The 72,089-nt window shown below is 39.1% G+C and overlaps 2 protein-coding genes across 8 annotated transcripts; one reads left to right on the forward strand and one right to left on the reverse strand.

The window, feature by feature from the left end:
* The first annotated feature begins 9,669 nt into the window (after positions 1-9,669).
* DNAJC19 (DnaJ heat shock protein family (Hsp40) member C19) lies at positions 9,670-23,186 on the forward strand. Of its 4 annotated transcripts, none has more exons than XM_075761493.1 (7): positions 9,670-9,805; positions 10,324-10,370; positions 10,650-10,723; positions 11,097-11,173; positions 12,114-12,184; positions 13,513-13,603; positions 22,388-23,186. In XM_075761493.1, the coding sequence occupies exons 2-6, from the start codon at positions 10,328-10,330 to the stop codon at positions 13,581-13,583; spliced, it is 336 nt and encodes a 111-aa protein (XP_075617608.1). In that variant the 5' UTR covers positions 9,670-9,805; positions 10,324-10,327; the 3' UTR covers positions 13,584-13,603; positions 22,388-23,186. The 4 variants fall into 4 exon arrangements, with proteins under 4 accessions (XP_075617608.1, XP_075617607.1, XP_075617606.1 ...); XM_075761492.1 differs by lacking the exon at positions 22,388-23,186 and adding an exon at positions 16,516-16,656; XM_075761491.1 differs by lacking the exon at positions 22,388-23,186 and having other exon boundaries at positions 13,513-16,656.
* On the reverse strand, positions 15,593-52,393 carry FXR1 (FMR1 autosomal homolog 1). Of its 4 annotated transcripts, none has more exons than XM_075761482.1 (17): positions 52,251-52,393; positions 42,481-42,533; positions 38,221-38,314; positions 36,903-36,974; positions 35,289-35,437; positions 34,732-34,825; positions 33,778-33,894; positions 33,505-33,675; positions 28,347-28,425; positions 25,677-25,786; positions 24,591-24,677; positions 23,634-23,841; positions 21,829-21,996; positions 20,938-21,138; positions 20,094-20,174; positions 17,494-17,585; positions 15,593-16,612 (listed from the first exon to the last, which is right to left on the reverse strand). In XM_075761482.1, exons 1-17 carry the CDS (start codon positions 52,299-52,301, stop codon positions 16,442-16,444), a joined length of 1,998 nt encoding a protein of 665 aa, XP_075617597.1. In that variant the 5' UTR covers positions 52,302-52,393; the 3' UTR covers positions 15,593-16,441. The 4 variants fall into 4 exon arrangements, with proteins under 4 accessions (XP_075617597.1, XP_075617596.1, XP_075617600.1 ...); XM_075761481.1 differs by having other exon boundaries at positions 21,829-22,032; positions 52,251-52,392; XM_075761485.1 differs by lacking the exon at positions 20,094-20,174 and having other exon boundaries at positions 52,251-52,392.
* Between the last annotated feature and the right edge of the window lie 19,696 nt (positions 52,394-72,089).

Genomic DNA, 72,089 nt, shown 5'->3' on the forward strand with positions numbered 1-72,089 from the left:
CCTCTCCAGCTTTCTTGTCAGTCCCCTTTAGGTACTGGAAGGCTGCTATAAGGTCTCCTTGGAGCCTTTTATTCTCCAGGCTGAACAACCCCAACTCTCTCAGCCTGTCCTCATAGTAGAGGTGCTCCAGCCCTCTGATCATCTTCATGGCCCTCCACTGGATTTGCTCCAACTGGGGACCCCAGAGTTAGATGCAGTACTCCAGGTGGGGTCTCATGAGAGGGAAGTAGAGGGGGAGAATCACCACCATCAACCTGTTGGTCACACTTCTTTTGATGCAGCCCAGGATACAGGCTTTCTGGGCTGCAAGCACACATTGCCAGGTCATGTTGAGCTTCTCATCAACCAACACCCCCAGGGCTGCTCTCAATCCATTTTCCACCCAGCCTATAGTTGTGCTTGGGATTGCCCTGACCCCTGTGCAGGATGTTGCACTTAGCCTTCATGAAGTTCACACGGGCCCACCTCTCAAGCCTGTCAAGGTCCCTCTGGATGGCATCCCTTCCCTCCAGTGTGTTGAACACACCACACAGCTTGGTGTCATCAACAAACTTGCCGAGGGTGCACTCAATTCCACGGTCCATGTCGACGACAAAGATGTTAAACAGTGCTGGTCCCAATACTGACCCCCAAGGAATGCAACTCATCACTGGTCTCCACTTGGACATCGAGCCATTGACCGCAACTCTTTGAGTGTAACCATCCAGCCAATTCCTTATACAATTCCTTATCCACCCATCAAATGCATGTCTCTCCAATTTAGAGACAAGGATGTCATGCAGAAGTGTCAAATGCTTTGCGCAAGTCCAGGCAGATGACATCGGTTGCTCTTCCCTTATCCACCAACACTGTAACCCTGTTGTATAAGGCCACCAAATTTGTCAGGCGTGATTTGCCCTTAGTAAAGCCATGTTGGCTGTCAGCAATCGCCTCCTTATTTTCCATGTGCCTGAGAAGTTTCCAGAAGGATCTGCTCCATAATCTTGCCAGGCATAGAGGTGAGACTGACCAGCCTGTAGTTCCCCGAGTTTTTCCGTTTTTAAAAATGAGTGTTATGTTTCCCTTTTTCCAGTCAGTGGGAACTTCGCTGGACTGCCACAACTTCTTAAATATGATGGAGAGTGGCTTAGCAACTTCATCTGCCATTTCCCTCAGGACTCACGGATGCATCTCATCACATCCCATGGACTTGTGCACCTTCAGTTTCCTTAGATGGTCTTAAATCCAATCTTCTCCTGCAGTGGACAGTTCTTCATTCTCCTAGTCCCTGCCTTTGTCTTCTGCGACTTGGGTGGTGTGGCTGGAGTACTCGCCAGTGAAGACTGAGGCAAAAAAGTCATCGAGTACCCCAGCCTCCTCCATATCCCAAATAACCATGTCTCCCTTCCCTTCTGGAGACAGCCCATGCTTTCCCTAGTCTTCCTTTTATCACTGATGTACCTATAGGAGCTTTTCTTGTTGCCCTTGATGTCCCCGGTCAGATTTAATTCTATCAGGGCTTTAGCTTTCCTAACCTGATCCCTGGCTGCTCAGACAATTTCTTTGTATCCCTCCCAGACTACCTGCCCTTGCTTCCACCCTCTGTAGGCTTCCTTTTTTGTGTTTGAGTTTGTCAATATGCAATTCATATATACAATGAAAAAAATCTCTAAATTAAGAAGTAGAATGAGTACTGACAGAAAAGTCAGTATTATATTCAAGCTTAGACTTAAAGCAAATGACATTGTAAATTCCAATTCGCAATGTGTTTAGCTTGTTCACACTTGTCAATGCACTTTCTATACAAGTATGTTGGCACATATGGAGATTTAAGGCATGCGTTGCATGAATTTAACAACACAGACTGAACAAGAACACATCTCCTAGCAGATGAATTGCATAATTAACAGGAAAATCCATCAAATTGTTCTATAAATTCAAATGAGCAAGTTGTGGAAGTATTTTTGGGGGTTTTTTTCTGTGAAGGCAACAACAGTACACATTCTGTACATTTCACAATTTGTATTTAAAATCAAAGAAAGATACATTAACAGCAAACCAAAATAAGAGTTGTCTACAAAACAAAGGCTATGTACAGAATAGACAGATTTGGAAAATGAGAGGACCCTAAGTGTTGGAAGAACATGACCATCAATGTTATCTGTACGCTCTTCCTTCACCCCATTTGCCTAAAGAGAAGGAAAAACAGAACTTGCAAACTCACTCTATAATATTCCTATAACTTATGTTAATATCACACCTAGGCATTTCAATGGTTTTGCCTTTCATAACATGAGGGAAGCAAATACTGGTTTAGAAGTGCAAAAGTGAGGACAAAGGTTACCTGTGCCCTACTGCAGCTGCAAATGCTCTCTAGACATTGGTGTGTGCCTCCACCTAAAATGCATGTACCTGCCTCAAATGGGAACTGTGGGATTCCCTGAAGGGATGTCACAGTCGGGACCTGAAGGAACATTTCAGGTGGCATTAAATGGCAAGCCTAGATACATCCCCCAAAATTTAGTGACTTTCTTATTTCACAAACAGGTCACTGGTAAAAAGACACTGAAACTAGAGGGGTTTTGCATGTCAGAGTAGTGCCCCTAACCAGTGAGTATCATTCCAATCTTAATGTGCAGTTTGCCAAACCACTTGTTATGCACAATTTCACCGTTATACTCATTCGACAGACTTCCCATTAATATCAGATTATGTAGGCTCTTGCATGCTCCTCACTGGGCCTAATTTCTTGGGGACAATGAAGTTATCTACAAAAGGGATACTTGAGCTAAAACTTTGTCAGCAATAAAGCTGAGAAACTTTCTTCTCAAAAGGATAGGCATTTTCTTGCATCCTTTGAGTTCAAGACCAAAATGAATACCTATTTCTTAACTTTAACTGTCCCTCATCAGCAGTATCTTAAGCACAAATTCAAAGAAGAGAAACAAAAAACCCCACCCAAAACTTGCAGTATATATTCTGTCATGAGGTATTACATTATGCTATGCTACACAATCACACCTTTTCCATCATGGAGGGACAAATTCACGTCCTGTTTTAGGTATGACAGACTGAGATGAATCAGCCTGTGCACAGGACACAGTGAGATGTCCCAGGGTGAGGCTTAGGAAATTAGTCAGTGATGAAGGAAATGCATTCTCTGACATTTCAAATGAGGCTTCAGAAATATTTATTGGAACCAAGAAAGAAGTCTCTGTCTCTCCCACAAGCCAGTGGCTAGAGCTTTCCTCTGGAACATGGGACTGTGACACAAGCCACACACCTGGTAAATAACTGAGGATTTATACAAATTAGAAACACTCATAAATAAAAGATCAGAAGGTAACTGTCCCAATGTCAATATCCTGAGAAATGGTGTGTTAGCCAAAGATGTGAGAGATCAGCAGAGCAAGTTTTCTGATTTTGTGCTATTTCTCCTGCTGTTGGTGACCACACTTACCATGGGGTTGTCTTAAATAACCGATTCTGCTTGCAAAGAATGGTCTGGTAAGCAGCACTGTTATTAAATAATCCTATCAAAAAAGAACAGTGAAAAGGGTTATACACAAATTATTTCTTGTCCACTATGTATTTAGAGGGTAGTGTTTTCCATGCTTGGTTTCGGTTAACTTAATGGTTGTTTGGGTTGAAACAATCTCTGCACAGTCCCTAGGAAGTTTTCCCTCTTATCATCTATAGATCTGAGTGTATGCCCTCTGATCCTTTCAACTATATCCCCTCTTGAGCAAAAGCCTCCATGTTCTTTGTTGTGGATTTTTTTCATTTCTTTCTTGCTCTGCCTACAGTCTTGAGTCTTCTCTCCTGAAGTCAGTCAGCTGCTCTTAAAGAAAAGAAGCAATCTCCCCCTTCCCCTCAATGGTTCCACCTAATCCAGTCATTCTTTTTTTTAATGCAGTGTAACATCCAAACCAAGAGCAAAATGCAAACCCAGCACTGCTCGTTACAGCTTCCATCATCAACCTGTGCATTACAGTTTGAACTTTCAACCTTAACATAACCAACAAAACTGCAAAACCCTCTGCTCTCTCCTCAGAAAAACAATGTCTAGAGAAAGCTCCTTATAAACTCATGGGTGAAGAATGCCATTAAAGCTTTCTCCTGCGCTTGTAGCTTTCTTCTTGCTCTTCCCCCACCTTCTCCTATCTGCTCTGCCTAAAGTTTCCTTGCTAGCTGACAATGTTGACATTTTAATTGTAATCTTTAGGTAGGAGAGGAACAGATTCTGTTGCAAATCTGCACCTACCTTATACAAAGGGACCACAGCCTACCTGATAGGTGATTCAGGCCTTGATCCTGTGATAATCTCCATGTGGGGGAAACCTAAGAATCAGGACCTTTGTTTTGAAGAACTATTGCTCACAATTCATTGTCAGTACACATAAAGGCTTTACTCTTTCCAATTTCTTTGCTACAACTAGCACAAGCTTATTTTCCTAATACTTAATAGAGTTTTACAGCCCAGACATGCAAGTTTTAGTGCCAATCCAGGCAGAATACAAATTTCAAAAATGAAGACTCAAGAGTAATAACAATCAACATAAAACCAGAAATAACACAATAGCCCTGGTAAAATACGTCAGCATTATCTCCTTGCTTTTTCCTCAAGTAAGAAGCATAAGTCAGGACAATGCAGGTAAAAGATAAGTATCAAACTTGACTTTAGAAATTATTGAGAGAGAACATATTCACATCTAGATTCTGTATTACTTAGTTCAGCTTCAGGGAATTTGTTATAATAACAAAATAATTTACTAACAATTACAAACCTTGCCCGTCCACCACATTCCAACAATCTTATCTGTTTTTTAACTGAGCTAGGAAGTCAAAAAATGCCCACTACAAGCAGACAGATTCTCTTGTGATTGTCATGAACACAGATATGCTACCTGCCACACATAAACACTTCATACCTGGTGTCAAATTACAGTGAAATCTTGCTTTGTTTGATTAAAAACATCCACAACCATTCCTACCAAGTGAGAGGATCTCAGTTTATAATTAGTGTCATCCACACTATGCTCTAATAATTATGATTATCAATTTAATGACAAAGTGATGCTACATATGCCAAGCTGATTTAGCCACAGATAAGAGAGTGCAGCATTGTATTCTGGTACAGATGTTGCGTACACAAAAAGACAGAATCTCAAAAAGAATGAATGAAAAGAAAAAGAAAAGAGGTGTGAAATATAACTGGCAGACTGGCATAGCCAAAGAAGGTGTAATACGGGCAAAAAGCAGAAAAAAGTTTGCAGGACCCCCCCCCCCCCCCCAAGATATCCTACTTAAACTTTATTTTTACGATATATATCTTGAACTATAAATAAATAATGTTCTTATAAGTGCCTAAGAGATTCTGTATCTTAGTGCCCCAAGGTGAAAGTCTGCAAGCCTTTAACAGCTTGGTAGTTCAGCCACTGCACATACAGGAATAAGCAATGTAAGATTTGGCTGGCTGTGCATATGACAACATAGAAATGTGATTTTTCACTTACAAAGGTGAAATAGATAGGTGTCCTTTCAGAAGGTTTGTGATGTACCTGTTTAAGTCTATTTCACCTTCTGTCCAGTTTGTGGAAGATACAATTAAGAGGAAGTACTGCCAGGTTTCTGCAGAAGTGCTCTGCTTTAATGGAAAAGTTTACTTGTGTACTACACAGCAGCTGCTTTGGATAGTCCAGTAAGATAAAGCTTCCAAAAGAAAAATAATGTTCTATCATGACGTATTTTAACCCCAGAATGGAAAACCTGAAGATAGCAGTAGATAAAACTCTTGACAGAAGAAACTACAAAAGCTTCAGGGTTTCTCTAGAAAAGAGAAAGGGAGCAGTTTAGAAACACAGTAGGCAAGATAAAAGGTTTTATAGTCCAGCTGAGAGTCTATTTCTTAAACACTCGATAATTTTGCCTTCCTCCTGATTTCAAAAACAGACATTCTGCAGAAGGGATAAAAACCATAGTGCATCTATTTCATTTGAGCTCATTAGAGCTTATTAATTTTCACTTGAGAACAACTTTCCATACACCACCACATGGCTGACTGATAGACAATTCAGAGGAATAAGGTGCTATAAAATGAACTAATCAGGCAAATAGAACAGAACTTCGATTTCTAAAGAAATGGAAACGCTGATGGCAAAAGAAGTCACTTCCAACTTTATTTGTGGGGAAAAAAAAATTCTGGTTCCGTGAGGTTTTCTGCATTTTCTGGTTTTGTTTGATTTTGATATTCCTCATGATGCTCAATTCCTGCTTCCTATAAATCAGCAATAATAACTATTATTTCAGCATCGTGCCCTTGCATCTATATGGCCACCAATATGTCTGCAAACTTCTACCTGTAGTAGCTTGAAGGATCAAGGCTTAAAAACTGTGAGGCTACCTGTTGTGTAACAAGCACAAGATTAATATTTATGTACAGAACCTGAACAAAATCAACTTTCAGCATTTGGCAAGACTTAAAATACCATTTGCCAAGAGGGGCATCTAGATGACTAGTTTCTGGAGAACACAAATAATAATTCATAAACCTTATGGTTTCAGAAATAAAATACCACAGCTCTGAGCGTTCAAGCACTTGTTATTAAGGCTACTCAGATACATTAGTATTTACTGACATTGTGTGTTGAAATGTGAACTGATATGAACTTAAACATAGCTTTTAAACACCCAGTCCCTTTCTGCACTGCATACAGGTTTCCTGAGCAGCAGACTAGGAAAAGGAAATAGATTTAGACAAGCTTAGAGCAGCTATTTGCAAATTTAGGCACAGAAAACTTACTTTAATTCTGATATAGATTTGGAAAGCTTCGTGGCAGCATTTAGGTAATGTGGTCAGTAAAGCGATACAATAGCTGACACCCACCGCCCATGCCAAAGTACCCTAGAGATGAGCAGTGCTAAGGAGGGGAAAGCAACTGTTTCTCCCTTCAGCTAGCAGAAGGTAGAAGAATATTTCATGTATCATATATCTTCTAGAAACACATGGCACTTTAAGAAGCCCGGAAAAAAGACCACACTCAAAACATGTTAGAAGTCTCCAAAACATCACTTCCTTAGCAAGCATGGCATTTTATAACTCTGGCTTTGTTTTCTTCATCCAACATAATGTGCTCACAGTGACATCCAAGCTAGTGTGTGACAACACATCTAGTTCTCCTTTAGTTGGGAAGCGCAAGGAACTGTGGGAAGAAACAAAGTTTGGATTGTCTCATAGAGTAAAAATATATATAGCATATCTTAAAGGAATTGTGACATTTCATCTTCAAATGCTGTATTATAAATTATTTCATCTAATAATAAAAAAATTGAATTCTTCCACCTCTAGGCTCAGCCAACAATCTTGTCCAACTGTTGGTATTAAACATGTACCAATAATGCAAATTCTTCCATCCCACCTCAGCTCTCGCCAGGCCTTCCCACTTACAGATAAGTCTCCTTTCTCCTCAATAAAGATGAAACCTCTCTCAAGCAAGCAGAGGCTTCCCAAGATCTCCCTTTCTGGCTTTTCTTTAAAGGACTGTCACAGGAGAAGGATTAGGTACTAGTTATTAACCCATTCCCAACCCATGTGGAAGCTTGCACATTTCATAATGTCTGTCCTTTTTTTCTAAAAATGAGACATTTCACAATAGAAAGAACGACAAAGTATAAATCTGTAAAATTGCCTTTGTGTGTAGAGCTACCAGTCCTTCTAAACAAGGACTGGGGAAAATGAGGAAAGTAATAAAATGAAACAAAACTCCCTTTCAGAATAGTTTTCTCCTGAAAGCCACTAAGATCTGGATCTACCAAAAGGCTCTGTCAAGATGGAAGAATCAAACCTCACATAATTAATTACAGGGAAGGAGTTCCTGTCTCTTACTTTATTGTTTAGATGATATGAAAAATTAAACACTAGTCACGCCCCGGTAAAGTCATTAGCTTGCACCTCTACCCCTCCTTTTTTGATAGAAAAGGGACAAAGAGGAAACTCTCTTAAACCAAATCCTCTTCTACATATGAAGAAACTCTAGTTAACTACCAGACCCATATGTGTCTGCAGACTTCTTTTGTTTCTCCATAAAACAAACATCCAGTTGGTTGCTCTCCTTTCCATATTTGAAAAGAACGTATAGGCTGTCAGGGCTCTCGTGCTCTGCAATGAATGGATTTAATTCCTTTACATATATTAAAGTTTCCTTTCATTTCCATCTCATGAAACACTTGTACAACAGTGCAAGTACCTTAACCAAAACCTGTCTTCTATCCTCTTTAAAAGACAGCAGGTTATTTTTTTGTAGTGTTACTTGGATGATAGGGAAGGAAAGAGACAGGACACTACCTCCAAACATTATCTCAGAAAACATTAAATCAGGCACTTGACATTTTAGTGAAAAAAACAATTCAAGTTCAAACTGAAATTATGACGTATGCAAAGTGAACACAGTACTCACAGAAATTATAGAGCAGAAAAGAAAAATTCTATCTTCCACTGCAAGAGCCAGCAAAATTACAAGCTGCTTAGCCAACGATCAGCTCACACTAAACTGCTTATGAGAGGGCTTGAGTCCGAGGCCTTATGCAACCAGAAGCTGGCTGCCTTTGATCACCAGGTCCTCCAGGAGCCCACGAGGACAGTGACACGTTCTACAAGCACAGAGGATGACACTAAAGCTTTTCACTCCTGCAAACCAATTATCAATCAGACAGTAGCACTAAGGGCTTCGGGTTGTGACCAGTTTTAAGTTGTACCTTAGGGCTAAAGGTTGGCATGGTCTCACTGCTGCATTACTCAGTTTCCAAACCTGTGACTTCAGACGAGAACTACAGACAGATGGACACTTGACTTGTGCTGCATATGACACTGTATAATTAATAGATGATGCTAGGTTATTAATAATATTCAAGTGCCAGGCCTATAATTCTCCTTAATTTCATAGTCATCTTCAGCAATGAAATAACTGAGCTTGTCCATCTGGAACCAGTGCCTGACGTCTCCACAGACGGCGGGAGCGGTCAGTGCCCTGTGCTGACAGCGCAGCAGGGAAGGCTCCGTTACTGCCAAACCTTCAGGACCGGGTGGTAACACACCGGGGACAGAAAGGAGGTGGCAAGAGCACAGCTCAGGAGAACGGGCCTGGCAGAGAGGGGGAGCGAACTACTAGCATAAAAGACCAGAAAAATGGAAGAAAACCTACATTTTCTAAAAAACAAATCTGGTGTGCAAGAAGGCTCTAGATCAGGGACGAAATAGCTCATTCACATCAAGAATAAGATCTGTACTATCATTTCCGTAACGCTGTGCTCTGCTCCTCTTGCAGCCACGATTGCCTAAGGACAACGGCAGACCTCTCCCGGGGCCGCTCTCTAAGACACCCGTCAGCGCCAGCTCCGTGCCGGACCGCGCCATGCCGGCGTGCTGCCGTGCGCTGCACAGGACCGGAGGTCTCCAGACGTCCCCCAGGCCGAGGTGATGACACCTTCCCCGGGGAAAGGTCCCTGCCGGCTGCTTCCGCGCCAACCCCGGCCTGCGACCCCCGAGCCGTTCCCGCCGTCCTGCCGCGCCCCCTTCCATCGCTGGCAGCACCCCCGGCAGCGCTCTGCCCCTCCGGCCGCCCCGCCCCGCCGGGGTCCGTCCCTGTCCCCCGCCGCCCCGCCCGCCTGCCCCGGGGCGGTGTCCGCAGCTCCCTCCCCGCCTCACGCCGCTTTACGACAGCCGGTGGTGGCTTTTGCGGCCGGCCCGGTTGCCGTACGGCGAGCCGGTGCCCTCCGCGAGCTCGTCCCGGCGATCGCCAGTGCGCGGGGCCGGGGCGGGGCGGCCATGGTGAGTGCGGTCGGGGGAACGGCCCGGCGGGTCTCGTCGTAGGAGCCGGGGCGGGGGGGGGGCGCTTATGTCTGGGCCGGCAGCTAACAAGCCCTTCCCCGGGCCGAGGAGCTCGGCTCGTCCTTGGCCCGGCCCGGCCGTGGTGCCGAGGGGCCCGGTGCCCTGGGCCGCGCGGGGAGGCCGTTGCCCCGCACAGGCTGCGGCGGGGCCGTTGGCTCCTGCCTCGCCCCGGTGCCCCCGGGGTTAAAGCGGGGCCGCCGAGCGGGACGGTGCTGCCGCAGCTGGGGGGTTCTCGCCTGACCCCCGGCCCCGCCGCCAGCCGCAGCCGCGCTGCTTTCGCCGTGTCCCTGCCGTCACTTAGAGCAGCGCAGCTGCAGTGAATCGTACGATGGCCGCGTTTCCCCTAGTCAAGTTCTAAACGTATATGCTAGTCTGACCCGCTGTAGAGATTGCTGGGTGGGCTTTTTTTTCTTTTTCTTTGGTAAACAAATGCTTCATATCTTCCCTGTGTAGGCCAGTACAATGGTGGCGGTGGGCCTGACCATAGCGGCAGCTGGATTTGCAGGTTTGTAGATGATGGGAGGACACTGAACACCTAGTTGTAATTACTGCTTGCTTCAGTACTGATGAATTTTAGGGTAATTTAATAGCTGATACAGGACACTCTTTTGGGAGAGCCTATCTTGAGAAACATGGCTGTAATTAAAGAAAAGATTGAAGTTACTACTTTTTTATGTCCCCAAAAAGTTAATTCCACATTCTAGTCCACAAGTTAACAGTTGCACTGAATTGCTAAATCTATGAAACTTTATACTTAGCCTTGTTCAACACTGATTTCTTTAAGGTCGCTATGCGGTAAAAGCCATGAAGCAAATGGAGCCACAAGTAAAACAAGCACTTCAGAATCTACCAAAACCTGTAAGTTTTTGTTTTATCAGTAGCATCTTTTTTATTTAAATGTTTACTTGGTGAAATAACTACAGACTGTTGTCTCTGTATAGCATTGCTGTATTTTCTTCTAATACTAAACAAAATTTTGTCAGTAATAACAATTAATCTCAGCCATTCTGGTGGTGGTTGACTAATAAAGAACTTGTTTTGGCAAGTTTAAGTACTCATTTAAGTAATGGTACTCCAACTGAGTTTCTTACTACAAGTGCAAAAGAAGCTTCGCAGTGTTCTTACTGGCTAAAAGCTCAGCAGTTACTAAAGCAATAATGAGTTGTTTTAACTGACAAAGTGAAACTTAAAAATTAGTGTTTCTTTTCAACTAACACATTTTCTCTTTCAGGCCTTCAGTGGTTATTACAGAGGTGGATTTGAACCCAAAATGACTAAACGAGAAGCAGCTTTAATACTAGGAGTGAGGTAAAAGGAAATCTTTTAGAAATGAAACGTAAAAAGGAGGCTATGGTGTGATCTAGGCGCTGGCCTGGGTTGAAAAGGACGTAATTCTCAGTGCTTAAAACTGTCCTACACCCAGCTTCCCCTGGGACTGTTGCTGCCAAGTCAGGAAACATGAAGCGGCCTGTCAGGATTTTCTGTACTTATTTGGGATTATTTGCTTAAAGCTAACTCTAGCTAGACTTCCATACATCTGCAAATCACATTCAAAAGCCATGTACAGGTCCCAGTAAGTACGCCATTTTCAGGAAGCCTTGGGGTTTACTTGGTATGGGGAGCACAGTTGCGCTATTTGCTTCTGGTTCCTGTCCCTGCTGGTGACTTTCAGACAGATGTGGTGCGAAGGTGCTTCAAACCCACTTGCATGTGGAGTAAATTCATCACTTATTCTAGAATATCTTAGATACGAGTATGGTATGAATATCCCTGCAAAATTTAACGGACTTAAGACCAAATACACAAATTCATCTAATAAGATACAGAGTAAGAATCATTTCTTTTTGAAGGCAACTACCAACTATGAAGTTTGTATACAAACAGTTTGTTGGTTTTGTTTTGCTTTTTTTTTTAAATAAAGGGAAATTTTATTTTTTCCTTCCAGCCTTTAGGTAGTTGTCCCACTAAAAATGTCACAACATAGTTCTGTTTGCTTTCAACTGTGTGAATGTTCCTCCACCATATTAAACTGCTATAGCATGTCGTCTTCAGCATACAGTGCTTTGGAAACACCTTAGAAACCCTCTCCAGGACTTAGATGCTACACATCAGTAATAGGAAAAGAAAAACATGTGGAAGACAAAGAGTTTATGGTTAAGACAGTGCTTGCTTGTTCTAAGATATCTTTTAAAGATCTTGGGGATTTTATGGGGTTTCCTTAAGTCAGTTTTTCTTTCTTTTTTTAAAGCCCTACAGCCAACAGAAGTAAAATTAGAGAAGCTCACAGACGGATCATGCTTCTGAATCATCCAGATAAAGGTAAGTAAATTAAGTCACATTAATTAATACATGTTTTTAACATAGATTAGTAGAACTGAGTAGGGAAGAAGTGACTGACATATGACTACCTCAGCTACTAAAAAAAAAACCAAAAACCAGAAAACTTGTGAATGAAAACACATTTTAGGGTGCCTTCATCCTTACAGTTTTGGAGCATATTTTTGTGTTTGAATGCTCGAAAGCAAGCAGACAGATTCAGCAGGTCTGCTTGTTACTTGCTGTATGTTCTGTGCATATCAGATTAAAGCATGATTTGTTAAAATGAGACTTAAAAATCACCTTAATTTTAGATGAAAGACCAGAGTGTCTTTCTGTACTTTATGTTCCATGTGAGTTTGATTTCATTTGAAAGCATTGGGAATTCACCATGAATGTCAAGCATTGAGCATTCTTTGTCTGTTGAAGACACTAAGATATGAAATATTTCTGTTTGTGGTACTCTGGAGGCTCACAATCTAGTTATGCTTAAAGTTAATAATTTAAGGCATCTGTACCTCTTTTAAATTCTTTTTACTTCATTGAGTCAGAATCATATGCTAGCACGTGGCATTTAACTTTTTAACTGTCACTTAAAAGGTAAAATAATGTCCTTTAAAGTGACTGCTGAACTTCATTACTTTTTACTTGTATGCACCAAAATCCAAAATAATCCTTGGGACATGCCTTTCATAGCTAATACCAAGCAGAAGTTAACTTCAAAATTACCTGTATTGAATATATGCAGAACCTGAAAGACTGCTAGGAGCATTTCACATGTTTTACATGACCTAAATAAGTTAAATTAAGCTTCAAGTGAATAGAGTAATTCTAGTACCAGTAAATGATATCCACGCTACAAATCTTTGCACCTCATGGTCAGTTACAGTTTGCATTGTGGATTCTGTTTCAGCATCTTCCTAAGTCATTTGTGTGTCGTCTTTAAAACCTGAACGAGCCCATTGGTACAGCAGCAGTTCTGATGCTGGCCTTGAACTCAGGGGAAAGGTTATCTGCAGGCTTGTTAGCTTAACGCTTCTGTATTCACAAGCAGCTCTGTGCTAAGTCATTAGTGACCAGTTCATTTATGACTGATTAAAACTGGAGAATACCACTCCAGTAAACTAAAAGTAACCTGAGGAATGAGCTGTCTGCACATCTAGCTACTGCAGTGACTGCATGCATAAACTTACATGGCTTCAGTCACAACAGTTTGTTCTTTAACCTGAACAACTTTCAGACGATACTCTCTTTTTTCCTGTGCACTGTGGCATTAACAACACAGAAATATTTTTGTCATCTGACATGACATGAGGTTATCTTTCTTCTAGGTGGTTCTCCATATGTAGCAGCCAAAATCAATGAAGCTAAAGATTTACTGGAAGACCAAGCTAAAAAATGACTGAGAGAAAAAACCAGAGGGTTTGTCCATGCAAATAATTATTTTTGATAAATGGTTTAAGAAAAGTTCTAATGTCAGTCTTTGACTTAATCTAAATGAAGCTGGAACTATGAATCCAGGGAGGTACTTCCCTCCCCTCTCACTTAGTCACTTTGGAGAAACCTGTGAGGGAGTGAGGTTTAGAAGTTTGTTGGTTTTTTTTTTTCATAGCTGTTCTTCATTAAGCAGCAAAAATCTGCCACTCAGAAATATTTTCAGTGTAAGAAAGAGAGTAATAACTTGGTTTGGCCCATGCATGTTACCAGGTACAGGTAGACTTACATGCTGTTACCTAATCTTTGTTAAACTAGCTCTGTTAAAGTTCATGCTGCTGTTCTTTCATATGCCAAAGTTAGCATGATGAACCAGTTTGGGGAGGGGGTGGAAAAAAATCGAGGATTTATTTGATGGGACAGACATGTGGTTGTGTCTGACTGAAGAAATAAAGTATAGGAAACAATGTACACAGTTGTCTTTGCCTTGTGAAAAACAAGGTTGGTTGAGCTTCTTAAGTGTTACTGATGGGTCTGGAGCATCCCAGATTTCTAGTAACTTTCAGTTTTTAATGGATTTTACAGCATTTAATAAATTCCAAATTTGTAATGTAAGTACTGTAGTTCTATATGGTATCTTATACTACCAAGTTAGAATTCCCATAATGTTTGCATTTATAGTAATTAGGCAACAGGAACTCCTTATATAGCCCATTGAAGATACCTGAGCTGGCTTTATCACACCCCTGCAGATGTCTGAGTATCTGAATTAGGGCCCAAGAGTTGTATCCTGCTCCAAGACACTCACTAGTCTTTCTGCAAGTATGGTGAAACTGCTGTACAGTAAGAGTTAACACCCAACTGTTCATAAATACAGTGGATTTCAGAGCTTTCACTTTTCCAGAACCAACAAGCCTCTCTTTCACAGTAGTGTAAGTAGTTTTACATCATCTGTGTGAATGGTGGCCACTATGCCACTGTGTTTTGGTAGACCAGTTATAGGCCACTTGTATTACCTGAACAACAGTAAGAAAGAGTTCCGTGCCTTCAGGAGAAAGGATCAAATCAGCAACATGAGTATGAAATAGAAAACATTTAGAACCTATACAGAGAGAGGGCTAACTTTGCTTTACTACAGAATTTAAGTGGGGCGAAAAAAAAAACCAAACACCTGGGACACTGCTATGCTGCAGTTCCATGATCTGCCTTTTTCAAGCCCTATGCAGAATGTCATTGTACTTAATAATGCTTAATAATGCTTTATCAAACATAGGGTTTTTTCCTGTTTTTTCCATTTTTCTCCACTCTTGTGGCTGCCTTATCAGTCAAGATGCTTGTGCACACTTCAGTTATAACAATTGAACTGTTTGTTCTCCAGGAGGGAACACCTGTGGGTGAGTGTAGATACTTAAGTCACAGTAAAAACTGCACATCACCTTGAATGACATACGTACCCAAACCGTGCTGGTACAGCTCTTCTGTAGCTGTATCTGTGGTAGAGCAGCTGGAATCACAGGTGGTTCAGAATACTTGGTTTTGTCCTTACTTCTGATGAATCAGGTAAGACAATTTTTTTCTTTCAAGTCAGCACAGCTTGAGCACTACAGGTTTGCTCTGACTTTGTACAACAGTTCCTTGCTACCCAGGTGTTTTCCCATACCTGTGTTTTCTGCTTCATTTCTCTTGCTCATGTGCCTGAAAAGATGGGTTAGTGTCATGCTTCTAACTCCTCAGTCAAAACCTACATCTGCATTAATTCCTATATATGTTAGTCAGGTTAGGTGATTCTCCAAAATAAGTCTGTTTTTAGACTGATGTTTTTACATCATCACCTTAAAAAATGGAAGATTAGCATGTTAGGGGACTCTTGTGAAAGAGTTAAAGGTTCAAGCTGCCTCACAAGTAAGTTCCAATTGTTAGTGGTAACAGCTTGAAAACCAATAGTAATTTAAATTTCTGATAGAAACAGTCAACAGATGGAAGATCAAAGTTTATTTTCTTTTACTACCAGCATACAAAAAAAACATATTGCACATCAAACAACCAAAACAAAAATAAAAATACTCTACTAAGGACTAACATATGTAGTTTATACAGAATAAACTTTCTGGAAATTGATCTTTTCAGTAGTTCAGGTTATGTCTTAATGGACATGACTAATTCAGCTTAGTGTTAACTAAAGCTATGTTTGATTTTTAAATACTGTACAGTTTAATAAATAAACCAAACAAAGCCTCAATGTAGAACAGTCACTGCCAATGTCACCCAGTATCCCTGCAGATTATGAGAATTTAACAAATGTATTCCAGTGGTCTGCAGATTTTTCCTCTACATACAGCATTTAAAAAACATGTATTAAAACAGACCAGTTTCCAGACTAAACTAATGGAGAAATTACATTTCAGTGCAAAATATTTTAGACTGCATTTCTTTCTAGTATTCCTCAGGTGAAGAAGTGGTTGCATATTATTAAAAATGTAACAAAAGCAGCTAATGCTTTCATAAAGAGTATTATGTTAGGGATCCCCCTCACATCTTTGCCATATTTTGAAAACAAAATAACATTTCCTATAGCCAGCAATTTTGTTTATTTAAATGTTACATATACTATTCTCAAGGCACATCTGATGATATATTTATAACACAGTAGGTGTCAAAGTATGTTTAACATATGATTTCTTCAGGATCCCTCCCCTTTCTGTATTCCAAAATGGAGGAACTGAAAGTGCGGTGTCAAGACTGGCGATCCATATTCTATCTTTGGCAAGCTTATACAAGCACTATTTTAAATGTAATGTAAAAGAACTGTAAACTAGGAACTTCAGTTTATGAAACACCATTCAGCACTGCTTCTTCCTGATTATTTCCATCTTCTTGAACAGTAACTTTCTTTTCATCAGGACTGTGCTGTAGTTTAGAAGGCTCATCCCCAGAAGTTGTAGCAGGACCATTCACTGCCTTTTCAGAAGGGCTGTTCTCATCAATCGCGTCTTTTGCCTTGCAAAAACAAAACCAGGATAGTATTAAAAATTCTGTAAAAATATACACTGTCATCTGACTTTCCCTCTGGCTCACACAGGAAACACCTCGTCTGTCTGTGCCAGTATCCTGTCATTTATAGCATCTTATTACTTGGCATTTACAGGACAATTCTGTAACAAACACTTGGGAGGAAATAATGCCAAGGTGACCCTGAGACCATATCCCCCAGCATACCCAGGATGTTTTATTTCACAGTTTCCATTTGTCTAAGCCAATGAAGAAGTTAACTGACAACCTGAGTTTTACACTCCTCTCAAAGTGTACAGTAATACTGGATTTTGTTAATAGTATAGCAACATATCTGTTTTATTTTGCTAAACCTGAGCATAACTTGAGGCAGGAAGCTCAGTGCTACTATAAAAGAATTCTGTTTTATCCAGTTCTGAGTATTATTATTTACAATATGTAACGTCACTGATCCTTTAAGAACAGATCTCAAGTCTACAATCTTTGTAACATTAATTCTTTCTAAAATAGTTTGTACAAGTCACTAAACATGCTACCTAGTGTCCTCTATTTAGAAAGTGTTTTCAGGATTAGCTCTCAAGACTCATCCATGGATAATTTTCACATTTTATTATGTAATGCTACATTAGTAAGTGTAATATTTTAAAATGCGTAAAGACTTAATTTGAGCACTACACTCCTCACTAAAGTCTTCAATCACAGTCTACAAGTCAGCATCAGTTCTCTTTAGGCCATTTTTGCTTTTAATCATTTATTCTTGAACTCAAATGCATTTGTAGTCAAATGAGGCAATCTAAAATTCCTTTACTGTTTTGCTGCAAGGGAAGGGGAAAAAAAGGAAATGGGCATAAAAAAAAAAATCTTCTTACCGTTTCTTTCTTGGTTTTGGCTAGCGTCTCCTTGGGAGGGTTTCTCTGTCTACTTTGAGATTCAGCTCGTGATATATAATCAGCTACTGTTACTGTTCAAGGAAAAAGATTACAGTGATGCTCACATCAGAATTCTAATTTAGCATTAAGTTTCATAGGTCTTTTCTGCACAAGTTAGGCTATAACTGGGAGACATCTCACAAAAGGTCTTCACACTTACAGGTATCAACTACAGATTAAGGATGAATTTGTTTCTGTTGTTAAATACAATTTTCACTGACATCAGTAGTAACATGATGATCTGAAGGTGAAATCTTAACATCAATAAAATAGTAATTTGGGTCCAATTGTAAGTTTTATTGGAAAATAAGGGCTTTCTGTACTGGGTTTGAAGAGATCCAACTGCAAGCTCTTTAAACTACAGACTGCGTTTGTCATTGGGGTTTTACTATCTTGAGTAGCACAGAATTTCACACTACTGAAATGAAGGTAAGTTAAAATATGAAAAGAACTGAGGGAGGTTCCGAGTATGGTATCACTTACGATAAAGCAGCATTCAAATCTTTGTTACTTCATGAAGCAACTGGCAATAGAACTCACCCTCCTCCTGGTATTCAAAATGCAATCCACACAGTTAACTCCGGCTTGTGGGAGGTGGATTAATTGTGGTGTGTGTACAGACACTGGAAGCAGCTCTGTATGAGCGAGCCCGTACTCAAAAGGACAGCCATGTTTGCGCTGTTACGGCTACACTTACTGGATGCCAGCCAGGGGTTTTCTGACCTCTTTTCTTCTTACCACCTCAGCACATGTTCTTGTGGCCTGGTTTTGTCTTATCCTGCCCTCTCGTAACCACACCAACTGAGAGTCAACTCTATCTTTAGAATAGATAGTACTACAAATTCAAATATACACTTGTATCTTTGATGAGCTGAAGCACATTAGGGTTGGCAAGCATTATCTATTGAACAGTACAGTCAATTATATTTAGTAGATCATGCATTCAGGTGAACTATTCTTCTGGATTTAGGAATGATTGTGAATAAAGCCTACGTCAATATGGGAAGTACCGCACATGAATTTCTGTGATGGTAATTGGGACTTCTTACACCTGGGTCTTTGCATAATTGTCAAGACCAAGTGAGTTTCTGCACCAGGAGAATTATTTCTTTAAAATGAGGTTCTGTACTCAGCTCCTCTAATGTAAAGGTGAAGCATGTTTTATGCACGCAGTGTAAGACACCGATTCTTAATATTCATATATGTAGTAGGAACCCAAAATGTATAGCAATGTAAATCAAATAATACAACTACATGACTGAAGTACGGTCTTAGCACTGGGGAGAGATTCCTTCTGTCTTAATTTCACTCACTATACCCTAAGTATTTGAGAAGAATAAATTTATTAGAGCATTTTTCACAAAAGGCAGTGTAACTAATTACCAATGCTCTGTTGTATTTAAAAATATTTATTATGCAAACTGAAAGTGGTACCTTGAACAAAGACATCAACAGGAAAAAACCTGAGAAATCTTGTTTGGGAAATTTTGTTTTGTTCTTTGATTTCAAAGAAAAATACCACAGTGTTTATAAAGATAACCAACATCTCTATGTTGCCAGCTGAAATTAGTTTCTTAGAAGCAAAAGCTAAAATCCATTTTTACTTTTTCCTCCCCTTTATAAACTCGTATCACTATTACAAAACAAGAATGTTGAGAAGTAATGGGTTACTTTGGGGTTGGGGTTTTTTTAGGGGGGCAGGGTGGTTGGGGTTTTTTTCTGCCCCCAAGTTTTAATTAGTGGAATGCAACAACTTTTTCCTTCTTAATCAAATGCTGCATGAGCACCACAGATAGAAGGAAGACAAATATGGGTGAAATTTTGAGCCTGTCAATCTAGAAGACCTTCTGTTACTACCTTACGCCATGTATGTACAAGCATTTTCTAAATAGGGCAGTATATTGAAAATGAGCTAGTTCACCTTTAACATTTCAAGTGTTAGTACACACAAAAGAAATGCAACAAGCCACAACAACAAAAAAAATTGGAAACATGCAATTTCATTGAAATTCCTCCTCCTTCCCACCCTCAATTTGTAGATGACTTGCAAATATTCACAAAAGCCGAGGACCGATAGCAGCAGTTTGATACAGGCACGGGACTGGCAGATGCCACGAGTCCCCTCACAGCACGCTGCCAGGGCACCCACACCCTGCCATTCCAACTCGTGGCTTCTCAGCCAGTGCCACATTCAGTGCAAGTGCACAGATGCAAGTGGGTGCAGATGATGAACCTTCACGTTTGTCTCGATCCTGGACCACTGGAGTCAACAGCAGTTTGGCTATTGACTTCAGTGAGAGCCGGATCAGAAGCATAACTCGTATGTCCAAGCAAAAAGTTAGACATTATAAATTAGTTTCATTAGACAGATTAAGAACTTTTGTAAGTTCTCCTAGTAGAAGAAACGTCTTTTGTCTTTATCTAGTAGTCTTATTAGTTATCGAGTAACCTTTGGTATTATGCAGCTATATGTAAAACAGCAGACACAACATTCTCTCATGCTTTTGACCTGAGATTACCCACAGCTCCACTCGAATTACCTGGCTGTCTATCTTCTGCCTGACCCCTGAAGCGACGCCTGCGGCTACGATTGCGTCGCTGGGGTTTTTTGTCACTATCATCTGCAATTGCAAAGTTTACCATGAACTATTTCTGATGATTAAATAAATTCTTCAGCAGTTTCAGCATGGGGCATTTAAAATTGCTTCTGTTAAAGAGACAGGCTAAATAAGACAGACTGAAAGATAAACATAATTTTATACTGAAAGCATAGACAATAATGCAAAAGCTAGATTTTACTTTTTTGCTCTTAATGTTGGCTCATTAAAACATTTAGGCATATGCTTAATGACCTCAGATTTCATTTATTAAATAAGTAACCATATATCAAACTTTAGCCACATAACCCAAGAAAGAAGAGGCTTTTTTCTACATTATTAAGCAACAGATTATATTCTTGTCCCAGTGAGTATCAAGAGAATTTACTGAGGGAAAGTACTTAAGCAGAAGCTGGATAGAGACAAATTAACAGCCACTTAAGTAGCTTTCCTGCACTGAGACTGAGGTTACAAGGAGAAAACAGAATGCTGATCCAACAGCACTGTTTCTATGAAAACAGCAGTACTAATGGGAAACAACAAGTTACGTCTTTGGTGTCTCCATCAGACGGTTTTTACAAAAGAGGCATAGGAAAATACTAGTGGAGCTCAGTCAACAGGACATTTCATGGCAGAGCCATGGAGGAAGTCTTTCTTTAATCAGACAGCAACCTTTAACAGAACAACGATTCATCACTAACAAAAATGAACAAGCGTTTCACTACACTTACATGGACAACATTTTTTCTTAGCTTGTTCTGGGACTAGCATCCAACTGTTTACATACCTAAACCATTCTCATTAACAGAAGCTGTATCAGACTCTGTCATTCCATCCATAAGAACAGCATCTTCGTCAGTCCTTCGCCGACGTGACCTCCTGCGGCGGTTACTACTGTGGTGAGATTCACTAGCATCGGTATCCACAGTCTGGTCTGACTCCGTGTTATCAAGCAAGCTGTAAGGGTTGCTGTCCGGATCTTTAAGCACTAAACAAACAAAAAGTTTCCATCTCAGACACTGAATTTACATATAATTTCCAGGGTGACTTACATCTGTGTTTGAAAATATAAAGCAACCTTATGAAAAGGTGTAATAGACAGAAGAATAGTATTTATGATGTCATACTGGTTCCTCTCTGACTCCAATCCAACAGAAGTATTCTGAGGCACTACAACAGGCACTTGTATTATTTCATCACAAAGATTTCCAAAGGGAATTTAGAACTTCTACTCAAAACTGCTAAACGTGTAAGATAGACTTTTCACTTCATAGCAGCATGGTACTTTTGACACTAATGAAGTGTTATGAATTAACAGTCAAATTCTGATAAAACGTAAGATAATTTCCGTTCTATGATTTCTTCTCTCATTCTGCATCTCAATGCAAGCTTAACTGTGAAGGCAGCCATAAGGAACATGCCAAAGGATTATAAACTTTGGTAATACCATTAGTACGTGTGTGTAGTAGAAGAAGGAAATGAAGGTCATCGTGAGCAGAAGATAAACAAATACAAATCTAACAACATGGTGTGTGACAAGAATCTATCAAACAACTCTACTGAAACCCCAATGTATAAGATGTAAATGCAAAAACTGAGTATTTTAAAATAGTAAGAGGTTATACAGAAAATTGCCAGGAACAAAAACTAAATTCAAAATACACCTGAAACACAGTACCAGAGCTAATGGATGACTTGCCACCACGAGGTCCACCACGCCCACGCCCTCCAGACACACTACGGCCTCGTCCACCAGGACGTCGTCTATTGTCACGTTGATGTCTGCTTTCTCTGTCATCTTCTCCTGCCAAGGACCAGTCACTAAGTTCATCTTTTCTCTCAGATTCTGTTTCAGAGGGATTAGAGAGCTCAGAGTTTGTACCTTGTACAAGAAGGAAAAGAAAATTGGAAATGAATGTGAAATTCGGGATTATATTCTGGTTTCAGATTCTCACAGAAGTCTTCCAACCAGCATGGTTATATATACATATATGTGTTATATTACAAATATAGAAGTTAAATTTATTAACATATACAAGTATATTTTATATATATATTCATATATAAAAAATACACATATTAAAAATATGGATAGAGCATAAGTTTCTAAGATTCTCAACCTGTTAGTTTGTAATAACCTGAGAAATAGGGGCTCACAGATTACCAAAACTGTAATTTATGTACCCAGATGAATCAAGGATTAAGCAGCATTTCCTCTCTTTGTGTATCCACTGCAGGCATTTGGTGCAGTTTCTAGGCAACTTCTCTGAAATTCCCAAGGACAACTTTATAGCTGATGGCTGTTGCTAAGCAACCTCTTCTGGCTGTTGTAATGCTGCTCGAACAATTTAACTGTTTATATTAAATACCCTCCATAACATCCCACCATTTGAGCTAACCAAACCCACACAGCCTTTTTACTACTTAAAAATTCAACACCTACTCTTTATTTTAAACATCCAGGAACTCTTCCTACTAGCCATTCTGGAATAAAAAAAATCTAGACTCGTATGGTTCTAACATGCAATTCTTGCCATTTGGGGGAAAAAGTAGTGAGTTTTCCAAATGAAAGCGTGTGGGTATGTAAACAAACTGAACAACTTTCATTACAGTTTAGTCAAACAATTCAGTGGGAAATAGTAAAAAATAAGTCAAACATTAGTATTATCATCAGAATAAACCTGACCAACATGGCATGATCCTGGAAGCTACAGTCAGTGACAGACTATAAAACCCAAAAGAAATTGTCTGATTTTGTAACAGAGGTGAGCTACGTGTAGATGATGAACAACAATTTACCGTAATGAATAAACAGATTTTTTTTTTCTGTTTACAGGAGCACCTATGCTTCTTTGCGAAATATGCCTATATTCAAATGCAGACTGTCTCCATTTGGGGAGCTGCTGCTGAATGAAAAGGGGATGTGCACACCTCTAGGGAAGTGAACAGCAGTTCCTTCTTAATTTAAAGACACAACAGAACATCTCACTACATCTTAAACAAATCCAGTTATCTCCTGATGAAATAAAAAAACCCAACCCCCCCCCCAACCAAACCCAGGATCTTGTGCCGTCTCCATTGTAAATTATTCTGCTCTACTTTTTGAAAATACATTCATAAGATGATCGCAAGTGTTATTTCTGCTCCTCAATTGAAATAGATTCTAATTTCAGATATATATTTTTTTTTACTTATGTCTCCTAAAAAGTATCTGCAGCTCTTTCTCTTGACGAGCTTTGTATAACCACTACTGTTAAGGACAAGATCTTACCAGAGTTCAATTTGCTCATTTTTTCAATTTAAAACTTAACTTCAACAAGAATGTAAATCTAATTAGGTGTTTTGAGCTACGTAAAAAATAAAATGGCAATTGTCAATTTTCAACCCTATGTTCACTCAACTACACTGACCACAAATCTAGAGAGAGTTGTGGATTCAGCAGTACACTGAAGACTTGCTTGACAGATGCTCAAGAAAACTCACCGTAACCAGATGTGTAATTGGGGCCCCTACGGCCTCTCCCTCTTCCACTGTAGGATCTGGAACCTTGCACTGAGGAGAGGGTGCTCTCGTCAGTCGTATAACCCTTTTCTTTTTCAGGAACTCTAGTGGAAGAAGGTCTGAAACCCATACCGATCTGACGCAGTTGTTCATCAATCTGGAGCCTTTCCAGTCTTAGTTGTTCTACCTCCTACACAAAAGGAAACAACAAAAAAAATTGCTGATAAAGAAATGTTCTCTCCCCTCACAAAATACCATCCAGTCAGCTCAAAAACAAACATTCCTGTAGGAGAGTTAACACCACCTTGAAGGTGACTGCAAATAATGGAATTCAACTACGAGTTCTGCAATCTCTGAGTTTCAGAAGAAATCTAAAACCTTTCTCTTAAAAAGAGTCTTTCAGCGTGCTGATTTAAGACTATTATTACCTTTCTTAACTACATTTCACCACACGTTTTCTACTCAAATTTTAAAAAAAGCAAACTCACAGAATAACATGATTCAAATTAATTCATTATTTCTGTTAAGTCAACACACCTCCACACAAAGCCAACTAATCTAAACGGATAATTGTTCTAATACTACATAGTATTTGTGTGATACTATTAGAAACTCCATCCTACCCCAACAGAGCATTAACCTCAGAACAACAGAACACAAACATAGCCAAAAAAGACATACTACTTCTCAAATATCACTTAAAACTGTTCTTTACAGTCCAATCCTTTCAACACCAACAGTACCAAGGAACCTGGACAATGTATTTAAGGCCTTCGTAACACCTATAGGCAAAGGGTGGGTTCAAGGCACCAAATCTTTGATCACGATATACAGATGAACAGTTTATCAACTGCAAATCCCACCCGAGTTGTTGCTCAAGAATTCTGTTACTTCAACCAAAATTTCCTCTACAGAGTCTTTCTTTTGAACTATGCTTACCTTTAGATATGCGATGTGGTATTCTAAAAGAACTTGGACATTTCCAATACTTTCTTTAGTACCAACAAATACAAATGGTACCATCCCCTATAGAAACAAAATGTCAAATCTTATTTTCAGGAAGAACATTATAATCAAAACAATGCTTTCTGTTTAAATTCTAAAAAAAAAAAAAAAAAAAAAAAAAAATCTGCTTAAGTTACAGAAGTTAGCTAAACAAGCAAAGATAGTAACTGGATCTTGGGCTGCACAGATGCACTAGAAATAGCTTAGGCAAGGTGGGGGTAGGGGCTTTATGTTATGGACTTACAGCTGTCCAGCGTTCCCAACAACCCACTCTGGCAGTTGAAGTAACTCGACATACGGTGTTTATATTCCCCCATGCAACACAACTGCTGTGTGTGTTTATCGCAGTATGTGTGCAGAAGCATCCACAGGTTACCATGAAGTGTCGAGCAGTTAATTAAACCAACTTTACAAGATGGAGATTTAGAAGATTTTACCTTATGTTCTCATATATTTAAAATATATGATTAGTATTAACACTATCAATCCCAAATCAGTTATGCAGCTAAAGTACATATAGGAGAAACATTTAAAAAAAAAAAAAACAAAAATCAACTTCTTGCTTCAGCAGCCAAAAAACCTTTCTTGAATTGTTTCATATAAAATTTACTTCAAGATGCCAGTCTGAAAAAAGAAAAAAACCTTAAAAATTGCTCTCTATAACCACAGAAGAGTTATAAAACTGGCATCATGAAATAATCCACAAGCATCTATACTAAAAAACTACCCAAATCACAGACACCATCTTTTTGTAACATGGACACCACCACCATTACAGGTTGGCCACAGAAAAAAGGGTGCAGAGGCTGTGAAGGCCATATTTATAAATGGCATAATGATGCAGAGATGAAACAGTGATCCCATTCAGATGCCATAAGGTAGCGCTCAACTCATTTGAGTCATGCCCCTGAAATTCTCACTTTCTGCATACTTTTCCTATGTATTCTTTGTTAAAAGATTCAACATGACTGGTTTTGAAAATAAAAACCTCATCATAGGAAGAAAGAATAAAGTACTTACATCTTCACGGGGCAGTTTATTTTCATTATCTCCTTCAATTCTCACCCTGACGACTCCAGACTTGTCTACAATCTCCTGAATCACTTTTCCATTTTTTCCAATAACTTTTCCTTCAGAGGGCAAGAATGGTTAATTTTGCACCCGTGTGCAAAATATTTTAATGGGTTTCTTGATAATTTATGTATAACAATTGTAACAACCATCTGTGTCTCCTTTACCATTCACTTTGTTTCAAACTTTTCTCCTACTTCAGAGGTGCAAAAAAATCCCGAAGAAAACCCCACACTGTGCCAGAAGAAAGAGGTGAAAACTTCCAAAATGAAACTTCCAAACACTCTCTATATACATAGAATGACAACTATTGATGAAGATCACCACTACACACAAGTTTCAAATGGACCCAGACTAAAAGATTTCCAAATGCCTATTTTAAATTTATATATCAAAATTATTTGAATCCCCTGAGTCCACATGCACCCTGATTCAATCTTTCCTGACATTTCGACAGGCATATTCAATGTACATTTGTCGGAAGTCTCTTAAAAAAAGTAATTAAAACACTACACACTTGTTTTCTGAAAATTAATTTCACCTTTACAAACATGAATACTACCCATACTTCCCATATTATCTTTAAAATACTTATTTTGAGATCATGTGTGAGATTAAATCAAAAGGTTCTTCAGAACTTGTATGTTTAAATCTCAAAAGGGACTCCTGTGCTCCCTTACTAAAAGATTTTAGCTCTTCCTTAAACTAAAATCATGCAGAAACACTTCTTCATCCCAGCTACAGATATCTGGCAGTTAAAAACATTTATTTTAAATTATGAGTAAAGAAAGGTAGAGCCTCTGAAAAAAAAGGTGTAGCAGCCAAAGCGTAACAGAATACTGCATAAAGAACATTCTTCACAGCAGATATCAACATGATACAAAAGTGCAAAAAGCATTAAAAATCGTTTCCTTCCTCAACAGTTCAAATAGCTCAGCAGGGTTTTTTTTTTATCTTTTTGTTAAAAAAAACATGCTACAGCTAAACATTTTATATGCCTCCAATTTCGTTTTGCACAGTGATCCTATTACCACTACTAAAATAAACCACACTCACTATAGTGTTAAACATTTTTCTCTGGATAATGGTGAGCCAGTATTTGGGAAAGTCCTCAGTCCTATTGAGCTTCAGCAGCTGAAACCGGCCATTCAGTAGATGGCACTCTTCTCTCTTGGTACAAAAAGAAATGCATTGGGCACAGAGCGGTATCTCCCATCCGAGCCATTACTGATCACTACACTTCTTGTAACTTGGGTGTCTGCATAAAGCATAGCTAAATGTCTGCTTACAGATATGACCACAGGTGATTTGGACAAAATGTGTACCTTCATCATACATTGGTACTGTACTTGTTTAAAAGTTGCATTTTCAGTTAAATGCATTGCTCTGACTCACGCCATGATTCCTATATGGGTATGTTCACATTAGTTAGAATGCCATTCAAAACCCCCAAAACCTCAATTCATAAACCAGTCGATTTAGTGAAGTTCCTTGGTTCAATGAGGTTTGCTCAATGAGATTACTGAAGAAAAGTTTTCAGGTACAAACTAACAATTAATTTGCTGAACACTGAAACAAGCTTTAACATTTGGTAATTGACAGAATCATCAAGTTGCATCAGTTACATAATTTGCAGAGGTCCTATTAAAAAAACCCTAACAAAATGCTACACCTTAACTTGCTCAAGTTATAAAACCTTGAAAGTCTAATTTTTAGGAGTTTGCACATGAATTACTTAGATTGTGTAGTCTAGAATATGCAAGCTCTAAGCCCAAAACCACAGGAGGTTAAAGCACAGCTTTTAATTTCTGCCTTAGATATTCCAAACTGCTGTTGAACCAGGTACACCACCTGCACTTACTGCTCCGTTCACCCTTGCACAGCCACTGTGAGCTGGTAACGCAGAGCAGGAAGCTGCCTGACACAGAGAGCGCAAGCAGCAGGCTAAGAGGAGCAGAAGAAAGGAAATGGTAGTAGTACCCTGTGAGGACCAGACTAGGAAAAGACATGTTTTTCTTTTCCAGAGCAACAGAGATTAGCCCCACCTTTAGCTAGCTTATGATACAGAAGCTACCATAAAACACATTTACAGATTTCTGGGAAGCTACACCTTCATAGAAATGGAACATGGAAAAATGCCTGTGTCTAGACTGAGGATGAGCCTGACAAACACCTACTTATACAGCAGCTCAACACTACCCAACCACCACCTCTAACAAATCTGAACCCAGGAGGGAGCAGTAACATGAGAATTGTCTTGCATCATTCTTGCAACTCAACTGTAGTACTTCTACATTAAATTCTGGTATTTAGTTTCAGCACTTCTAAGTAGTTAATTTAGTTTCTTTACTAGAATCTGAACTTCAAATATTACCATTAAATTAGATGGTGCAAGTCTGTAATCAAACCATTTTATGTGTGGAAATCCTGACAAAATATTATTCAACAATAATATATGTAATTTCTTTAATTCCCTGATACATCCAGTTTTAAAAGATTAATCACTTTCTACTTAAGTGGAGAAATCAAATATCGTACTGGCATCTAAATCTTCTTTGCAGAGTCATGCTAATTAGGCTCCCTTTCCCCAAGTTTTCAAGTTTTAGCAGTATTACATACCAACAAGATTTCTGGGAACTTGAATAAAATCCTCCACAAATTCCAAGTAACTTCTAGCCTTTTTTACTGCATCAGCAGTCTGGAATGAATTAAAAAAAACACAAAACTTTATTTGTAAATGTAGTATTAAAAATAAAATCTTGTAACAACATCTGCAAGCCTTCAAAACATGAAAATTAGTTTCAAAAAGAATAGAGACAAGATTTAGTTTTCAACTAAATGTTAAAGAAATGAGTAAAACACCCAGAAACAAAGTTCAGCAGCAAAGCCATCAGTAATGAATAAACCAACTTTTTCCATGCTATTTTAAGATGTTTTAAAATATGATCTGCAACTTATCACAAGTAAACATAAAATATCTTACAGATAGATCTTGAAACAGTTTCTGCAGACATTAACTGGGAAAACCCAACTAATTATATTTTCTCCAAAATGAAGACACAGTTTTCAAATCTAGAATCCATTTATTAAAAAAATAATCAATTATCACAAAGATTCTATACTGAAAAGAAATAAGTCTGCAAGAGTTCCTACCAACATTCATAGAAACTACAGCTTACAAAAATAGTATGTTAAAAGAAACTTTGGATCATATATCCCATTTCACCTGACGTTGCAGTGAATGAGTAACTGTATGGCTATGATTAGATGGGCAAGCCATAAAAACTATAGTTTAACCTCTGCATTTTCCTCTAAGCTGCTTTGGAAGCATCCAGTTTTTCTCAGCAGAAACTTTAATACCATCAATATTATCAGCAATACAAATTTCTTTTACAATTTTTAACGCTGTTTTTAACACATAACACGCTATTACATTTCCCAGAGGTCTACATGTGGTAAAACCAGTAAGGAGAAAATGAATTTTAGACTCGTTTCTCTCTTGACAGTATCTAAAGATTATGTCACTTGATAAAGACATGTCCAAGGTTGAAGACCAGTCCGGTCACAGAACTCTACAGGCTCACTCTAAGCAGTGACTGGCTTTACAGCCTCTTCCCTAAGAAAGGTATACTGATTTTTCAGAACAGTCTATATGAAACAGCCATGAGAAGTTCTCTCAAGTTTCTGTTCTCTTACTCAGTATTTAAGAGAACAGAAAGAAAACAAAACCAGTCACCGAACCTTTGTTGTAACAGATCAATCCATTTTGCATGCAAGTCTTAATACCAAGTACTGTTTGCAAATACAAATTAATCCTCAGGGAGCAAATGCTGCCAAAATGACTAAAGTAGGTCCTCCGCTAGGTGTGCACACACTCACAAGGCTCACCCACCACACAACCCACTTGCATGTGCAGGCAAGGGACTTGCTGCAGAAAGGCAGGGAGGCCACATTCAGTGCACAGTGCTCTACGGCAGAATTTGGCAGAGGTCAGGCAAATAGGGATTCAAAGGAACACCAACGCTGCAGGAAGCGTACAGACACAGCACACCAAGCCTGTTTAGAACTGCCTACAGGTAGGAAGTTTTCTGGTTTCTCTAGAAAAATTTTTCTGTTTCTCTCCTGTAACTGCAGGCAAGTTACATTAGTGCAGTCTGAACTCTACAGTGATCACTAAAATGTTGTACTGCACTTAGGAACCTGTCCTAATCGTATCACCTCTACACCACCAGTAATGTTACAACCAAGGAACTGATCTTCCAGAATGCTGGTTTCTGGCATAGCTCCTCTACAACGTTTTCCAAGATAGGAGTTCTCTCCACTAACCAATGACATGGTCCTATAAATGCTCTCTTGGAGCTTTATTAATAAATGACAAGTTAATTGAGGCTATACAGATGCTGAAACAAGAAACAATGCTTCAAATTAGCAACAGCAGAAGTTTAGAATTAAGGAACGACTATCAGCATCTAGTCACTAGTGACAGCTTTTGAACGCAGTTTCCATTTTACACTAATGTCTCAGCCCTTTCATCTGTCACTTTTTAGGCAACACATGAAATGACAGTACCACCAGCTCCTGCATCTTTCCATCAAATTAGGGAAGTCCTAGAAGAACAAAAGAATTATAAAACTGTACTTCTGGCAGAGGTCAAAATCACTGCAAGAGAAACACAGGCAAACTGGATTTCGAGATAATGAAACAAGCAGTAATGTATGGAAACCAAATGAACAGGATGTCAATGTAGGGAGCAGAGGCTATGCTGCAAACTCAAAGCAACTGCTAAAATGATACAAACTTCAACACACATTAGCAACTTTTCACCTTCAATGAATGCTACAAGTAAGACACCATTAACCAAAGAGTCCACAGTGTCCTGCTTCAGAGGTATGTTTATCAATTCTTTCCCAAATAAAGATGAAGGAACAGTGACTGCTCTCACAGAAGCAGTCTTAAGATGAGAAAATAAACAACTGCCACTAACCACAGTTCTCCAGTGTGCCTGCATGCATATCTACACTTTGCTGCAAGTGCTCAGGATTTTTACCCGAGTAAAACCTGTATAACTCATTTGCACCCCAACACGAGATAGCATAGAAAGCTGATTTGGAGAATGTATTCTCAGTTTCTCGCAGTCAGTAATTCAGAAAAGGGCAAGAAAAGTAATTTGTCTCTCTCTAAAAATCAGTGTGCACATGGATTAAAGACCTCAAAAAATTCTAGTTACTAGTCACTACCTTTCTAACTTTGAATTAGAGTCTATACATCCATTCATGCTCTGGTTACCTCACATAGTAGCCCAATCAAAACACATTCATGTTACTTGAAGAGTCTTTAATAGAAAGATTAAATGCAGGGTATTTTTTCTAAACTCAGCATTATACCTACTATTTTTGCAGCAGGAGAGTTCTAAGTGAGTGTGAAACATGAACTGTATAGCTACAATTTTTAGGGAAAATGTTTTGTAACAGTCACTAATGTAGATCTGGTGGCCACACACTGGTGGAGTGTACTCCTATACACATGGGGAACGTGTCTAAGGAGTCTCACATCAGTTTCTAAGACAAGGTTTTGAAAGTCTCTCTAAAGTCCCAGTAGCTCTTTTAGACCTTCCTGAATGGAAGAAACAAACTTACCTCTGGGAATCACCTGAAAAACCTTATCACCAAGCAGATAAAGACAAAGCCCTCCCAAGTCACAGCAGGGAACAATGCTTTTTCCATTGTGATACGAGTCTTTTTTCAAGAAAGTAAAATGTGTATTAGTCTCCTAGTTCAAGTGCAACTGAGTTAAGGAAAGCTCCAAAGGGAAAACAAGTTTTCTTGTTTACTTCAATGGGAATACAAGAAGAAACAGTCTCCTGAAAAAGCCAGGATGGATAGGATATTGCTATCCCTCTACCTTAAGAAACAGTTACCATACAGCTAAGTATCTTTAAAAACAATGGTCAAAGAGGGAAGAAGCTCAAGTGTTAAGAACTGCACAAGAATTGAATGCAATTCAATTTTGCTAGTAATGAAAGTCTAAAAGAAGGTTTTGTTTCTGATAACGCTCTCCCTCTGGGGAAGCACAAGATTTCAAAAAGTAGAGACTCGCTGTCCAAGCTCTGAAGTTCTCAGTACTGTGGTCTCCCTAACAGGCATCACAAGCAGCAGTTCAGGCAGAAGGGGAAGGGCCTTGGAACCAGAGTGGTCTTGACCAGACAGGGAAAAAAGCATGAACAGCATCTCATACAGTTTAGCTTCCTTCTAATCATATAGTTTTCCATTATTCTTTATCTCCCTGTTCCTTCCCTCAAAGATTCTGGCCCTGAGCAACACAACTTTTATTTATATGCCAAACATTAGCTATGGAGACCCTCAGATCCTGACTACAATGTCAAGGACACTGGATCACTACTCCCACACATCTCACAGCCTAAAATTGTCTGCCCATGCATTCAGCCATTAGGGCCTGGCTGCTTGCCAGCTTCAGCTGAAGAGAGTCAAAAAGAGTAGACAAGTATACCTAGATGCTGAAACCCTCGTCACGTGGAATATTTAGGTTGCCTGACTTTTTTAGAAGCAGCTATCACTTCTAGGAAAGACAAGGCTGGATGTGTCTGAAGGCATTTTTATTCAGGGGGCATCTGGTATTTTTAATCATTGCTGTGCCACTACTGTAAGAGGCTGGTGACAGTCATAACCTTTCCACAAGTTTCAGCATCACATCATTCATGTTAAAGAGATGGAAACTGGAATACATTAGACATTCTACTGCCTTTGAACTTATCCAATTCTTCTTCATGAACTGTGAGATGTGAGTTACTGATAGTACTAGGGCAAAGAAGGATCTGTTGCCACCCTGATACCCTGGAAATGTTTAAGGTTTCCAAAAAAAGGACACAGAACTTCAGGGATACTGAAGAGTACAGAAGTTTGTCCTCTTCTCAGCAATATCAACTTCCTCTGAGCCTTGGATCACAACCACGTTCTACTCTTGACATGCATGGAGCATAGTTCAAGACCACAGATTCATGGAACACTAGACAACCAAGATTTCCAAAAGCGATCACACCAGAGACTCAGGTGTTAGTGGCACCTGCAGAGTTGGTAACATGGGAAAAAAAACCCCAAGAAATGTTCTGACAGTGCCCTGGTGACAGCGGCATCTTTGTCACTACTCTTCTGCCTCCTGAACGGACCATTGTTTTGGTCCAAAGACCAGCTACATTTCAAGGTGCTTGTGCAATTTAAAGTACATCAGGGTCACACAAACAGAATTAACTTAAGGCAAATCAGCATGATTTTGCCAAAGCCAGCATTAAATTGCCAAAATAAAAGGGTTAGAAGCAGCAGATATATGCATTAACATATCTGCCTAGGTCAGAGGAGCAGACAACACACAGCAAAACACACATGACCTAGAAAGGTGGGAGGGGGAGAACCAACAAGAACAGCATATACAGTCCAAAGGAAAACAAATGATAATCTGTGATCAAGTAAAATAGCACCAAGTGATACTTTGCTCAAGTTGACTGAGATGTACAGTGCAGTTACAGAATTTGTGCATCAGCACATGGAGCTGTTAGGACAGAACACATCTTATGGAAGCCATCACTGCAATGAAGTCTCAGATTTCAAATACATGCAGTACAAGCTGCCATGGTATGAACGCGCGTATAGACAAACAGCTACTCAGTTGTTTCCAGTTCTTAGTTCTGGGTACAGCTCTCACCACTCTAAAAGCACATATAGAGTGAAATGCTCATCAGATTCACACAAAGTTTGCCCCTTACCTCTCCATAGATTCTGAAAGTACCAGTATCCTCCTCAAGTTCAATGGCAGTAACTCCTGGAACCTTCCTGGCTTGTTGTATGTTACTGCCATGTGTTCCTATAGCAAGTCCCATTAAATCTTCTCTGACTACAAACTCCTCATGAAATGCTGCAGCAAGCTGTTTTGTGCACTGAAGGGAAAACAAAATAAGACTCACCCACATGCACTTAATGTAACATACAGGTATGCCCTCAGTTTCAAGCAACAAGAAGAATTACAAGCTATGGCTTACCTCTAAGTGTTTTGTAGCTTCTTCATTTCTTGACATAAGCATAAGCTTGGTACGAATGCTGCGCAAATGCATGTCACTCAGTATATTCACTCTCTTCACTGTTGCTTCACTGGCAGACTACAAAAGAGAAGGAACATGAAGTTTCATTTTTTTAAGCAAATCAACATTTAAAAGATAAATCAGGAACTTATTTAAACTAAATCCAGTACTTACACGGACATTATTTTTCCTCAAAACAAGGTATGACAAATTCAGCACCACCTCTGCAAACCAACAATTTTCTGTTCTCACTCATAGCTTATTTTACACTAAAGATTTTGTTGCTGGATACACACTAACTCTTTCCCCTTGACATTCCCCAGACAAACAAATTAAATATCATTGTACCATATACATGCTTGTCACTCTGTCTGAAAGGCAGAACTAAGGAAATAAGCCAGGAAAACAATTCTGGACAGTAAGGTTCAAGAGGATAATACCAAGTCAACAGAACTGTGGGGAGAAACTAATACTGGGGGAAGTCTATGTAATAAGAGAAAACTGTCACAGAAGAATCTAAGTGAAGAATTCCTTAAAGGCTACACTGTACTGGTGCAGTTCTTCATGTGGAAATCCAGCTGTAGGTCAAAGTGCACAGTGTAAATCAGTACAGGGGGAAATCCATCTGCACAAATCAGTGAAATGACCCTCAGTTGTGGGTAACAAAAATCATAGAACCAATGAGACTGAAAGCTGCTCCTAAATTTAGGCTGTATGCAATGCAGTACTTGTACCCCCCAAAAGGCCTATGCCCAAAGATAAATTGAAAAGACATCTACTTACATTAAATCTCTCACAACTTACACAGATTGACAAGTTAAACCATTTTGTATACAAATATACAGCTGGCTATATACTTCCCATGAGTAATATATTAAAAACTCATGCAACATTTACATAGAAATAATTACTTACCAGTATTATTAGTTGAGCAGTTTCAGCATGGTAAAAAATTCGACATGCTCCCACAGCTTTCTTAAAATCTTTATGTGCATTTTCATTAGCACACCTAAGGAGACAAAATGATTGCCATCTCAACAAGCTGCATCAAAATAGAACACATAGTATCATAATCAGAGCCAAGAATGTTTCAGAGTAGTTTATGGCAAAGACTGCTCAGAAACCGGAAAGTTTCCATTCTCCTGAACACGGTTCCAGAGCTTCTTTCTCTGTGTACTGTATGCCATCGTGGCTATTTGGCAAGTCTCAGTACCGGAGGCCCACTGGGAGTGCATCACCTGTAGAAGCATAACACAAGACCTGAAGTTCCCATCTCAGAACTTACTTTTTGTCCCCAGCCCTAAAGCTCAGCAGGGATCCCGGTCAGTACCTTCTAAACCAGCCACTGCAGCCACAGCCACCCCTAAGGTTCTTCATGGACCTGTAAAGCGGCCTCTAAAATACAAACCAAGTGGATTTCCCTCCATCCCATCAAATATAGTAAATGCTTTAAAGTGTGCAGAGCTACTCACGCATCTCTCAGATCTTCAGGAACATCCACTGTGCACTTGAAAAAGGTGTTCTTTTTGACAGTTTTGTTTTGATTCACAGGTCGGAGTCGTTCATAAGTGACAATTTCATTGTAAGTGGCATCACAAGCAGCATATTCAATGACATAAAACTATGGAAGAATTTTTTTAAAAATGGTAACTTCAATAAGGAACAACAAAGACATAGTAACATTACCAGCATCACCAAGAAAGTACAAAATATGAATATACAAACTAAAATATAAATCAGAATTGATATAATGTTACAATTGTACACAAATGAGCCCAGATATATTTCAGTATCCATCTGATACCTCAGTGAAGTCAGGACACCATATCAGCATAATTTCAGTCCCCCACAAAAGCATCTTTGATTTTTCTCATGCTCATCCCTCTTCAAATACCTACTTTAGTCCAGTTCAAGTTCCAAATTGTAAATGTTAGCTGGAGCTCTAATTCTAAAAAATATCTAATAGGGAAGCAAACATAACTCATTCTTCACAGAAACATCTGCTCTGCGACAGTTTAATAATAAAAAAGACAAATCTACCTGTGCATCATGTGAGACCAAAAGGAAAATAAAAATTCAATCTTTTTGATATGCACTATCTCAAATTTAGGAAGGCAAGAGAACTAAGAAGATTTAAAAGCCACCAATAATCTACTCCTACACTTCCACCCAACACATGCAAGCATAAAGAAGCTTGCGCGCGCAGTATCCCTGAAGCTTGACTTTGTGTTAGGGAGGTAGCAGTACTTTCTCTTCTTTTTCCCTCAAAACTGTTATCTGTTTTTGTCAACAGATACAACTTCCTCCAGTATCAAGAAAATAAGTAAATCACTAAGGTTGCAACATACTTTTTCCACATGTTATTTTCCAATTTCAAGCTTTAAGTTTAGCTTAGGTGTCACTCTAATCATATAAAGCTGCTTTGAAACATATCACAAACCAAGTTAAGTATTAATAATGAAAAATAAATACTGAACAGACAACTAAATTTAAGAGAACTACCACCCTATGCTTTAAAAAAAATAACTCCTGTAGTTAAAGATAACGTGGTTACCAGAACAATCACAAAGCTATCATTAGATACATGGCTTGTTTGTGAATTTCACATTTACTTTGAGGAAAAAAATAACTGAATATGGAACCATGTTAAAGACTGTACAAAGAAGCCAAAATTGAACTGTGAGGGGTTTTGGGGGGGACAATTCCATAAAATAATTTTACAATGCTGTATAAAGATACCAACCATCCGAGGATGAAAAATATTTTTTTTATTTTAAAAAAATAATTTAGCACCAAGTTCAATTCACGAAGTAGGTTTACTAGAAGTCCTGTTCTTAAGTACGCATACAGCCCTCCAAGCAATTAAACTACTAATAATGGAAGTGACTTGCTCAACCATAAAAACACAAGCTTCAGTTGTGTAATGCAGCATGGGTCATTCCAAAGTGATTCCAACTTATAATTCTGGTTTGTCTTTTTTTTTATTGGTAGTACTTCATTCATAGTTTTTCCATCAAAAAGATCTTTCATATTTACTGTATGTAACATAACAGCATGAAATCAGTAGGTTTTTTGAAATAATTTACCTCTCCTTTCATCATTCGAACTTTTGCCAGCCACCAGCCACAAGGTTCCTGGTCATTTGCTCTAGAATACACCTGAAAATGAAAGTAGTAAGAAACACTGAAAGCACATACAGACATAATTCATTTGTCTGCATGTACAATGAAGAAAGAACATCCCAACTTTTCTAGTTTTCATTAAAATGGAAGAGTATGCTACACAAAAGTAATTTTTCTGTAAGTTATCCAGGCATGTGCTTCTTGTACAAATTTTTATTACGGATTTCCTTTGCATACATTACTGACAATTCAACAGAAATTTCTAAAGGAAGATAAAACCTTGGCTAAACGCTTATTCGGGGCAATTCATCACTAAATTCAAACACTGTCTTCATACTGAAAATTCACACATAGGAGTAACTCCACAATTAAGACTGTTTTGTCCTTGGCTTCCTTCATATACCTAGGACTACTGAAATGAACCAAGTCATCACATGATGACATATTCCATATTTAACAAACACTACCAAGTTAATGCCAGATCAGATATAGAACAGATGACTGCTGAAACTTTCATTTCCTCCATCTTCTCTAAGTTTCATTTACTCCTTATACACTTCTGACAGGCCAAAGTTATTTGCATATAGACTGAACAAAATCTTGCAATAGCAAGAAGGTAGAAAATAATTCTTTACCTCTAACAAAGCCAACCTCTAACAAAGCATGCATTTCAAAGAAAATAACAGAAAAATCCAGCACGTATATTACATTGTTTCTTAGATTACTAGCTGAAAACTATAATGGTATTCTTAAAGAAATTCATTACTTTAACTTCTGCTTTTCACTTGTCCTTAAAGTAATGACTGAATTACTAAAGATACTACAATGAGCTGGGAACAGAACACACACCTTTTAATTTCCTGGTTTAATACACCATTTCTAATTAACACTGTTACTCTCTAAAACAGTATCATTCACACAATCTCCTACCAGATTGTACCGTGTTTCATCTGGGTTAAAACTCTTGTTACAGAGAGAGTTTTATTACATTTTCACATCAAAATGTTTCCAACAGTTACATTCCAGATCAAAAGTGGAAATTACCTAGTTTTGCTTTCAATTATGAAACATTCTCAGCAATTTTAAGTTCCAGATTCTGAGAAAGTTCCATCGGTAATTTTATGAAAAAGCTGCAATGTCACAGTTTCACTGAAAGCCTAATAAATCCATTACTAGAGACATGCTCCACTTTAAATCTTCACTTTGCTAAGGTACTTCCAACCATCATCACCACCTTGAACGGACAGTCATGTATAAGGACAGTTCATTAAGATAAACTCACCTCCACCTCATCTCCTTCACCAATTTCTTTCTTGATATCAGGGGGTGGTGGTAATCTGACTTCATTAAAGGGTACCTGACGCTCTGGTTGCCAACTGAAAGTTGAAGAGACATTACACATTATTTCTACAATTTTCCTGTTGTTTTCTTAAGTTTTATTTTTAGAACCCTCGAGTTCGGTTAAAACTCACTCTTCATAAAATCAAGTCTGTTTTTTCATTGCTAGAAAGCAAACCTTGTAAGCTAAGGAACACAATAACCCTGTCAAGAGAAAAATAGTATCTGGGAAATATTTAACAACAAAACAATTTTTAAATTAACTTAAAAATTTAACTTTACTGGGTTCACTAAATGGCTTTCATAAAAGCCCAAGGAAAGATTATTAGATGATGTACTTACACTTCACTGTTCAAGTCAGAAAGCCTTTATACAGATGTAAGCTTATCTTTGCAGTCCACCATGGGGTTCATCCACTTCTTTACCTCACATTTAACATTTTCTTAACATTCCAACTGCTTACCATCAATGTTTTAAGTATTCCAGGAAAATATGAGTCTGATCATTAACAAAACTTCGCATTTCTACCTACAAACTTGTTAACACTCCTCAGTAAGTGTCTGGCAAACAGGTTCAGTTCAAAATGTACCTTTATATTCGTTTATCAATACCAATTACTGCTAGGCATATAAAATTAAAATTTTACCTTCTTGTACAGAAAGGCTATTTATTTTACCGTAGCTTGCTCTACAAAGCATTTTACTGGTATATGTGTTTTAGGTGCATTTTATGAAGACTACTGGAGCAATTCATATAATCTGTGTTCTGAAATTCCTTTTCCTTCCACTCTGTGGATGTCACAAAATACTACCAGCTGTTCCTCACTTTTAGTCAGAAATCCCGGTGAAGACTCTACAGAGGTTGAAATAAAACCAGAGGAAAAGACACTGCCCCCCCCAAAATTATTAACTTAGAATATCTGAGGGACTTTGATATCTGTCAAAGCATTCCAATGTCCATCATTTATACCCATCTTAAAGTTCACATCAGATACAGACAGGATCCAGAACCAACTTATAAAAATAAGAATTACGGCAAGTAATTTGTTTTGCTTACTTCTAATACATGCAGACAGAGCGGCCTAAGTTAGCGGAACAAGTCTCAGCGTTAAGAGCAACTGTACTTCTGCACTTTTCTGCAAGCTGGATATATTTATATGTTTTCTCTAAAAAGACAGCTTATGCTCGAGTACCTCACTTAATAAAGAAGTGAGGTATGCATATAGTTTTGCTCTATCCATTACTATACGCTTTATTTTTCTTCTAACTATAGTGGAACTTTAAAGAACAAAAAACTCCATGAAGATTATGGATAGCTTTTGTTGAAGTTGGAAGGTATTTTGGCCATAAAATGTCATTTAAATCTCATTTTATTTCTGAGAAATGGTCAAGGGGGCTGGCAAAAATCACTTGCAATTCAACTGCCCTTGTTGCAACAATAATGGTCACTAAACTCAGGATTTGCGTTTTTCCTTCCCCTCCCTGCCTTTGTGAAGTTATTAATCTCGCAGGTGCAAAGGCAAATAGTAAGACTTGAGGGCAAAATGCATTCCCTAAACTATAGGGTATATAAAACTTCAGTTTAGAAACACTATGAGCATAATAATCATAACTGAACAACAGGATCAAAAACATTGCAAACTCAAATGAGCTACTTAAAGTCCTCTTGAGAATTTCAATTGTGCCTTGTAGTTAAAGAATCTAACAAATGGGAGCTTACAGAAAGTTATAAACTGCCCATAATGAGATGCTATGATTGAAGAGACCTTGCACCTTCAATAAAATCCACTTGATGTTGTAGTCGGCTAATTTTGGTTCCACCTCTAATCATCTAAAGGGAACTCCATCCACTAGAAACAGATAGGCCAATAATGCCTTACCTCTATCAGCTGCAAGATGTTTTGGGTATTTTTTTAATAAAACAGTGGAAAAGTGCACAGAAGGCTCAGTTCTCAGAATATGAGAAGTCCAAGTTTTGATAGCAAAAAGTCCAAAACTGGAGCATCTCACTGGTGAAATGCAAAACAAGATGTTTTAAGAAATGACTTGTGACTGGCTACAAATTACCTACTAACAGGATCTGACAGAACTGACACCTAATAGTCGGAAGGATTATCCCGAATATCTGGCACAAATTACAAAAAAGGGAGGCGCTTGCTTCTTACAAGAGAGGTCTTTCTTTCAATACAGCTGCTTCAGACTCCAATGAGTCCATATGAAATTGCACCTCAAGATCCAATTTTCTGTCTTATACAGTAATAAAAGTTTCCAGTTCTGAAGCTTCTGCATTCATTCCCAGCCTCCTTACCTCCAAAAAATTTCTCTAAAAAGAATCAAGGATGTCTACCCAGAGATTAATTATTGCTATGGCCACAAAATCATCATTAGCAGTCTCTGCTAGTATACCAACTTTGGGAACCTTACAATAGCTGTAGATAAAGAGGGGTTAACAATAGCAGCAAATGCAAACTAACCACTTAGACCGCCTTTAGCAGAGTAGGGAGTAGGTGTGTTTACTTCGTTAGTGTTGATCACTATCACAACAGAATGATGCATTCAGGACACTCTTGCCAGCTTTGATTCTATTAAAGTCCTCATGAATTTAACTCAGTAAAAAGGGTAATAATTTATCAGATTTACATCACAGAATAATTTGACTAGAACTGTATGAACATTTCCTGATAAGACCTATTTTTGGTCAACAAAACACTCAACATATGTTGTAGCCCATCCTTTTTGGAACATGGCTGCTGCTGCCAGACTTTCTATAAAACACAAAGATGACATGGATACTAAACACTAGAAAAGTGTTTGCCAACAGTAAGACCCCTGCTGTGAACCACAGGCACTTCCTTCAACTTACTTGGTTTCCAATGTGAAAGCATATGCTTTGAAGGCAAAGAGCCTCCTACCTTAAAGAAAAGTAATACAGATGTTGAATACAAAATTGAAGATTTGTCACATCTTCAGATGAAGAACCCAAATTGTTTTTTCTGTTCATTGGGTTTTGGGGTGAGGGTATGAAAATCTAGGAGACAGTAACAATTTCCATAACCATCTCAGTAAGTGTTAGTAAAAATTACGGTTGCCACCTCATCTTCTAACTATTTTTCATAAAAGAAGGGCTAGAAAACACAGGTTAGAAAGAAACAAAGACCGAACTTTGCAGGGTAAACCCTAGGATTACTTCTCCCCTGCCCCTCAACTTATTTTTATACACGTGTATGTATACACAGATACATGTACTCACATATATGTATAAACACAAACACCCTAGGATTATAAATTCAGGATTATAAAATACTGTTTACAATAAATACACACTCACATGCTCCCTAGTATTACCTTTATTACTCAGCAATCTTTCTTGAAGAAAGGCTCAAAGACTAATCTACAGGTTGGTGCTGGCAGACTTTAGTAACAATTTTCACATCAAAAGCTGACATTTTTAGTATCTCCACCTAGCAAGTGGAAGGGAAGCAGGAAAGAGGATGTAGCTCCCAAAATATCCTAAATTAGCCCTGGAATCTCCCAGGTAATCCACAGTATTATCAGTCTGAATGCTGAACAACAAGTATTCATTTGTACTTTATCATCCCATGGATTACCTTTACTTGCCACTACAATTCCCAAGTAGCACTGCTGTGTTTATATATTAAGAGGGCCTCATGGATAATTTTTTCTACAGATTTGCACTCTTTTCCACTACAAAAATTTGGGTCTTTAGACTGGATATGTACATATATTTGTTTTCTTAAGAGTAAAAAAAAAAACCCACCATCAGGATACTTCTATTTCTCTGGTTGAGAACACCAAACAACATTCCTCAGATTAGACATATAGAGAACTGTTTATTTAATAGAAGTACTTCGGTATTTTCCATCTTCTTCTGCTTTAGTCTAAGAGTACAAGGCCTCTGCCACTGATTATTATTTTAATAAAATTCAGCTGTCACATTTATGGACATCACTAAAGACACCAAAAAATGTAAAGTACCATGTAAGTGATGAGCTGAATTCTGATATAGCAATTCAAGAAAGTAGTTCATGAAGACTGTGAACAGAATAGTGAGCCTGTACTTCTAGAACTATACCCTTCTAATGAAATCTACTTCCTCTTAATGTCAAAACAAACAAAAACCAACACCAAAACCACAAAACCAAAACAACCTAATACTCAAAATTTTTTTTTAATAAAATACTTACTTGTTTTCAAATACAACTGTGAGCGAGTCCTCATGAACATCTTTGATAAATCCCTAAAACAAAAACATTTTTGTTATAAGAATGCAGAACACATGTGAAATCAAAACAAGGCACCAATTTCGATACAGCCTGAAACTAAGCCAAACAGCAGAGCACCACTAATACTATGGTTCCAATTTAGGAAAGTTCCAAGACACGATCCCACTGTTCGGATGAGATTGCTGATATTCTTAGTTGGCTATTCTAAGAAATACAGTGCGCAGGGATTGTTTCAAATGACCGCTCAAATCAGACCAGCACATTTACAACTGAAAACTCACTATCAGGTGTTTCATTATTTTATCTTCAGGTGTGCACAACTGTTTTACAGGAACAAAATGAGAGATCCAGGGCAATTAGTACAACTCACAATACAATGTCAAACAGCTGTGCATAGCACTATTTGCTTTATAGGTATTCTTCTCAACACAAAACTGAATCCCAAACAACTGTCCTTCAGAACAGTATGACAGCAAGTTTGGATAAAATTTGGCAATGCAGGCTGCCATAGAGCTAGTCATGCTAGCATCTTTCAAGTACCAAATTGGGGGCTGTATGAGGCCATATACCTGTAGGACCTCACAGGAAAACAAAGAAAGAATACAATATTTCACTTTGTGTGTCACATTATTATGATCTCGGGAACAACTGAAGGGAAATCCCACTTCCCTTTCTTTTGAGAAACAAAGAGCTTCTTTAGGAAGCACCAATTATGCCAAAAACCTAAAGAAGAAGAACAACCTGATAGATACAGTTGTACTCAAGTATCCATGCAGAAATTAAGTTCCTACATCCCTTGGTTAAGACAGGCAGGTAGGCAAATTGCAAAAAAAGCAGATAAAAGGACAAGAAAGATCTTTCAAACTACTCCTGCTTTTGCCTGGTACTTGCCTAAGTACAGGACATCAAGGAGGAACCTGCAGTTTTAAAGGGGAGAGAGTTGCATAGCTATGTCAAAAGAAGTTCCAGGAAATCTGCTGAACAGATTATATCCACTTAAGAAACTGCCAACTGAGGAGGACGAAGCACGTATCAAGTGTGCAAGGAGCAACCAGCCCACAGAGGTATTATGTGTCACCTCAGGGAAAGATAAATTTTGACACAGGAGATCCCTCAATGTAACGACAGACAGTAAAGGAGGCCATACTGACAGCTGGTTGCAAAGAGCCTATATAAACAAATCTCCTTTTACCTGAACTCGTACTTGGGCAATGCCGTGAAGGTATTTTCTCAAAACCTGCTTTTCTGCTCTCTGAGCTGCACTCAAAACCATCTGCCAGCAACACAGAAAACACGTTCTAGCAGAAAGCACACTGGTAATCCTGAACAAAGCAGGTCACCAGAAATCACCTCACTGAGCCACCTAGTGTGTTCCTAATAAAATATACCCTTTCAAACACCATCATGCCACTGCAAGGGAAGGAAGGCAAATCTCTTTGAAAGGTATGCAACGGAAACAGTTGGCAATAAAATACACCTGTAATCAGAGACTTTCAGTTTCAACACAGTTTCTGGACAGGTAAACCGGACAGGAATACCGAAGCTTAGAGATGCAAAGAGCATACAAAATTTTACTGCCTGAAGCATGTGTTAGTAACAACAGAGGTAAAGCAGAACTTTTACTAAATTTATGCTACCAATGTCCCCTTTAAACACACCTAAACATGGGGATGAATTAACATGGCATAAAGTGCAGAAAACAGTAGTTGTTCTACTACAATTCATTCAAACTCTATCCAGGGACAAAACACCTAAGCCACAGCACTGCACACCGAGTTCATGCAGTCCAACATTCTGCCGTATGACAACTTACCAAGAGAAAGCAGTATTTACAGAAAAAGATTTAATTCTCTATTCTGGACAGCCATTTATCCGCATTCCCAAAGTCTGTGATTCAATATTAGTCTTTGCCTCACTATGCTGTTTTATTTCATAGCTGAACCTTACCTCTTATTTATGTTATTACATGCTCTCACAGTACTCAACATTGGGGGGGGGAATAAATATATTTCATTTCTATAGGTCAACCTACAGAATTTATTGTGCAGATCTGAACTCAAGTCATCTTTCCTTTATTAAAAAACAGAACTCGAGAATCAAGATAGATTCAAAATCAGGTACCATAAAACACCTGAAAAACATTCATAACATAATGCTCTGCAGAGTTTAGAAAATCCTGAATCCACTGACTAGCTGTAGGTTTCATTAATAAGACAAAATAAGTGGAAAAAAGGAATCCCAACTGCACTGAATTTCCAGGATTTCAGACAACTAGTCCATTGCTAGGTAAAAATCTGGCTTTCTGTGTGACGATTCAAATAGGTTTAACATTCACAACCGATTTTCAAGCTAACATCCTGCTGAAGAATGGGAAAGCTGAAGTGGAACAATAATGCAGAGATATGACTAGCAGCAGACTAACAGGGGACACTGCACAAACATCAGCTGCATAAACAGAAATATTGAACACTTTTTATTAAAATCAAAAGTACAAATTCCAACAAAGAGTCTGCACGTTTTACACCACCACATGGGTCTCAGGAACTCCTTCACACAAGGAAGTCTTTCAGTTCAAAGTGTGAACACTGCTCTTCCCATATGAGAATATAATGCAGACTCATGGCTAGAGACATCTATGCGGTAACTTTCTTGAAATTATCTGAATAGCATTTTCAGTTGGCATTCTCAAACTCTTTCACTCAACAGTATTTATATATGAGAAACATTCAAGATCAAATATAACATTTATCAGGCATGCACTTCAGGTCACAAATGGACATATGTAAAGCATTAAATAAAGTTACATAATTACTTAATTTTATTCTTGTGAGGCCTGAAAAACATCTGATCAGAGTCTAATCCTACAAACACAAGACTAACAGTGAAGGTGTAACCTAAAACATTTGTAATATAACTAGAAATAATTAGAATTCAATATAGGTCTTAAATAGAGTTTTATAAGAAATTATTCCATTATTGCCAAGAAACATGCCAAAAGTATCATGAAACCATTTGCTGAAAATAAAAGTTCCTGCATACTACTTTCCTACCTACAACCCTGACCTTTACTATAAGCATTACCAGCTGTCACTTAGAACTCCAAGATAAAAACAGAGAAATAGATTTCATGCATGTCAGGATGAGATGTTGTGTAATTTTTAAAGTATTCCAAGAGCCTAGAGATTATTTTTTAAAAAAGGTTTAACAAAAAACCTGTGACATTAAGATATTTTGAAATACAAACCAGATTTTTTTTACATTAAAAGTTTATTAATATAAATTCAAAAGGATTTCTTCAGAAAGGGCATAATGAACATAAAACATAAAAGTAAATATCCTGGTTTTCAACTAGGAATTTTGAAGGAGTTCTTTATCAGTGAAGTAACCTATACAAATATATTTGTAAGCTTGTACTAGTCATATCTGATAATTTAGTAGAAAATGGTTTTGGTACAGTAAGTAATGATGCATCATCTTAACTTTTGCTCAAATGAACATGGTACTCCATTACTGAAATTTAATTTAGCAGTGTTGCCTAAGATAATGTCAATATCTAAGTTTGAAATGTTCTATGTTCCTTACACATCATTCCATGCATTCTCATTCTGAACAGAAGTGATGAGGCACAGCTAACAAGAGACCACCAAACACATTGTCAGTAAATATATTGGCATCAAAAACACATAGTGATGAATTTATTATCAGCAAGTAAGGTTACATATAACATTTGTGCATGTTTTACACCACATACAAAACTGTGGAGGGCAGGAAGGAAAGGAAATCGATGTGACTTCATCTTGCAAGACTGCTGATTTGGACTGGCCAGATATCAGTGTCAGTCATTCAGTTTACACTGCAAGCTAGATCTCTGGAAGTCCATGTATGCCCTGCTTGCTGCAGGCCAGCTCAGGAGGCAGACAGGAGACTATACTGTACTACAGGCTATTAATGTCATGCTGGCTCCCCAGGCACTTTGGTACAGACCTGTCTCTGCCACTCACTTGGCAGAAGCCAGGCTCCCAACACTAGCACCTGTAAAACGAGAGGTAATATCGCTACGACTCTTGCTTAGGTTTGGGATCAGAGATCCAGCAAATCTAATACAGGGCCATACCATGTTAAATGTGAACAGAAGGACAGGAAATTATGAATAGATCATCTGCCACCAAAATCACTACAGTTGAGACTTCATCTCATAACACACATGCACTCTTTCCTTTTTACCTGGGTTTTGCTCATGGATTTAGGATTAGGATCTGCTGATAACATAAACGGATCAAGACTTACTGAAGTGCCCTTACAGTGAACTGTATGTCTCTGTATATATTCACACATTTTTTTTTTTAAATCCAGTTTAAGGTAAAAATCACAAAATCTGTATAACAGGCAGATGCAATCCAAGTTCCATCTTCATCCTGCTTTATTTGACCCCCAAGTAGGATGGTCCAATCTAAAAGTGAAGTGCTGTTAGTTTAGCTGCAAACATTCTTTCCAGAGATTGCACTGTGTTGGTTTTTGAGTCACACATACATGCAGACTAAAAACTATACTAAGATCACCTTACCCACCGCTGAGTAAATTTCAAAGAGTAAATGCTTTGCATTCTGGTACCATGGACTGTTTCTGAATCAGTGACATAAAGGTCAAGAAGCCTACATCCAATCACCAATCCTTACGCTCCTTTCAGAAGGAAGAACCATTAGTATTTTTAACTAACATTCATATACAAATCTTTCATGTAACAAATACATGAAATAATTATTACTAAGGGATGTATCCCATGCTGACCACCCTGGAAAAAAAATTAATCAAAGCAGTAAATAATCACTGGACAAAAAAAGATTGAACTTCATAAATATTATCTTCATTAGAAGTGACTAGCGGCATCTGCTTATACAAGGAATTGATTAAAGAAAGCAGATCTAGCTTGCCACAAAACATAAACGTTACAAGTAGGCACCAGGTAAGAAAGAGATCCTGAACTATATCAATTTTAGCAACCACAGTTTAATCTATGACATTACTGCTTATTTCCATTCACAATAATTATCATATGTAAATTCAAGTGCTGAAAGAACTTCAGCACTAAATCCCCTCCTTTAGGCTTACTCCTGAAAGTCTAAATGACTCACATTACTTACTGCCTTCTTTTACACATATTTTCAAAGGGCAAAACATCTGAAAGCACCCTTCACTGATTATGTACATCAGCAATCAATAATGTCTGTGGCATCTCCCTTTTATCAGCCTAAAAGGGTCAAACAAATGGCTCGTTACCAGCAATCATCACTACAGATCATGACTGCATCAGTCTACACAACTTTCAACAGATTAGTAACAACTTCAAAATGTCTGAAACTTCCCACCAATTAGGGCTAGATACAATAAATAAATAAATACACTAAATAAATAAGACAGTTGAGATCTTTAAAAAAATAAAGTCATTCCAGTCACCATGTTTCCTGGTGTAGTAATTGGATACAAACAGCTGTATAAGCTATACTCTTAATGACAGTTTCCTATTTTAATAACCATCAAGCTAAACACCATTCAGAAGAACTCAGAGTTGTTTTCAAAGTCACTAATTAAAAGTTGTAAAAAAAATTAAAAAGCCTTTTTTTTTTTTAATTGATGTGTAAACTTTTTCTCACACAGAATTGTGTGGAAAAATGCTATGTACTTCTCTCTCATCATTTTTTCCCTTAGTAATATTCTGGCTAGTCTCTACCTTGCAGCCTATGCCAACTCCTGCTACCAGTGCTTTGGTTAGTCCTGTTACCAGAACAGCTGCACCTCTGGAAAGAGGAACAGACCAAGAAGGAAGCACTTTAGAACCTGTAAATTAAAGGTCGAATTTCATTCTAATTCTCATTTTTATCTATTTCATGCCCTTGCACAACCTAAACAGCTACTACTCTAGAACAGAAAGAGCGCAAAGGGCATTCAACACACCAGAGCCAGTTTTTCAGCACGTGTAAGTCCTTACAATGAAGAACACAACAGATCTTTCTGAGTTATTCAGATGCTGCTGAAGGATTCAGGTAGAGGAAGTTGTCTGGTGTTCAATTTATGTACCTTGGCCTCATTTTATTATAAGGCCCAACCTATTTAACGTAAGCTGACATCTTAACTCATGAACAATGTGCAGAACCAGGGCTCTAATTCGCACACAAGTGAGCATACGTAGGCTGAGGGAGATACTAGACAAAACAGAAGCTTTCATCTTGTTCTTGACAAGAGCTGTACAGACATCCTTCACAACTGGCAGGACCAGAGGCAATGGCCACGAATTGAAAATGCAGGATGTTCCATATGAACAGCAGGAAATACTTTATTTTTTTTTTTTTACTGAGAAGGTGACTGAGCATGGGGACAGGTTGCCCAGGGAGGTTGTGGAGTCTCCATCCTCAGAGATACTAAAAAGCCGTCTGGACATGGTCCTGGGCTTTAGGCGGCCCTGTTTGAGCAGGGGTATGGACCAGATGACCTCCCTCAGTCTCTGCCAGCCTCAATCATCTGTGATTCTGTGAATTACTTAAGGATCTTAATGGCACAGAGAATCATCATTCTGAAAACACTATAGTCAGGCAAGAGGAGGCTGGGAGTATTCAACTTTCACTCTCTCCAACACAGCCAAAAAATACCTGGATTTCTTTGGGGTCTATGTCACATAAAAAGTCTACTCTAATGTCCCACTAACATAAACTAACCTACAATCCAGCACTGACCTAGAAAGTGTCAACTGATCTGCTCTCAGCAAGTCCTCACCACACCTCTAATACAGACAAACCCTTAACTAGTAGGGTTCATCAACCCTGTCCATTCTCCTCCCTGTTCACAAAACAAACATCTTTTTTCAGGAGACCATGACCACATTGAGCCCCTTAAGTGTCATCTGTTCTCTAAAGACAATGAGTGTTCAATATTGTGACATATGCAAAGACTTCTGAGCTGCAGGGAACAGCTAAACATTGGCTCTGCTGTATACTGGTTGAGAACCTGGGATAAAATACAAGATAAATGCTGTCCTGTTCTCCAGATTATATTACTTATTTAAAGCAAAAAACCCCATAAATTAGTTTGGAGATTTATCAATAAAAGGCTAAATTTAGATCATAATTTTTTTTGTACAGGACAGAGCATTAAAAAAGTTATCTTGGAATGTCTACCATAAACACAGTTACTGTGCACTAATTTATGCATCATGAAAAACATTTTGAATTTTCATGTATTTTAATACAGAACATAATTTTCCTTACTAATTTAAAGCAACCATAGTGTATACATATAGATATACATACAAAGAATTCCCTGTTAAAATTCAATTTTACTAAAATGAAGAACAATTATTAAAGTAACAAAGGAATCTATAAAGAGTATCATTTACCATGGTCATACCTCTAATAACTACTGAAAACCCCACTATAATGCTCCAACAGATTTAATCACCACATTTGTTCTACTACAACTAAGTTGCAGATCATATTAGCAACTCATTAGAAAAATTATGTCATGCAATTGTTTACATAATTATTTGGGGTTTTATCTCTGTTGGCATAGCAGGATCCTTCTCATCACATATACCAGGAAGCATGCTGTGCTAATGAACCTGAATTCAGACTGATCTGAGGGCAAACCTCAAATTTCATCCCATCTTACAAATTCTGCTTTTCACTTCAGAAATTTTTTTGCCACCTCCTATACAGTGACACCAGGCTTAGACAAGATGAGCCTATTCTCATTATTTTACAAATGCTATTATCAATGCTATCAGTGTCCAAAATAGGATACTTTCCAAATGAGTCTGACACACCTCCCTCCTTTGCTTCAGGAACTTTAAACAGAAAGTTACTAGTAGTGTTACTTAGCTCCAAAGTGCCTGCATAACCTCTGCCTACCACAACAGTAAGACTCACAAAATGGAGTCACTCACACACACATTTCACTGGATTCAGCTCACAAGAATGATCTTTGGAAACTGTGTTTCAATTCAGTTTATTCCATTTTGGTTTTTTTTGGGGGGGGTTCTGTGTTTGCCCCCCACATTAACAGTGGATTATTCTGAGTTGGGTCTTTGGTCATTATGGGTCCAATCACTCTAACTTGTCTTCATCCACCATGAAGATGTCATTGCTGAATTTAAGCCCCATTTCATTGATCTGAAAGCCATTAATGCCATTTTCAAGTAAAACTTCTGCTTTTGTTAGCTACTGTTCACAGGGCTAAAACACAGGATGGTGCTAATCTAAGCCTGACAATTCTCACTGACTTAGGAGGAAACATCATTGTTGCATATTTTTAATCAGACTTACTGTAATAAATTCTGTGCACACAGATCCCTTCAGTCCAAGAATTCAGTACACCTCCTAATACTCCCGTTAGTCTCGCATTCCTCTTAAGCAGAAGAAACAACTAATCCATGGTTTATAAAGTTGTCAAAGATCACAAGGTAGAAAATGGATAGCTAAGAAGAACGTCTCCAAATTCTGGGCTTTGCAACAGGCATGGGGGAAAAAAACATAATTCTATTTATGAGTATCCTGTCCCAAATGCAAACAATTCTGATGTGGGTTCTGTGTGGTATTTCAAGTCCAACTAAAAATGTATACGATTCACAAAATTTATTTTGTTACCAAAATCAGGAGATAAGAGGCTTACGTAGCAAGGGGATATAGCTTACCCCATTGCATTCCTTCCTCCTAAGAGTATATCCTATTTGTCTCTTTTAATAGACAGTTGAAAAAACTAACCCCTGAAGTCAGCTGGTTACAATACTTTAAACACCAACTGCCTTTACATACTGTACAATTAGCACGAGTTCCAAGCCAAATCCACAGCTGCACACAGGAAATTCGGGGGGGGGGGGGGGGGGGGGGGGGGGGAAGACACCCCCACACCCCCAAGTGCAAAAGCACACTGTGTATGCGGTTAGGCACAATAGCTAAAGAGAGTCCTGAGACTAAATACTCCCAGAACATAGCTACACTGAGTGCTCACAATACTGGCTGGAATCAGCCCTCCTGGAAAGGAAGACAGAAGGCTCTTGCCATAAAAAGAGCTGGGATTCTTAAACATCTGAAGCCAGGCTTAGGGGAAAATGACTGACGGACAACAGCTGAGAGTATTTTGCATTGATCTTTTAACATCCTGACATTCCAGGGAGGGTGACGCTGAAGGAAGCTTTCTGATGACATAAATAAACTCGAAATCTTTAAAGAATTATTTAAAATATTTTAAAATCATTATTTTCAGCTCAGTTCACCCCATCCCACCCAAAGCTCCTACTTGTTCCAAAAATACCCCCCCACACGCCCACCCACCCTTGCCAAGCTGAAGACTAAGCAGTGCATCTGCTCCCCCCGGCGCTCTCCCTTTCCCCCACACCACCCTCCCCTGAGGAGCCCTGATCAGCCCGCCTCGTCACCACCTTCCAAAGCCACCGCCGCCCCGCTCCATCCCCGCCACCCCCGGGTCCCCCTCCCCTCACGCCGGCCCCCCTCACCCCCTCCCTGCCGCAGCCCTCTCCACCACCGCCCCCGCCACACCCAGACACCTTCCCCCAACGCCCTTCCCCCCTCACCTTCCCCTCCTCCGCGGCCCGGCGCAAGGACTCTCCCCACGGCCGCTAGCAGCCCCCAGACTCCGGCCGGGCGCAAAAACCGCCGGGCGGCCGCCCCCCACGCTGCCTCCGCCGCGCGGGCCCCACCGCCACACCCTCCCCGCGCCGGTACCTTGTAGAAGGCCCCGTTAGAGCCGCGCACTTCCACCGTCAGCTCCTCCATGTTGAGAGCGCAAAGGACGCCGGGACGTGCTTCTAGAAACTGTCACCACGGGGGGGAGCGCTGGCGGGCTCCCCCTCCCCCTCCGCCCGCCCCCCGCGGGGTGGGGGCCGCTCCGGCACCGCCCCGCCCCTCCTCCCCCCGCCCCTCCTCGCCCCGCGGCGCGCGGCGGGTCTGCCCACGCCGGAGGCAGGAGGGGGGGGAGCGGACAGTCGGCGGACGGGGCGTTCCCTGCGGGAAGGACAGCCGGCCGCCGCCTTCCCCCTCCCTCCCTCTCCCCCACTGCGGCCCGCGGGAGTGGGAGCGGCCGAGTGCTGTGCGGGCTCCGCTGCTGGCCGACGCAGCGGCTGAGGGAGGGTCTGCGGCACCCGCCGCCCTCACGCCTTCCAGTCCTCCCGCCCGCCCTGAGGCGCAGGTGGCCCGGCAACCTCGCCCTGGCCCCGCGGGAGCGGCCGCCGTGGGGTAATGGAGGAAGTGGAGGCGCTGGTGCTGCAGGCCGCAGTCAGCGCTGCAGGGAAGATGCGGTGTTTTGTTTGTTTGTTTGTGTTTGGTTTTTTTTTTTTAAATGAATAGCGATTCAAAAGGCCGGGCCTTAGGGGACACCTTCCGTTCGCGAGCCGCCTCAGGCGGCCTGGCTCGCCGCCCGGTGTAATCAAGATGGTGCCCGTCATTCACCCGTGCAGTCCGCTTTCATGTCCGCATCGCGCGGCTGTCTTTGTCCCGCCGCTGCCCCGGCCTGGCGCTGGGGGCGGGGAGCACCCCTACCATCTGCACCGAGCGGCCCCCTCGCCACGGGCCCAGGCCCCGGGGGTGCTGCTCCCTACCCTATCATAGAGTGGGGGATCGCCCAGTTGCAGGCTGTGTCCTTTTCTCTGCCGTGTACTGCTGCAAAGGAAAAAGAAAACACCAAAATGACTCTGCTATTGGATGACCCTCACAATCAGCCCGAGTTTTGCGTTTTGCTATGAGCTCAATGCTCACATAAGCTTAGTCATGCAGAGCTTGATGAAAGGCCTGTATCTTTGCCAAATGCATACATTTTTCGCAATAGCTTTAAATATCAGTAACAGTACTTTCAAATGTCCTTTCTGCTGATCTTTCCTGTTCGATGTCAGCCCCAAACAAACAGGAGTACATGATGGTATTTTAGCCATCAAATGTCTTGATTCTTTGTTTCTCTGTGTTAATCTCCCACTGTAGCTTTTTTGCCAGTTTTACCCCTGTCTGTCAGAGGGGTGAGGATTTTAGGTAGTACAGGCCTAGAAGCTTTGAGAAAGCTGGCTTCTGGGCAAGGAGACTCAAATGCACCACAGCTGAGGGAGGGAGAGGGGCTCAACATCATCAGCTTAGCCTGTGTGCTGCTGGCTAACCCCCACTCATGCCAGATGGTTAGCATGCAACTCTGACTATTTATGCTTGTGTTGTCCAGTGAGTAATTTGAGGGTGTGGGGATGAGCTGGGAGGGTTCTGTTGGAGAGGAACTGAAGATCATAGGTAGAGCCCAAGATACAGGCTCTGAGGACAGTAGAGTCTTGAGTCATTGTGGTGAAGCATGAAGGGAAATGAGGCACAAATTAATTGGAAAAAAAATCCAATAGCCTCTGCTTGTTCCAGAGAATACCATGCTTTTTCTACTCAGTAACTCATATCTTTGGCTGTGAGGTAGTGTTTAGAAAAAAGGCAATTATGTGATCTACTCTTTTCCCATGCTGTGTGCATAAATACTCTCATTCTTGCATAATATCTATTCCATGTGAATGTTGGAGGGTACCTTTTATTAGAAATACTGTTTCAATCTTCAGAAATGACCTACAATTTATTCTGTCAATGGTGCTTAGGCCACGCATAGGTAAGAAAGAGAACCCTTCATGCAAAATGGTAGGTGCTGCCTTTCCTATTGGCAGAGGGCACTCAGGGCTTTCCAGGATAAAGTATGAAACCTGATAAAATGAAGCAGTTGTGCTACAAAAATTCTAGGCCAAAAGTTTTCATTGCCCCAAGATTGAATAGCCTGAGGTTCATTTATTCAGCTTCCAAGACACAGACTCTCAATGTCAACTGCTAAAAAAGGTGTTTGAGGTTTAAAAAAAAAAAAAAAAAGCAAAACCAAACTATGCATGAGCAAAACAGGACACAGATATAAAAAAGAAATTACTTCAGAACTGCATGAGATGCCTGGGTGTCCGTGTTTGCAAAATGGTGGACAGTTCTGGTCAATAATGATAACGAGATCTGCCTTGAGCCAATGCAATCTGCATCTGAATTTGCCTGATAAAATTTGTTTTTCTGGAAGTGCGCACATGATAGTAGTTAAAGTGACAGGGTTGTTTACAGATTAATATTGGGGCAGATTGCTATACCTAGGTGAAAATGGGGGTAGAAGAGAGTTATTATTAGGTTGTGGGTCATAGTAGTTTGCAGCACATCAGCCAGACTGGTGAGGATGAATCTGTTCCAAGTTTAGTTTTTATTTAAGTATTTACTGAAATAAGGGAGGATCTTTTCTCTATTCAGACTCAAGAGTCTTCCTCTGATAGTAGCTACTTACAACTTTTTTCACAAGACTACGTAAGGTGATTATTTTTTTTGTTTTCATTTTGTAACACCCACAGCAAAACTGCCACCTACATTTCATAGAGGAGTTCTGGTCAGGGAGATGCTATGAGTAAGTCTAGCTGAACCACTCTCTGTCCTCTGTTGAAATTGTTCGGCAATGCAGCAGGGAGAGCAAGCTTCATCATGCTGACAGGACAGTAAGCAAGAAATAGCAGGATTCTGTATCCTTGGGGTACCTTGGTTGGAAGGAGCAGGAAAAGGATTTGCTTATTTAAGTGAGCAAAACAAAGGGTGAAGGATTGAACACTGAAGAATTAGGACTGTTGTCTTTAAATACATCAAGGCACACAGAGGGGATGACAATCGATGGGAGTCTAAGGCTGTAAATGACAGAAAACAAGGCTAGCAAAAAGGCTCCCAAATAGGTATAGGCTGATCATTAATAAATTTAGTCTGGAAATTAGAGTTTAAAAGTTAGAGCTTGAGAAAGTTTCTGGAACAGCATTTCAGAATGAAGTAAGGAAAGTTTATAAAGCCTGCCTACTTTGAGGATGGAAAAAGCCTTTCTGATGGTGATGTATCATGAGCAATACAAACCATATTTTCAAGATAGGAGACTTTGAAAGTATTGATTCCACCAAATAAACAACCAACCCCCCCCTCACCCCATCCTTCCAAATGCTGTTGTCTAAAATTGAGGAAGTATGCGGACAAACTGGAGAGGATTCAGGAAAAGGCCACTAAACCAAGGACTGAAAATGTAACTCACAGTGAAACAGTATCATAGCAGAGTTTTAATATTTTGAAATAATGATTTTTGGCCACAATCTGCAAGTACTCCAGGTAGGAAAAATTATAAAGGCCTCTTTAGATGCCTATCACTAGCCATTTTTAAATCAAGATTGGATATGCTTTGGTCTATACAAAAATGAATTCATGGAAATCTTATCATCTGTGTAACTTAAGGTCAGAATGGAATTGTCATTCTGGGACCTTCTGATATCAGACTCTGTTAAATGTTCATCTTACCCAAAAGCAGACACATTTTAGCCATTTTCAGGGACTTGGACAAGAATGAGAGAACTGTGAAATCAACCACATAACTCCTCAGAATAGTGATCTTTTTAACTAAGATTATATTTAGTTATGAAAAGCTGCACAAATTGATAGCCCTCTTAAATTACTAGTAGGCCAATAGTTTATTTTTGAAAAAATTTTGTAGTTTTAAACTAATTGGTTATTTCTATGCCAATTAACTTTAGTGTCTTTGCTGATACCAAACCAAGGGGTATTGCTGTGTTTCACTGCACATATTCCCTACCCTTCAGTAAAATACAAACCCAGGAGCACACATTCATAGCATATTTTGTAAAAAATAATTAGGCGAAAATCAAAGTCAACTAAATTCCGACTTGGGCCTTAAAAATGCAGAGTGTAATCACCTGGGTCTTACATTCCATTCAGTGAAGGGAAATGCTGACAGCAACTTGTGCCATAAAAAAATGAAATGGTGATATAAAAAAATAATCTAGCTGTGCCTTTAAGTGGGTAAAAACCTCTTTGGTTCAGTTGCTCACTCTGAAATTTGGGCAGAACGCTGGTGCCTATGAGGGATGTCCATCCAGAGACTTCTGACTTTAGCAGCAGCTTAGGCAACTGGGAGCGCTTACACCCTCTGTAAACTACTGTGCATCCCTAATCCTCAGTGGAGACAAGCAACACAGATGAATATTTGAAGGACATTACGAGATAAGATTGTATTGGCCTCATGTCTTACCAATGACAAAACTGCAACTCAGAAATAGTCTTGGAGAAGTTCTTTTAAAAAATTACATGCTTCCAAGTGTGGGGTGTTTACTTATTTATGTGTATGTTTTCTTTGATCCACATATTGTACTTGAGTAGCAGAAGGAGGTTTGTGAGATGTAAAATCAGCTCCAATAGACTTGTGCAAGTAGAGCAGGGGATCTAATATTTTGTGGCACAACCCTTATTAAGGCATATGGTCTTGATACAGATCGTCATGTTGAGCTGCCACTGTATAAAGGGCCGGTGGTTTGTTGTAAAAATGGAAAGAAAACTCCTAAAGAGAAGTTTGTGTTTTATTTTGTCCTTCACTGTGATTTTTCCACTATTTGAATATTGAGCTGAAGAATCTCCACCAATTTTCGGCCGCCTTTTACAAATGCATTCCTGACCTTTACAAATGAATGAATTTTTGTCTGGAGGTTAGCTGAACTGAGTGTGCCATACCCAGATACATCTGCAAGTACTGTAAGCAGACACCACTTCTGAAAATAGGATCCACAAAAGGTGTTGCTAAGTGAGCGTATGTAAAAACATTTTTGTGGAGTGCAGTTTAAAACCCTCTGTCTGGTATGGAAATCAGAGAAAGAAGAAATTGTTAAGTGTTCCTATAATTGCAAATAAACATTTGTAGTTGTTTACACCTATCTTGAAAGGGAAAAATCTTTAGAGCTAGTTTATTTTGTGTGTGATAGCACTCACATTTATATGTCTTTGTCTAGACACAATGAACTTAAAATGTTTCACAGTTACAGGGTTAAAATTCCACAATGTTTAGTAGGATAAAAAGTGTTAATAATCCACACAATACATTAGGTATTTACTGTTGTATTTTACTTCCTGTCACTGCAGTCTAAAAAAAGAAAAAGTCACTGAGCTAATTAAGTTATAGAAGGAAGACATCAAGAACCAGTATTAAATGAAAATTGGTTTTGACTATAGTCAAAATAGTATTTGTGCTGAAGTAATGATGAGTAATGTGATTCAGGTTTCATTTGTTCAACGTCCACAAGATAACGTGCGTGCTCAGCAAAAGAAAAATATACATCCAGGCAACAGACTACTATGTGAAAGTAATTTCACACTGAATGACAACATAGGAACCTTGTTTTTTCACACTGGATGAAATTCTGGCTTACCATTGCTTGGCTGGTGTTCCTATTTTAGTCACTAGCAGCACAGGAAAGTAAGCAAAATAAAAGTTTCATGTCATGCTAAAAGCAAAGAGAAGCACTAGACAGTGCCTCCTGGAAGCGCATTGTTAATTCTGGCGCAATGCAAAGAAACTGCAAAATCATTTCACTAAAATTTTAATGAACTTAAATGAGAACACTGCTGTTTAATGGACTTTCTGCAATGCTCTGAAGCTCATCCATTCACAACACAACTTTTCATGGTGTTGGCTCGGTTTGTAATTTTCATTATCACTTTACATCCGCCTCTTTTGAGTACTAGTATGGATGCAGCTGATCAAAAATAACCTGGCTTGTACTTGACTTTGTTCCAAGGCAGGAAGTAAAATGCACTGAGCTCCAGAGAGGGACCTCTGTGGTAGTGGGAAGTCATGGTGAAGTGATGGTGTGGAAAGGCCTGTCATAGCGTTAGCTTTAGATATGCAAGCCTAGAAGTTCTCATCTCCAAGTGTTGAGTTATATCCCTCCTATCACTGTTGTTACTTACACAAACCCAAATGAATAATCTCTGTCTTCTGAATATTTTAAATGGAAAGCATTATTTTTACTCTATTGCTGACCCCATTTTGGTCCTTGTTGGATCCTCAGAAAAGTCTAGACTACCTTTGTTTTGACTTGACACTTGGGCCAACTTTTAGTGTCAGTGTTGTGTAAAGAGCTATCTGCATTTCTAGTGTTGGACTGGACCAGAGCAGGGTCTCAGGTAATGTAGATTTATGCAATATGAATTACTAGCTACTTCTTGCAAACATCAAAATGTGCATATTTAATCCCCGGTTCTGAGCATTAGTATTTATTTCTTAAAGTCAGAGCCTACTCTAAAACAAACGGCAATGAAGTCCCGAGCAAGATTTGTGATAGACAGCGGACAGTGGGCATGTTGCTATCATAAACACGTGACCTGAGGTATAGGAATTTAGTGCCACAGGACATCAAAAAATGAAACAGTAGCACTTAAACAAAAGTGTATCTGGAGTAGCAGAGGGATGCACATCCATCCAAATGAAAGAATGCAGTATGGAAGAGCGAGGAGGGAACTCACAGGTAGGAAGAAGTTAGCAGTGCATCTGTGTGAAACTGTAAGGAAACAAACTGGAAAGCTTATTTCTGTTCCTGTAGAATTACCTGATATAATCTAAAGCACAAAATAATTCATTTCACGAAGAGATCAGTTGTCAGCTCAAGGTACTCTGCTGTTGAGAGTTCCAAAAGCAGGTGTCTGTCTTGCCACACTTTACTTTTTGAAGGCCCCAATACAGCAAAATACTTAGACCGATATTTCATTTACCTGAATGGAAGGGATATAAGAATGACTTTAAATAGTTGGCTTAATCTCTGCTCTTCAAGAAAGGAAGGAGTTGAGCAGAAAGGTTTCTGCTAATTTGTTGGCAGAACAATAATGTAAAACATTCTGTATACATGCATATGTTCAGGTTCCTCTGAAAAGTCCCACCTGTAGAGCAACATATATATATAAAAATTACATATATACGTATTTGCTGTATATATTGTAATTATATATATATATATATAAAGAACCTGCAGATGAATACAGAGTCTCAGTGCCCTAGGAGCAAAGATAAGCATTTCACAAAGTATTAAGAATGTTGATATGCCAGTGTCAGGATCTCAACATAAATTGTTCTCCCAAAATGGATTGTATTCGACTCCGTTAAAAAATCAGGGGAACCTTTTCTAATACATTAGTCATAGGTACTGACTTTGAGAAATTAAAGACTAATATTAGAATAAGGGATTAAACATGCAAGGGATTTTAATGGTTGCAAGCCACAGCTAGTTATTGATACCACATAAATATATATACATTACCTCAAACCCTGCTCTACTGTTAGATACAAGGCAGAGTGAAACAGATAGTATTTCAGTGAAATGAGTTACCAAGAAGTTAAAATACGTTTTCTGTGGCTTTCCTGACTGCTCTCTCAACTGAAATGACCTTCCTCTGGGACGTGTGTTTCATTTGTATCACAAATGCCATTGAAGAGGGTGGGATAAAATCTGGACTCTTGCCTTTTTCTTTTTTTCCATCTTTCTAAAAATACCGTTCCATTAATAGCATAGTATTTTCCCAGACCGCCTATCTGTTGAGATGAAAAAGGCAACTCATGAAGCTACTTTGGTGATAAAGTAGACAGTTCTGATAAATACAACAAAACTGACCATCCTTTTGCTCTAATCAATAATACTGCATGAGTACTCAGGACATCAGGTCTTTGGCATACTTCCACTTCCTTATTTTCAGTTGTTTGAAACCCTGATGCCAAATACTGTAGGCTGTCTGGCATATTAGATACTGCAGTTCCTGATTTCACCAGTGATTTGTAGGACTTATCATCTGAGCCCTAAAAACTGAGGGTGCTTTAACCTGCTCTTTCCACAACCATACAGGCCTACTTGTTCTGTCCTGTCTCAATGGAGTTCCACCTCCAGCCCTGGACTTTTCCTGCTGGGCAGAGGATTAGTGCAAACAGATAAAGTATCCAAGAAAAGAAGCAAGAAGGAGACAAATGATAAAAAGAGAAAAGTCAAGAAAAGCAGGAAAAGAACAGCAGAAGAAAGAAAGGCTCAAACAACAGAGGAAGAAAGGTTCAAAATTTAGACTTTGATGAAGAAAGAAAGGTTTGATGAATGAAAAAGATGAGGTGAGAGAGGAAGACAAATGAAATGGGTGATAAAGGAGGAAAGGCAAGAGGGAAAGAATAGTTCTAGGGAATACATGAAAACACATGGTTGTTACCTCTGACATTCACATGCGGTTTTTTCTCACTAAAAAAGAATGGAAGAAGAGATGGTAGAAGATGTCAACAATGTAAACCCACAAGACTAATTCATATCTAACATAATGTTCACTGGTATTTGGGAAATCCAAGTTCAAATCTATTTCTTGCTGATTTGGAGCAGGAATTTGATTGAGTTCTTTCACTGTTTAGGCTGTGTGAGCATGTTTGTACCACACAGTGTTGCATCACATCAAGATACTGGACTAAGCTCTGAATGAAGTAGTATTTGCAAGGGAAGCAACGTAGCCATGTAACATAGCATGGCACCCTGCCTTTACTTCGCTTCCGTGGAACACCAAGCAAGCATGGGCAAAGTGTTCCCAATGCCCGAGGTGACATCCTGGTATGTTAGCACATTGTGAAGTAGAGATGTAATTCCAGCTTTTTCTCTTGAAGCCGTTTCACATCCCAGAAATAATTTAGTGCTCACAAAGCTAGAGAGCATGTGAGAACAACAGTTTAGATTTTGAGCCAGTGAATCCTTGCATACTGATAACAATCACAAATACAATGGCTTTTTCTGTATAAAATAAAAGTATGCTTATCCAGATCAGTTTACAGGAGTGGAAACTTTGAAAAAATTCACAGGATCCACTTTATGGAACCATTTTGAACAACTTCTAATTCATGTGATAAATGTTTTAAGAATTGAATATTTTCATCATTAAATGACATTTGATTTTAAATTAAAATAAAATATGTTTTCTAAATGCATGACAAGCCTGATGTCTTAGCTACCCAGACTTGTTTCTCTGAGAAAATAAAGTCTCAAATACCCTAAATTCCACACTCTGGAGCAATTTAGGTCTCCTTAGAGATCACAGTTTGAACTACAAATGCAATAAGGGCTGTATCCTGCTGTAACTGAAATCCTTCCTAAGTCTACTTCTGCTTTTCAATCTCTCTAATTTTTCATTAGATCAAGAGTCACACATTTTTGTTGGCAGTAAAGCAATGCCAATTTGAACTGCCTTCTGTCTTCAATAGGAATTTTCCCAAAGTACAGAAATAAAAATGTAAAACTTTGCTGTGTTTCATTACTTTCATTCTTTTGAACATTGCTTCTCTGAAAGCTCTGTGTGAAATTATTAGAAGACAGGTTTTGAAATGCTTGTGAAAGTAGATGCATATATGGGACTCAAAGGGCCTTATTTAAAAAAGAAATTTGCCAGTTACCCAGATCTCTGGTTGGTTATGCCCATTCAAGGATACAGAATCCATCATTCGTATGATTATTTTTACATCTGAACTTTTTTTTTTTTTTTATACTAGATAGACTTGAAACTTTCAGGGTCATTTGCCCAGCATGTAGTTGAATGTCCTGTGCTATAGATTCCAATTAGCAAGACCATGTTCAATGGTCCTACACCACCAATGCTGTCTAACTGCTTTCCACTTGGCTTTATATGTTTCTTCTTTGTTGCAGCTGCAACCAGGTCTATCTATGCTTTGATAGAAAAATTTCAATTACCCCAGGGAGAAGCTTTCAGCTTTATTAAGCATTGAAGTCTACACATTTGTTCTTCTGTTGAAGAGCAGTTCAAAAGGAGAGTTTCTGAGGAAGTAATCTGATAAATTAGGATAAATCTTGTGGACTTTCACTGCTAATGTTTTTCCTGTAACCCGAGCCTAAGAATCTGCCAACTCAATGTACGGTTAAGCATTTCTTTAACACTTTTAGCCCCTGACAGATGTTTCTTATATTTTACAAGTAAATGGCTCTTCAGTGTTTTTTGAGACTGCTGTGCTCTCAGCATAAAATTGATGTCACAGAAGGCTGGGTAGCTGTGCTCTAGCCTTGATAGATAGTGACAGAAAACTGTTCCCATCTGGTAGCTTTGTATTGGCCTCTGAGTAAACTAATGGTTTCCTTTCTTAGATGATGGGTGTCAACTCATCACCTCCTTGTTGCCAAGAGTAACCTTAGTTATCTAAGAAAAAGCAAGGACTGCATACACCAGAGCTGCCCTCACTTTGTTGTAATTGGCCTCTTAGGGGAGTGGGGTGGCTAAGTGACGTGGAAGAAAGCCTGCAATAACACTGTTGTAAGTCACATCTCTTTGTAGATTAAAAAAAGGGAGCTTCTCTTCCTAATGCTGTCAATCTTGTATTTAACTTCACTGGTGGGTTCATTTATGCACGTAAATAAGGCTGTCATTTGTGCTTTCTAATGTTTGAAAATTCCACAAAAGTTTCACGTCAATGGTTTGAAATCGAATCTTTCATTATTGTCTCTATCTTGCAAATTAATTTATTACTGTATTTGAAGTCCTAAATGCCTCTTCAGGGAGCTGAACATACAGTCTAACAATCTACCCATAAAGAGCAAACATGAGTTACACATTTAAAGAAGATAATCTTTCAGTTGTATGGAAATCCTGTCACTCTTACTTTTCTGTTTAAGCTTCACATAATAAAGCCTTTCTGTTTTCAGAAAAGTTTTGGTTCTTCCTTACTCATCCCTGTTCTGTGTGGCAGAGAAAAACGGCACATTAAATTGAGTCTGTGAAAAGGGCACACAACTAAATGAAATTAATATCACCAAATTAGAAGAACACCAGAGTTCTTGGATGGAATATATTTTTCTAGGAATCCTGAATCAAGAGTGAGGAGGAAAGAAATAACCATGGATAGAGTCCTCCAAACCCACAATCCCACCTAACTAGGAAGCTATGGCATGCCTCCTTTTGAGCACTATTAAGTAACAGCCACTATCAGTTTCAAACATAGGTAGTAGAATCTACATAAGCAAATGTCATCTGGCTAAATACTGCCCTATAAATATACATATTATAATCTGTTATTAACACACAAGATTATATTGTCATAATACATCAAAATATTCAGAATATCAGAATTATCACTCTTCATTCCTGTGCATCCATCATAAGGCCAGTGTGCCACCTACATCTCTCTTATGAGACACATACATCCTCTACTGTCCCTCTGGACAGCAGCATTTCACTTTTTTCTCAGCAACTCAACTAACAACAAATACTCCCACTAAAACCAAAATTGAAAAAAAGACAAAAAAATCCCCAAACTATTTGCTCTTTCTTAGGAAAACACTATTTCATGGTGCAATAAAAAATATCAAGACAGAGGAAAAATAACTAGGATTACAGAAATCAATTTTATATCAAAGTCCACAGAAGGACTCCTGTTGACATCAAAGCTTTGGCTTCTCTTTGATAATGAGATTACACATCGTACTTGCGTTTCTGTGTATTCTTCTCTGCAGAACAGATGTATTACCAGATGACTCTGCACAAAATTCAATCAGTTTAAAAAAAAAGGATATATTTTTTTGTTGCACTGGGTTTGGAAAACCTGCAACCCAAGACCTGAGACCATAACTCTGGAGTTGAAACTGTAGCTAGAGCTTGTGTTTCCTGTGTTTCATCATGTTGTGCGTGCATAATATTTTAGGCTTTCACTTCCAGTCAGTCAAGACCTCTGCCTTTCAGATTTCAACTTGTATCATCTATCCAGCTTCATTCAATACATTTGTACACACATAACTACATGAAACTTAGTAAACAATTCTGATTACAGGACAAAAAATGGAAAAATTGCTGCCTCACTCACCTGGTTGGGTCTGGAAAAATTAGCTGGATAAAAATGCGGTTAGAAGACAGTAGACAAGACTAAACATAAAGAAAGAGTTAACTTGTTTATGAAAAAAAACCCCGTATCTCTGCTTATCCCCTTATCAGAATAGAAATAGTGTCATAAATCTTACTTTGATACTTTCCATTTTCTGAATATTCTGGTAATACAGTCTGGTGATATTTTAACATGTAACCTTTAAGAGAAGACTTGGTAAGCTCTAAGGGAGTACAGTCCTTTTGAAGCTGTATTGGGCTCAGGTGCCAAGTCACTATTCCGAAGTTCAAGGTATATGTTGCTGAATCAGTCATTGCTATACTGCTGTTTACAGCATTGAGAGAAAGTACTGGAGGAAAGTCTTGCAGGTGCCAGACAGAGACGTCTATATTAAGACTTATGCTAAATTGTTACTTTCTAGTTATCAGCAAAACCAAACTAAGAATCTGCGTGCTCAGCTGAGAACATTATTGGTGCAGCTTGTTCGTGCTTCAAAGATAACAGTTGCTTTCAGTATGAAATGCTGAGATTTTTTCCCCCTAGGTCTGAGCTCTTCAATTCAAAACATACTGCTGAAAGTTGGTTATTAAATAAGCAATGAAATTTTTGGTGTTTACCTCAAAATAAGATCTACTGAATTTTCTGGGATTTGGGGTGACTCAGTGCTGCCTGTGTGCATTAAGAGGAGAGGCTTTTTTTTAAAAGCATTGAAAATCCACTAAGTGGAAACCATAATGTTCATTAATGCTGAACCCAAGCTGTGAAGTTCAGCAGAACATGGACTGAAGAACATAATCTTTTCAGTCAGGGTATATCTGACCTGTGGCTGGAGAAGGCCAACTTCATTTGCCATATGTGAAAACACTACAGTCCATTGTGGTCTAGCAGATAGCTCTAATGCAGGAATTAGCCCATAAGGTATTTCCATCCTAGCTCCAGCCTTGCCTCTTCCTTGTCCAGACCTTTAGCCTACTTTCTCCTCCTCCCTTTTGCAGCAGCCTTCTACAGATACAGAAAATGAGGTGTAGTAGCAGGGACTTCCAGAGGAAATGAAAGCTGACCAAATGAAAGCTGGTGGAGAAGAGTATCCCTGCTTACACAGTGGACGTGATGGTAAACTGTTGAGGAGGGGAGCAAGGTGCTGCTCCCTGTGCCAACATGTAGCGGCTGAAGGCTTCTTGGGCAGCCGAGACAGGGCAGGGGAGCTGCTGCCTCATGGGGCAGTGAAGGTGGCTTTGCTGTATGAAAGAGGATGACAACTGCTTGCTGGGAGAGGGGACACAGACTGCAGCAGTAGACAGGAAGAGGGGGTATAGCTGACAGAGATCCAACTCACACCAACCAAGGCTGCACATCTCGGCTTTGCATTATCACACAACAGCAAAAAGTAGGTGAAGGAGACTTCAAATGAGCAGAACAGCTCTATCAGAAACTTTATGCTGATCAATACAAGAGATTCTTTGCTTCAGCACAGTGCTTTCAGCCAGATGGTACTTTCTCTTCCTGATAGAATGGTTCATAATTATGAGTAACTTTTATTTCATAGACCTCTAATGAAAGATCCTGTCATAATCGTCTATACCAGGGAACAGTTTAGATTACCTGCACAAAAGTCCTTCTCATTGCATTACCTTCACATGCTATTAAGCAAAGATCTCTTTATTAATCAAACATTAGTTGGAGAATTTCCCTGCTCCTAGTGATACTTTCGAGGCACTAACATTAGAGAATGTCCGCCAGAGACAGATCAAGTTGCTGGTGAATCACTTTAGGATTTATGGTTACCCAGTGTAGCCTATAGTGTGAGACTGTGAATGGGGGTGGGAGTGTGTGTGTGTGGTAGAAATCACAGGAATGATCTACAAAGCATAAGAAAAAAAAATGTTTTATAAGTGCTGGAGAACACTTCAAAGAAGCCAGGTTCTTCTGCAATGATTCTGTAACAATCTCAGCCAGTGCTTTTCAGCATCTTCAGTCATTGTCTCATTTCAGTAAATTAAGACACCTCTATGCTTGATCATTATAGTAATTCACAAAGCAAGTAGTAATTTATGTCTCTCTGGCTAACGATGGTACCTCGCAGGCTGAGAGGACCACTTCAATGAAGTGGCATTGTATCAGCTAGCCAGGCACTCATGTACATGCAGAGAATGTTTGTGTCTTAATACATTTTTTCCTCGCCAAAGAAAACATACGTTCTATAGCTTTCTTGTATCATGCCTCTTCCTGCATTACTCCACTTCAAGGTATTCTTTCTAGAACATGTCTTCAGTCCTTCTCCATACAACTAAACAGTAGTTCAGACAGTAGGTAAGTATATTATAGTCTCAGGCACAGGAACTCCCCTCTAAAGAAATATATAAAGTCATTGCAACGAAGAGGAAATAAAAAAAATTATGAATCCTGCTGTTTAGTCTCTTGCAGTATATAGCTGCTGTTCAGCTGACAAATTAAATGGCGAGCAGAAAAGAATACTACTACTATTACTATATATAATTAATACTAATGTGGAGAAGGCAGTTCTTGCCCTCATCCCATCAGCGACATTGGCTGGCACCAGTTAACGGGATCTCTATCAAGAGTTGTCCAAGCCTTAAAAGATTGTATTCAAAGCAGAGAAGGAACAGAGAGATGCTACCCCGGTGAAGGATACAGCGCCCTTACTTTCACTGTGCTTTTTCATCCCACCAGTAGAACAGCTTTGTCTGTGAATCTGGCTACAGCATGGAGGGAGTAAAAGAGAGAATGTGCACATACACATCTTGCAAAATTAATGCCACAGTGTTAAGTTCAACAGGAATCTCATTTTAACAGGAAAAAATACTACTTCCATGGAATCACTGACTCCCTGGAGCAACCCTCCCAGCAGGTACTTGTACCTGCAGGACAAGTGGCTAAGCTATGCCTAATCCTCAGAAAACTCTGATCTCATACACATCACTGGCTTGCAACCATGAAGTTATATAGGACTGCCAAAGACATAGAGCTTGTAGCATGCTTCACAGTCCAAGTGGCACCTGGTATTCACCAGAAACCAGAAACCTCAGCACATCTAATTGCACAGCTTCAGAGCAGCTTCAGTGCATGGGCTTCTCTTTGCATTGTGAAGAAAGCCTGTAGTGAAGCACAGTACCAGCACCACCACTTGGTTCTTGGATTACTTCACCTCTTCTTTTAAGAGACTATAAGAACAGAAAACAGAAGAGTTGCAATTTTTTGGTAATATTCGATATTTATTTTTCCTTTATCTACTTTTGTCCTTGCTTTTCCTTGGTGAGAGACATCCAAAATATTTTTAAGTTAATTTTAGGATTTGAAAATGCAGTTAGGCCTGTTCATGATAAACAACTGGAGTTTATCTGAGCAAAGTGCCAGAAAACTTTATAATAGTTTTAAGTAGTCTGAAAAAATAGTCTGATAAGCTTACTTTTGAGAAAAGGAAGGTATTAGCCACCACAGAGGAACTGAACAGAGACTTTCATATCTTTCTCAGAAAGTTTTGTTCAGGTGCTAAAGGTTTTGGGTTTTGGTTTTGGGGTTTGGTTTTTTTTTTCATTTCCCTATCAAAATATTAACTACTTCTGAGTTACAGATTCAGCAGATGAAATTCTTTAGGATTTATAATCAAAGAGCTCATAATGAATTACTTAGAGTTTACAGCCAGTCTTTGGAACTGATGCTCTGATGATTTAATTAAAATCTGATACATCAATAGCTAACAAACATCTATTTATATAACAAAATACTTCAGTTAGTATTCACTCAGTAAGTGGGCTGCTTTAACTTTCACTTTAGCTTAGTACTGGTGATACCAGGTCAATTTTAGTTTCCTGCTTTCTTTTTCTTTCCTAGAGAGATTTAATAATTTTTAAAACAAAATAACTATTTCATTAAAAAAAAATTTAATTAAGTAGGACAGAGCAAGAACCTTTCCATATTGAGTGAATATTAAGTGATTAAGAAAAACCTGATGGGCCCCCAATGAGTGTTTGCTTTCTGACATAGTTCTACTCGTAGATCATACTAACAGATGACAGCAAGTCATCTCACTCAGCGTACAGATTTCTACCTTTGAGCAAGGCATGCTCCCAAAACATGTCAAAAGAATCACCTCCATAGTGTGACCCTACCATGGCTCTGAGCAACAATCTGTTTCTGACAAAATGTGCTCCTGACACAAGTAAAACTGGACCAGGCAATACCCTCCTTAAGCCTCAAGAAGCCTCTGAGACCAAGGTTAATACACCAGCCAGCTGGAGAAAGTGAGTGCCCCATTTTCCTTAAGTCCATCCTCTATGTCAGCAGTAAACTCAATTATTTTTCTCCCCCATGCTGCAGAAAATCTCTTCATACACTGGATTACCCTTAATATTCAGTGTTTACACTTGGTGATGCATTACTCTGCCTGTCATGCAGTCTCTGGTGGATACTTGCTCTTTTGGCCATAACAGCAGTAAAGTTACATGGGGAAGACATCCACAACAATCTGAACAACAAATTTGCTATACTTAAATAATTCTCTGTAGAATTTTATGTAACCTCACCCAGCAGGTAATGATTTGAATATGAAAGTATTCCTGGACTGCTTGAGGTTTTCGTCCAGCTGGGACCTTTTCTCCATCAGGAGAGGAGAAAGCAGGGTAGCTGAGGTTATGCGGTTCTACCTCCAGGCCCTCCTGCCTCTACCTCCAGATCAGCCTTTGGCTGAGCTGGCACCTATGATGCTTTCTATACAAACAATATTCAGAATGGTCTTTACCGAAACTTTGCGTAATCTAAAGCAAATGCCTTCTTTTCACCTCAAAGTCCTTTGACCCAGACTTACGCATATGAAGTCCTTGTCAACTGATATATGCAAAACCTTGTAATTTAAAGACTGATACATGATATGGTTACTGTTATTGCCTTCTCTTGCAAAAGCTGTAATTCTCTAACACACAAAAGCAAGATCCATGACAGCTATGCACAGGCACAGGTTTTTAAGGATCAGTATACTATACCCAGCTGGACAGGTGCTGTCATTTATGTTTTCTGCACATCAGTAAAACCCAGAATGTTCTAAGGCTGCTAAAACATAGACATACTTCAGAAGTGATTTACCTCTAATTGTACATGATATTTAACAGTCATTGTTAGGGTTTTTTCCTTCTTTTGTGGTGGGAAAGTGCCTAAAGGAAATCTGCATTTCGACATCTCCAACTTTAACCTCCAAAAAGTTGAAGGGGTTGCATATTTGGACACAGCAAGAATACAATGAATCTTATTTTTCTGTATTTTGTGATGCTGCTGCCATCTAGAGTATAAGAGTAATATTGCATCAAGAATCACCATCAGCAGTGTTTAATTAATGGATTTTTGTATTAACAGTGAGCAAGTATAATCATAATCATACATTTTTCTCTATTTTGTTCCACTGCTGCCACCTAGAGTTGTAAAACAAGTATATTATTTTTCTAACTACTGCTGTTTAATTAGTGGCTATTTATATTTGTGGGTGATACATTACTTTTCCACAATTTTCTCATTGTTTTGGCTTGTCTCTTTGTCCTGAGTGTCAGTATAAACCAAATATTGTTCTCTTTTTAAAAAATTAACAAAGTGGTTAAGCTGAATCATTAATTTGTTGCAAATGTAATCTTTGAAAAAGAAAATATCTTAGGGCAACCTGACACTTTTTCCTGGTTGCAGGACAACATTCATCATAAAATTCATCTTAATATTCCTATGAGACCGTCTAATCAGAATTAATAGGGAAAAAGATAGGCTGCCATTGTCATTAACAATGAGAGACAGCCGCTGTTGCTCCTGTAAAAAAACCCCAAGATTTTACAGAACCTTTTTTTTTTTTGGCACAGAAAGCAACACACATGCCTTGGGGACTGTAAAACAATCAATAAAAGAAAATAGTGAATAATAGGTTACCAAATCTGCAGTCACTAGTGCATGTGACCTCCTTGTATATTTGAAGGTTCAAAAGAAGTCTCCTTTGATGCCTAGTAGGTAACTACAGAAATTCCTGGAAGAAATCCTAGGCATTCTTGTTCTTTTAGCCTATTTAATTTTTACACAGCTTTGGATGACTGCACTGGAGGTAACAGCAACCCTCCAAGATCAAACATGCACCAACGCTTTACCTGGATTGTTCCTTCCTCTTTGCTGATGTAATCACTTTCATTATCCCTCTTCAGGTGGCCTCGACAGCTTACTTTGTTGGGAATCCTTAGCTTGTCATGTCTAGTGGAAACAGTAGCACTTTCTATATCTTTGTTTGACAGCTCTATTACAGTGCCTCAAAACTCAGGAATTTAATACATAGGCCTCCTCAATATCTCTAATGGCAAATTTCATGAAAAAAACCCTTTTCTTGGACTTTGATCACAGAACTTTCTCTAGCTGGCTGTTCTTGGTTCCTAGTTCCTCTAGCTGTGCCCCTTGCCTTCTTTCACCTACCTATGAAGTAAAGCAGATGTCCTGGTTTTGTCTTTTCAAACTATCTTTATGAAAACTAGTCACAGCTCTTGTCACAATGGCTTCACCTTAATAGCAACATGAAAGTCGCACATGCTTCTGTATATCCTCCAAATAGCTCACCCCAGGAAAACTGCTGCAGATAACACACTAGCCAAATGAAGCAAGGTTTTATTCTCAGGCTGGTGTCATTTGTCTTTTTGGTTGTAACATGGGAACTTTTGAATAATACATCCAATCAGTTCCACAGTTTCTCAAAGAACATCCTAGGCATAAATGCATAGGTATTTACAGATTTAAGCGGAATCAAATGAGAAAGAAAGCTAAACAGGGAATATATGAAGGTTAGATATAGAGCTGGAAGAACCAGAAGCTTCAATATGATCTGTAATTGTCTACAGATCAAAGCTATTAACAGCATGCAGTATAACAACAAAATATCTCATCTCTGCTTGTCTTTTCACTGTAGGAATAAGACAATTAATAATGGCATGAAAGATAGGTATGGAGGAAAGAGCCAAAAGAGTCCAATATGTATAAAGGATGAAGAGCGAATGGTGTGGGGATGGAAAGAGCCCCTGTGAGGCTGGAAGGAAGGATGCAGAGCTGATGATGTCCAGGCATTGGGAGGGTACCCATAGTGCCTGACACAATGAAGGAGAGGGGTGCTTCAGGACTTTCCTGAAAATTTAACAGTATGGGAAGGTGGGTGGATAGAACCTTTGCAAGGTAGATAGACAAATATAAAAAATGCTTAGTGTAAGAAAAGGCCTAAAAAGCAGTCTCCTGAAGTATTCATTACCCTGAATAGTGATTACTGTATGAGATTATACAAGAAAAATAATCCCATGCAAGCTTAGAACTAATCTTTGTGTTAAAGGTATAACAAAAGCATTGGCAATTGTTTGTTGTTATCTCCTAACCTCAGCTATATCTGAATAACGATAAAAAAGAAGATGTGTAAACTACGTAATCACTACTTCCAGTAGATATTGTAACCTCTTGCTCATACTGTCTATATCCTTGTAGACTATTGTGAGTTTTGTCTAAGGATCTTTGATTCTTCCTGTAAAATTGACCCAGGGGTGAATGATAATACATGACTTTTATGAGAATGGACTATCAGTTATCTTCCTGGGTTAGCAACTACTGTCTGAAATTTATCTTTTTTTTCAGTTTGAAATAGGGGTCATTTGTTATCATGTTTTGTTTGGTCTGCAGTGACAATCATTTTGGCACCTCTTGTTTTTGTTAGGCATTGGCAACATTTTTCTTTTCCTTTGGCCTCTCAGTCTCAGATCTGGTAACTCTAATAAGTGATACTCTCAGTTTAAGAAAAAGGTATTATGTTGTTGATACTC

This window comes from Balearica regulorum, chromosome 9 (assembly GCF_011004875.1).
Source record: "Balearica regulorum gibbericeps isolate bBalReg1 chromosome 9, bBalReg1.pri, whole genome shotgun sequence".
NCBI lineage: Eukaryota > Metazoa > Chordata > Aves > Gruiformes > Gruidae > Balearica > Balearica regulorum.

Excerpts from the sequence above, each read along its gene's own strand:
- FXR1 (XM_075761481.1), bottom strand. The coding sequence starts at position 52,301 with ATGGAGGAGCTGACGGTGGAAGTGCGCGGCTCTAACGGGGCCTTCTAC. Across the intron at positions 23,842-24,590 it reads ACCACATCGCATATCTAAAG|GAGGTAGAACAACTAAGACT; the intron begins GTAAGCATAGTT and ends CCTTTTGTGTAG. Across the intron at positions 17,586-20,093 it reads GGCAGAAGATAGACAGCCAG|TAACAGTAGCTGATTATATA; the intron begins GTAATTCGAGTG and ends TTCCTTGAACAG.
- DNAJC19 (XM_075761493.1), top strand. The coding sequence starts at position 10,328 with ATGGTGGCGGTGGGCCTGACCATAGCGGCAGCTGGATTTGCAG. Across the intron at positions 11,174-12,113 it reads GCTTTAATACTAGGAGTGAG|CCCTACAGCCAACAGAAGTA; the intron begins GTAAAAGGAAAT and ends CTTTTTTTAAAG. Across the intron at positions 12,185-13,512 it reads TCTGAATCATCCAGATAAAG|GTGGTTCTCCATATGTAGCA; the intron begins GTAAGTAAATTA and ends TCTTTCTTCTAG.